This window comes from Cherax quadricarinatus, chromosome 72, assembly GCF_038502225.1.
Source record: "Cherax quadricarinatus isolate ZL_2023a chromosome 72, ASM3850222v1, whole genome shotgun sequence".
Lineage (NCBI taxonomy): Eukaryota > Metazoa > Arthropoda > Malacostraca > Decapoda > Parastacidae > Cherax > Cherax quadricarinatus.
The window spans coordinates 10,064,795-10,136,883 of record NC_091363.1 but is presented as its reverse complement, the minus strand read 5'-3'; the positions used below and the strand labels follow the sequence as shown (position 1 = coordinate 10,136,883).

The following is a 72,089-nucleotide window of genomic DNA, read 5'->3' as shown; positions in this document are numbered from 1 at the left end:
GCCGTTTGGACGAGGCATTCCAGCATTATCGCATGAAACCCCTATTTCGATTTTATTAGTTCAATAAAACTGGTCAATTGGCACCTACACAACCCACAATTAATCCAAACTTTTCTCTAAGTAAGATACGCCGAGATTTAATGTTTAGGGTGGAAACAACGGACGTGTTTCCTTACAAGGTTGTCTCTGTTCACCCATCAGTAAAATGGGTACCTGGGTGTTAATGGACTGGTGTGGGTCGCATCCTGGGACAAAACTGACCTAATTTGCGGGAAATGCTCAGCATAACAAGCGGCTTTCTATATAGTAGTATGTCAGTGATGTCAGTTATGGTCTGTATACCTTGTACATGTACTTCATTATTATTATTATTATTGCAGACACCATTTGATGAATAAATTGGCAAAATAGAAGTTACATTAATAAAACAGGCAGTAAGTAGAGATACTAGATATTTGAGGCTACAACTCAAGTTTTGTTCACTACACCTAAGTCTGTTGAAGAAAGTCTTGGTTGTAGGTGGAACATACAGCAGTCTTATTGTCTTCGTGTGGGTCCTGGTACCATCAACCAGTGTGGGTACTCACTAGTTGTGGTTGCAGGGGTCGAGTCACAGCTCCTGGCCCCGCCTCTTCACTGGTCGCTACTAGATCACTCTTCCTGCTCAATGAGCTTTATCATACCTCTTCTTAAAGCTGTGTATCGATCCTGCCTCCACTACAGCACTACCCAGACTTTTCCACTTCCTAACAACTCTGTGACTAAATAAATGCTTCCAAACATCCCTGTGATTCATCTGAATCTTCAACTTCCAGCTGTGTCCCCTTGATGCTGGGTCCCATCTCTGGAACATCCTGTCTCTGTCCACCTTGTCGATTCCTCTCAGTATTTTATACGTCGTTATCATATCCCCCTGTCTCTCCTGTATTCCAGTGTCGTCAGGTCGATGTCCCTCCTCGTAGGACATGCCCCTTAGCTCCAGGACTTGTCTTGTTGCAAACCTTTGCACTTTCTCTAGTTTCCTTACATGCTTGCGTTGTTAAACTTGTTAACTAAAAGTATTGTAAAAAGGGATTTGTTTTGTTGTTCGAAAAACGACTTGTCGTTTAAAGCTTCAGTAGATCGCTTTGAAAGTGTTTGTCTTGCGATTAACGAAGATGTGCTGAATAACCCCCAGGGGAGTTAAGCGCTTCACATAAAGTAGAACTTACTGTTGGCATGAGCAGCAACAGGAGACAGCAAAAGCAGCGGCAGCAGCAGCAACAGCATGGTTGAGCAGCAGACAGCAGTGAACATTCCTCCCTGCTGCATCATGTTGCACTGACCAGTGACCAGCCCTCACTCCACCTTATACACTCCACGTGACGTCACACTTGTATATGCTCAGCTCCCCCTCCCCTTCCTCAAGGCACTTGCCTTCATACCGTTCACGGGCTCATGAGCCAAGGAATTGGAGTTATTCTTCCTTTCCTCAAATTCTCATTGCCTTCAATTGCATTGCAGAGGTCTGAGCTTTGCTCAGTTTCGCTCAGAACTCTACAACACAATTGTCATCAAAGATTTAAGTTATACCATGAATTAAGGAAAGATCCTAGACTTTATTTACGAAACAAAGCAAATGCGATAGTAATTATGGACAACGTAGATTATAATGGAAAAATTAACATGTTATTCTATTCAAGATTGATGGACTGACCACATCGACTCAAGGCTGAGGGACTGATTACCTCATTCTCCTCCTGTTCTTCTAGCTTCTCCTGTGTATGAACTGATGAAGCCACTGTGTGGGGAAACGTTTCCTTAATAAAGATACCCAAGAGTTGCACATGTGTCTAATTTATCAACATGTCGGTTCTGTAAACCTATCATCTACAAACATCTTATTAGAAGACAGGGGAACTTGCGTGCCTCGTAAGCGCACTTGCGTGCCTCGTAAGCGCACTATGCACCGTACAGTGTGTGGCAGCTGTCAGTGTTGTACACACAATGTACCACCTCCACACCACACACTGTTGAAACTCGAAGACAGAAGTCTAATGTAATCAACTGGTGATTATAAATGTATATCTGCTGTCCTGGGAGACAGTAATGGTGAAGCTGGAGATGCTGTCCTGGGAGACAGTAATGGTGAAGCTGGAGATTTTGTCCAGGTAGTCGGGAATTATACGCAGGAAGGAATACATATAAATGACCTCATAGGGGACAGGAGCCATAGTAGGGAAACAAGTGTAGTCAAAGATAAGATAAAACCAATATTGCAAACTAGAAATACCGCAGGAAATAGCAAACAAGAGGACTCCACTAGCAATAGTGAGGATATATTACCAAAAACAACTGGTGGGAGCTCCATTGTTGGTGCTAGGGATGATAGAAGTAAGACAGGGAAACATACACCAACAGGGAATACAGTCACAGAAACCCAAGGCAAACGGAAACCAAGCCTGTGCACATACTATGCACTTGGTATCTGCTGGCATGGGAAATCTGGAAAAACAGATGGGACATGCAACTATGACCACCCTAGAAAATGCCATGCCCATATGACAACAGGAAAATGCAAACTCCCTTCCTGTAAGCTTTTTCACCCTGAACTGTGTACCTCTTCAGTACAGGAAAGACTGTGCTATAACTTAAATTGCCAGGCATACCATCTAAAGGGGACAAAAAGATACAAAACATCCAGGCCATGGGAAAACCTGGGTAGCCACAACCACTCAAGAGGGAGAGGTTTTTTAGTGCCAGGAAGGAAAAAAAAACTGGCAGGAAATGGCAGAAATCGTACACCAAATCCAGTCTTTCCTGGAGTGGAACCACAGTCGATGGCCTCCACTCCAAACCAACAGATACAGATACTAATGCCGGAAAAAAAATCCCCCCCCCAGTACCAACAATACCACCAGTCCGATAACATTCTTCTTTGCAAATATACAGGGTCTAAAGCCAGCAACAAACAACAAAATACCTTTCATCCGTGGACTGCTTGCAGAGGCAAAGGCAATGTTCGTGGCTTTCACTGAGACCCACATAAAGGATCACTTGGACAACGAAATATGGATCCCAGGTTACAACCTATACAGATGTGACAGAGTGAACAGGCAAACGGGGGGGGGGGGGTTGGCCTGTACATTGCAGAGTCACTTGTTTGCACAGAACTGCTTAATGCCTCAAATGATCTAGTGGAAGTTTTAGCAGCAAAGGTCGAGAACCAAAACCTAGTCATTGTGGCAGTCTACAAGCCTCCGGATGCAACATCCCAGCAATTCCAGGAACAGCTGTTAAAAATTGACCACTGTCTGGAAAATCTTCCAGCTCCTGCACCCAACATCTTGCTCCTGGGGGATTTCAACTTAAGGCACCTAAAATGGAGGAATATAGCAAATAATATTGTTGCAGTAATAACACCAGGAGGCAGCTCTGATGAAAACTCACACTCACACGAGCTTTTAAATCTCTGCACAAAATTCAATTTAAACCAGCAAATAATAGAGCCTACTAGACTGGAGAATACACTAGACCTCATCTTCACTAACAATGATGATCTGATAAGAAATGTCACCATATCAAAAACAATATACTCAGATCACAACATAATTGAGGTTCAGACATGTATGCGTGTATGATCCAGTGATCCATCAACACCATCTGTATGATTCAGTGATCCATCAACACCACCTGTATGATCCAGTGATCCATCAACACCACCTGTATGATTCAGTGATCCATCAACACCACCTGTATGATCCAGTGATCCATCAACACCACCTGTATGATTCAGTGATCCATCAACACCACCTGTATGATCCAGTGATCCATCAACACCACCTGTATGATCCAGTGATCCATCAACACCACCTGTATGATCCACTGATGAATCGGTGAATATGTGAAAGAGACTTTCATCAAAGTCACGGTTGATTCAAGTTCTTTTTCTGTGGCCCTTGGATATTATTAGCAGGACCAGAAGCTGGAGCTCAACTCATTCAAATAACTGAGTATCACGACCATAATCTGGAGCGTAATGGCCTTAAATTCAGCTATGCTGACGAGCAGCAACTGCTCGTCAGTATTTCAAAAGCTTCTGCAAACCCAGTTAGGTAAGTAGTATGCCCAGCAGCTGTAGGTCAACCTCCTCAAATAATTAGTTTGTAAGTAATGAAAATAAAAATAATAATAATAATAATAATAATAATAATAAATCTTTATTTCTACAAGTACATGATACAACTTACAGATCATAGCTGACATCACCGACATAATTTTTCCCGCTATTTATCTTCATATTTTTTTAATTTTTGTAAGACGAGGACTGAAAATAAAGTTCATAGAAAATGATGAGTACACTGACCTATACTCGGATTTGTTGTTTTTCATGACTGTGTGTAAAAAAATGTTTCCGGACCTTTGCATATATTGGTACTTGTCCCGGTGGACCTTTACTTACAGCAGTTGAGAAGCCCTGATGTACCTCAACCCTCACATAGACTGAAATTTAAACAAAATCAAGTTTACCTACTTTTAAAAACACCTGCCCTCTACTTTTAATTTAAAACCGCCTAGAACTAATTGACGAACGGAGGATCGAGCTTCCAGCAAAAACTCCTTCTACTTTTCCGTGTCTAGTACGTATTTTATTATATTTTAAGAAAATCAGCGGCAGTAAGAAGACGGTGTCACTGACCCTCATTTTTCCTTGTTTAAGTTAAGTAATTAACAGGTGGATGGTGAAGTTCTCATGGTGATAACTGGTGATAGTGATAGTTTCTTCACACAGGTGTGGTAGGCGGGGTTCTCATCATAATGTACAGTCAACATCCTCTTAACCAGTAATGTAAGAGCGTCGTATACATATAGAAAAATTGTCTTACCTGTTACCATGGAAACTCCCCTTGACATTCTTCACTAGCAAATATTATTATTATTATTATTATTATTATTATTATTATTATTATTATTATTATTATTATTATTATTATTATTATTATTATTACTATGATGATGATTATTATTATTAAGCACTTACAATTCATATAATTAGTGGTAACATTATTTTAATTATTGACTTCAAACTGTCGTGTGGGAGAGAGTAATATCATCATGATCTATGACCTGACTGGGCCGTCACTAGGGCTGTCATTAAAACTTTATGTATTATTCAATCGTCAGTATACCAGAGTATAATATACTGGACGTCCTCTGGGAAGGAAGGAGACGGAATGGGAAGCAACTCCTTGTTCCCCGTCCCTCCTGGATGAGGACTCTTATCAAAGAGGAGCAGCCATACTGATAGCTAGTTGTTTACCTCCTGGAGACAGGTTGGTAGTCAGGGAGGGCGAGGCAGGGCTGGGAACCCTGGACTTGTTCCTACCAGTTAGGTTAAATTTAATATCTTTATTATGTACCCCATACCCATGCTGTGGGCGATAGTCAAAAAGATTACAGAGGTACATAATGGGGACTGGGCCCCAAAGTTTTTATAGGTGAAAAAGTTATAAAGGTAATGAATCATTCACATGTCTACATCTGATCAGAGGTACATAATGGGTCCAGGGACTGGGCCGCAAAGTTTTGATAACTCAATAAGTAACAGGTCAGCAGTACATGACCTCCCAGTTTCAATTAGAGGTGTTCCATTCACAGACTATTTTGCTGTAATTTCTAACCACCTTTGCAACCGTTGGCAACAACATTGATCTGATATGATACATAGCAAATTACATTCTATCAAACTAAGATAGGTTTCTGGCCATCTTCTTGTCATCGATGCCGAGGTTGGGTGACTACACTCTCCCGTCTTCGCATGGGGCACACTCGTCTTACTCACGGGTATTTTATGGAGAGGCGCCCTATTTCACTCTGTGGGAATTGTCAGCTTCCAGTTTTGGTTAGTCTGTTGGACTGTCCGGTCTATCACCGAGCAGGCAGAATTTACCTCCGACGTCGTCACAACTCTAACGCCCTTACTTTATCTTCCCTCCTTCCTGACAGCCCCACCTTTAACTCAGACTCCCTTGTTGACTACTTTTTTAACAACTGATTTACCACACAAACTTTGATGATACTTCCTTTACAACCTTACAACCCTTTCTAACTCTCCCTCTGTTGTCCTCAACACCCTTGCTTGCTACTCTATGATCCCGCACTATCCCCTGCTCTGCTGCAATGTATGACTTGTAGGTTTAGTGCTTCTTTATATTATAATAATAATGAACAAGTTACACAGGCAATGAACCATTCACACGTCTACACCAGATCACATTTGCAATGAGTTATTAATGCAAATATTAGCTTTATTTACAGTGAGCAAAGTTAGGGTATTTTTCCTGAATGGTTTGTAATATACCACTGTGGATAAAATACTTTGACATATCTTCAACATTTCTGAGTGAGTTGTCTCTGAATTCATTAATTTTATCGCACTGCAGCACATAATGATACAAGGTGTGACAATAGTTTACCTGGAGTTTACCTGGAGAGAGTTCCGGGGGTCAACGCCCCCGCGGCCCGGTCTGAGACCAGGCCTCCTGGTGGATCAGAGCCTGATCAACCAGGCTGTTGCTGCTGGCTGCACGCAAACCAACATACGAGCCACAGCCCGGCTGATCCGGAACTGACTTTAGGTGCTTGTCCAGTGCCAGCTTGAAGACTGCCAGGGGTCTGTTGGTAATCCCCCTTATGTGTGCTGGGAGGCAGTTGAACAGTCTCGGGCCCCTGACACTTATTGTATGGTCTCTTAACGTGCTAGTGACACCCCTGCTTTTCATTGGGGGGATGGTGCATCGTCTGCCAAGTCTTTTGCTTTCGTAATGAGTGATTTTCGTGTGCAAGTTCGGTACTAGTCCCTCTAGGATTTTCCAGGTGTATATAATCATGTATCTCTCCCTCCTGCGTTCCAGGGAATACAGGTTTAGGAACCTCAAGCGCTCCCAATAATTGAGGTGTTTTATCTCCGTTATGCGCGCCGTGAAAGTTCTCTGTACATTTTCTAGGTCGGCAATTTCACCTGCCTTGAAAGGTGCTGTTAGTGTGCAGCAATATTCCAGCCTAGATAGAACAAGTGACCTGAAGAGTGTCATCATGGGCTTGGCCTCCCTAGTTTTGAAGGTTCTCATTATCCATCCTGTCATTTTTCTAGCAGATGCGATTGATACAATGTTATGGTCCTTGAAGGTGAGATCCTCCGACATGATCACTCCCAGGTCTTTGACGTTGGTGTTTCGCTCTATTTTGTGGCCAGAATTTGTTTTGTACTCTGATGAAGATTTAATTTCCTCATGTTTACCATATCTGAGTAATTGAAATTTCTCATCGTTGAACTTCATATTGTTTTCTGCAGCCCACTGAAAGATTTGGTTGATGTCTGCCTGGAGCTTTGCAGTGTCTGCAATGGAAGACACTGTCATGCAGATTCGGGTGTCATCTGCAAAGGAAGACACGGTGCTGTGGTTGACATCCTTGTCTATGTCGGATATAAGGATGAGGAACAAGATGGGAGCGAGTACTGTGCCTTGTGGAACAGAGCTTTTCACCGTAGCTGCCTCGGACTTTACTCTGTTGACGACTACTCTCTGTGTTCTGTTAGTGAGGAAATTATAGATCCATCGACCGACTTTTCCTGTTATTCCTTTAGCACGCATTTTGTGCGCTATTACGCCATGGTCACACTTGTCGAAGGCTTTTGCAAAGTCTGTATATATTACATCTGCATTCTTTTTGTCTTCTAGTGCATTTAGGACCTTGTCGTAGTGGTCCAATAGTTGAGACAGACAGGAGCGACCTGTTCTAAACCCATGTTGCCCTGGGTTGTGTAACTGATGGGTTTCTAGATGCGTGGTGATCTTGCTTCTTAGGACCCTTTCAAAGATTTTTATGATATGGGATGTTAGTGCAATTGGTCTGTAGTTCTTTGCTGTTGCTTTACTGCCCCCTTTGTGGAGTGGGGCTATGTCTGTTGTTTTTAGTAACTGTGGGACGACCCCCGTGTCCATGCTCCCTCTCCATAGGATGGAAAAGGCTCGTGATAGGGGCTTCTTGCAGTTCTTGATGAACACAGAGTTCCATGAGTCTGGCCCTGGGGCAGAGTGCATGGGCATGTCATTTATCGCCTGTTCGAAGTCATTTGGCGTCAGGATAACATCGGATAGGCTTGTGTTAATCAAATTTTGTGGCTCTCTCATAAAAAATTCATTTTGATCTTCGACTCTCAGTCTGGTTAGCGGCTTGCTAAAAACTGAGTCATATTGGGACTTGAGTAGCTCACTCATTTCCTTGCTGTCATCTGTGTAGGACCCATCTTGTTTAAGTAGGGGCCCAATACTGGACGTTGTTCTCGATTTTGATTTGGCATAGGAGAAGAAATACTTTGGGTTTCTTTCGATTTCATTTATGGCTTTTAGTTCTTCCCGCGATTCCTGACTCCTAAAGGATTCTTTTAGCTTAAGTTCGATGCTTGCTATTTCTCTGACCAGTGTCTCCCTACGCATTTCAGATATATTGACCTCTTTTAGCCGCTCTGTTATTCTTTTCCGTCAGACTACGGAACAATGCTCTTCTCCAGACTGAGGGACTGACCACCTCAAAACTTTAAGGGTGATGGACTGATTACATCGTCTTCAAGTCTCTTCTGCTTCTATCAACTTTTCTGTACTCGACTGAAGAAGCCTACTGTGTAGGCGAAACGTTTCTAAATAAAGATACCTAACTGTTGCATATGTGTCTTACCTAACAACAGAGTCTAAAGATTTTACCTTATAAAATATGTGATACACGCTGGTTAGCCAGTGTTGTGTGGATTAGACTGCTGGTTAGCCAGTGTTGTGTGGGTTAGACTGCTGGTTAGCCAGTGTTGAGTGTGTTAGACTGCTGGTTAGCCAGTGTTTTGTGGGTTAGACTGCTGGTTAGCCAGTGTTGAGTGTGTTAGACTGCTGGTTTGCCAGTATTGTGTGGGTTAGACTGCTGGTTAGCCAGTGTTGAGTGTGTTAGACTGCTGGTTTGCCAGTGTTGTGTGGGTTAGACTGCTGGTTAGCCAGTGTTGTGTGGGTTAGACTGCTGGTTAGCCAGTGTTGTGTGGGTTAGACTGCTGGTTAGCCAGTGTTGTGTGGGTTAGACTGCTGGTTAGCCAGTGGTGAGTGTGTTAGACTTCTGGTTAGCCAGTGTTGTGTGGGTTAGACTGCTGGTTAGCCAGTGTTGTGTGTATTAGACTGCTGGTTAGCCAGTGCTGAGTGTGTTAGACTGCTGGTTAGCCAGTGTTGTGTGGATTAGACTGCTGGTTAGCCAGTGTTGAGTGTGTTAGACTGCAGGGTAGGCAGTGTTGTGTGTGTTAGACTGCTGATTACCCAGTGTTATGTGTGTGTTAGACTTCTGATCATCCAGTGTTGTGTGTGTTAGACTTCTGGTCATCCAGTGTTGTGTGTGTTAGACTTCTGATTAACCAGTGTTGAGTGTGTTAGACTTCTGGTCATCCAGTGTTGTGTGTGTTAGACTTCTGATTAACTAGTGTTGAGTGTGTTAGACTTCTGGTCATCCAGTGTTGTATGTGTTAGACTGCTGGTTAGCCAGTGTTGAGTGTGTTAGACTGCTGGTTGTCCAGTGTTATGTGTGTTAGACTGCTGGTTAGCCGGTATTGTGTGTGTTAGACTGCTGGTTATCCAGTGTTGCGTGTTAGACTGGTCAGCCAGGTTTCAGTGTTAGACTGGTCAGCCAGGCCTCAGTGTTAGACTGGTCAGCCAGGTCTCAGTGTTAGACTGGTCAGCCAGGCCTCAGTGTTAGACTGGTCAGCCAGGTCTCAGTGTTAGATTGGTCAGCCAGGCCTCAGTGTTAGACTGGTCAGCCAGGCCTCAGTGTTAGACTGGTCAGCCAGGTCTCAGTGTTAGATTGGTCAGCCAGGCCTCAGTGTTAGACTGGTCAGCCAGGCCTCAGTGTTAGACTGGTCAGCCAGGTCTCAGTGTTAGATTGGTCAGCCAGGCCTCAGTGTTAGACTGGTCAGCCAGGTTTCAATGTTAGACTGGTCAGCCAGGTTTCAATGTTAGACTGGTCAGCCAGGTTTCAGTGTTAGACTGGTCAGCCAGGCCTCAGTGTTAGACTGGTCAGCCAGGCCTCAGTGTTAGACTGGTCAGCCAGGCCTCAGTGTTAGACTGGTCAGCCAGGCCTCAGTGTTAGACTGGTCAGCCAGGCCTCAGTGTTAGACTGGTCAGCCAGGCCTCAGTGTTAGACTGGTCAGCCAGGTTTCAATGTTAGACTGGTCAGCCAGGTTTCAGTGTTAGACTGGTCAGCCAGGCTTCAGTGTTAGACTGGTCAGCCAGGTTTCAATGTTAGACTGGTCAGCCAGGTTTCAATGTTAGACTGGTCAGCCAGGTTTCAATGTTAGACTGGTCAGCCAGGTTTCAATGTTAGACTGGTCAGCCAGGTTTCAGTGTTAGACTGGTCAGCCAGGCTTCAGTGTTAGACTGGTCAGCCAGGTTTCAATGTTAGACTGGTCAGCCAGGTTTCAATGTTAGACTGGTCAGCCAGGTTTCAATGTTAGACTGGTCAGCCAGGTTTCAGTGTTAGACTGGTCAGCCAGGCTTCAGTGTTAGACTGGTCAGCCAGGCTTCAGTGTTAGACTGGTCAGCCAGGTTTCAATGTTAGACTGGTCAGCCAGGCTTCAGTGTTAGACTGGTCAGCCAGGTTTCAATGTTAGACTGGTCAGCCAGGTTTCAGTGTTAGACTGGTCAGCCAGGTTTCAATGTTAGACTGGTCAGCCAGGTTTCAGTGTTAGACTGGTCAGCCAGGCTTCAGTGTTAGACTGGTCAGCCAGGCTTCAGTGTTAGACTGGTCAGCCAGGTTTCAATGTTAGACTGGTCAGCCAGGTTTCAATGTTAGACTGGTCAGCCAGGTTTCAGTGTTAGACTGGTCAGCCAGGCTTCAGTGTTAGACTGGTCAGCCAGGCTTCAGTGTTAGACTGGTCAGCCAGGTTTCAATGTTAGACTGGTCAGCCAGGTTTCAATGTTAGACTGGTCAGCCAGGTTTCAATGTTAGACTGGTCAGCCAGGTTTCAATGTTAGACTGGTCAGCCAGGTTTCAATGTTAGACTGGTCAGCCAGGCTTCAGTGTTAGACTGGTCAGCCAGGCCTCAGTGTTAGACTGGTCAGCCAGGTTTCAATGTTAGACTGGTCAGCCAGGTTTCAATGTTAGACTGGTCAGCCAGGTTTCAGTGTTAGACTGGTCAGCCAGGTTTCAGTGTTAGACTGGTCAGCCAGGTTTCAGTGTTAGACTGGTCAGCCAGGTTTCAGTGTTAGACTGGTCAGCCAGGTTTCAGTGTTAGACTGGTCAGCCAGGCTTCAGTGTTAGACTGGTCAGCCAGGCTTCAGTGTTAGACTGGTCAGCCAGGTTTCAATGTTAGACTGGTCAGCCAGGTTTCAATGTTAGACTGGTCAGCCAGGTTTCAGTGTTAGACTGGTCAGCCAGGCTTCAGTGTTAGACTGGTCAGCCAGGCTTCAGTGTTAGACTGGTCAGCCAGGTTTCAATGTTAGACTGGTCAGCCAGGTTTCAATGTTAGACTGGTCAGCCAGGTTTCAATGTTAGACTGGTCAGCCAGGTTTCAATGTTAGACTGGTCAGCCAGGTTTCAATGTTAGACTGGTCAGCCAGGTTTCAATGTTAGACTGGTCAGCCAGGTTTCAATGTTAGACTGGTCAGCCAGGCTTCAGTGTTAGACTGATATCCACAAGATTTACAAACGTTCAAGTGACGTTGTAACTAAGATTCATAACGTTTTACAAAAAGATACGAAACTCGCACTAAAGTTCATAAAGATACAGATATATGAATGTTGCAACAACCAGTGATGGAAGTGATATTACCAAGAATGTGTCTGTGTGGAAGTTTTGTGTCCAGGACGATTGTTCTCCCAGTTTATAAACTCGCCCCTCGGGGCAAAAACTACACAAAAATATTATGTTCTATATACACCCAGGATGGCTACTGCTTCCTTCTTCAGTCACATGAGAGAATAATGTAGAACCAGAAGCTAAACATAATTATCTTTATAGTTAACACTCAGCACCTGCCCCTTCCCATCACTGGCGAGGTGAACTTCACTAACACCACAAACACTTGCAATAACACACATTTTCTGAAAATATACGGTAATATATTTTTTGAATAAATAATTTCTGAAAACATACGGTAATATAATTTATAAATAATTTCTGAAAACGTACGGTAACATAATTTTGAAATTAACCTGGATTTAAAAAAAGTGAATGTAATCGTCTTGGTTGCGGAGGATGACAGAACATCGAGTGGAATATACAGTCGTAAAGATTTTTATTGTGAGTTTGTAATTATCTGGAAACCTTCATTGAAAAATTTGCCTATCAAGCAAGAGTTTTGAAGAGGCAAAAAAAGTTAAGTGTGAGAAGTGTCAGGTGTGGTAGTGGGGTAATGATGTGAACACTTTGCCACGCTTCCCAACCAGGGGTATATATGTGACAGAAGAATATCACTTGTTTATTAACTTCTTAACTCTTCAAGCAATAACTGACTCATATAACTACAAGTTGGCCACCATGAAGTTCCTGATCATCTTAGCTTCCCTCAGCCTCGCCTGGTAAGATTCTCATCTTGACTTATGCTAGACAATGCTTAAGTTTTATTAATATGACTTAAAATTCTCTTTAACAGAGACAGTCTTGTTGTCATGAAAATCTAACAAGGACAGGTTTCCCATGTTGTTTAATTACTACAGTAAAGTCTTGCCTTGTTACAGGAAGATCAATCCTCACTCTTATATTGTTTACCACTCTCCCTCACTCACAACTCTGGCTGCTTCTCCCTCACTCACAACTCTGGCTGCTTCTCCCTCACTCACAACTCTGGCTGCTTCTCCCTCACTCACAACTCTGGTTGGTTCTCTCCTCACTCACAACTCTGGTTGGTTCTCTCCTCACTAACAACTCTGGCTGCTTCTCCCTCACTCACAACTCTGGCTGCTTCTCCCTCACTCACAACTCTGGCTGCTTCTCCCTCACTCACAACTCTGGCTGCTTCTCCCTCACTCACAACTCTGGCTGCTTCTCCCTCACTCACAACTCTGGTTGGTTCTCTCCTCACTCACAACTCTGGTTGGTTCTCTCCTCACTCACAACTCTGGCTGCTTCTCCCTCACTCACAACTCTGGCTGCTTCTCCCTCACTCACAACTCTGGCTGCTTCTCCCTCACTCACAACTCTGGCTGCTTCTCCCTCACTCACAACTCTGGCTGCTTCTCCCTCACTCACAACTCTGGCTGCTTCTCCCTCACTCACAACTCTGGTTGGTTCTCTCCTCACTCACAACTCTGGTTGGTTCTCTCCTCACTCACAACTCTGGCTGGTTCTCTCCTCACTCACAACTCTGGTTGCTTCTCTCCTCACTCACAACTCTGGCTGGTTCTCCCTCACTCACAACTCTGGCTGGTTCTCCCTCACTCACAACTCTGGTTGGTTCTCTCCTCACTCACAACTCTGGCTGGTTCTCTCCTCACTCACAACTCTGGCTGGTTCTCTCCTCACTCACAACTCTTGCTGGTTCTCTTCTCACAACTCTGGCTGGTTCTCTTCTCACTCACAACTCTGGCTGGTTCTCTCCTCACTCACAACTCTGGTTGGTTGTCTCCTCACTCACAACTCTGGCTGGTTCTCTTCTCACTCACAACTCTGGTTGGTTCTCTCCTCACTCACAACTCTGGTTCTCTCCTCACTCACAACTCTGGTTCTCTCCTCACTCACAACTCTGGTTGGTTCTCTCCTCACTCACAACTCTGGTTGGTTCTCTCCTCACTCACATCTCTGGTTCTCTCCTCACTCACAACTCTGGTTGGTTCTCTCCTCACTCACAACTCTGGTTCTCTCCTCACTCACAACTCTGGTTGGTTCTCTCCTCATTCACATCTCTGGCTGGTCCTCTTCTCACTCACAACTATGGTTGGTTCTCTCCTCACTCACAACTCTGGTTGGTTCTCTCCTCACTCACATCTCTGGTTCTCTCCTCACTCACAACTCTGGTTGGTTCTCTCCTCACTCACATCTCTGGTTGGTCCTCTCCTCACTCACATCTCTGGTTGGTCCTCTCCTCACTCATAAAATCCCTTAAGACAGGTCTGTGACAAATGACTCAGTGGTGCTGTTAACCTTATCATGAGAACGAAACAAGACGCAACCCCTGGCATGTACTGTAGTTGGTGGTGTTCAATAACACAAGACCCAGGGTATAAACACCAAGATATGTATACACTGAGAGTTTCCTGTAATCTTTATATTAATATTTGAAGTATTTTTGATTGATGGTGTACAAGTGAGATGCAGACTTAAGTAACCTTGTGCAGTATATAGGCTTCAAGCCTAACTAGCCGATGACTCAAGGTGAATCACGGTAGAGTAATCCTTGACTTACTGGTTGGTCGTCACAAAGTATTCTCCCTCTCCCAGTACACTAATAACCCTCCCATGTTATGGTTCTTACACATCTATCAGACATACTAGGTGAAAATTGGACAGCAAATCTTTGTTTATTGTGGATTGTATTGCTGTTGACACTACACACCTTTCCTTGTCAGGGCCCAGGAGGAGTACCACTGCCACTGTGCTACCTTCATCACAACAGAGGAGGGAGCAGAGCTGGTGCACAACCTGCCAGAGTTCATTATGGATAGCTGCGAACACTTCGAGGAGTGTGAACTACACTGCTCTGAGGAGGTAAGAACCTGCCTACACTGAAATTATATTAAACGGAAAAACAGTACACAAAATAGATGAGAAATGTGTAAGGTTTAGTGTACAAGCTCTATTATACACCTCATTAACATCCAGTGGCTGGTAGTCAGTAGACTGTAAAGGTACATAATGGGTCCAGGAAATGAGCCCCAGTATTTAGACAGCTAATCAAGTGGCATTAATGGTGTTTTCTAAACACTAGGAAACAATCCAAGAAAATTTCTGCTCACACACAGATTATTGCATATCTGTGCATCGTCCATAAATGTTTGATACCTCTTACTAAGACTATATAATTAAGCAGCAGTTCTCTTTTTACTGTACTCACTAATGTAACCTTAATACTACTCTCACTTTACTTTTGAACACACAGACGCTTCAGTTTGGTGTGTAGGTTTTACACTATAATATTCATGGACACGATTTTCATACTGTGCCTGACTCACTCCTACCTTGTCACCTTGTCTCATTCACTGATAACCTATTATATATATATATATATATATATATATATATATATATATATATATATATATCGTGCCGAATAGGCAGAACTTGCGATCTTGGCTTAAATAGCAACGCTCATCTTGCCATATAGGACAAATGAAAATTTATGTATGCAATAATTTCGTCAAAATCATTCTTAACCTAACGAAAAAAATATACTTCATTGTGTTTGCTTAGTACAAAATTATTGTAAACGTATTTAAAATATATTTAGTTAGGTTACGCTAAAATAAATTGCTCTTGTTATAATAAGGTTAGGTAAGTTTTCTAAGATTCTTTTGATGCAAAATTATAAATTTTTACATTAGCATTAATGAAAAAAATATATCTTTAAACGAATAAGATAAAATTTTAGAAAGGACTTAATTTTAAATGAGTTCTTGCTAATTGACCAGTTTTACATATTCGGCACGACATATATATATATATATATATATACATATATATATATATATATATATATATTATATATATATATATATATATATTTATATATATATATATATATATATATATATATATATATATATAATTTGAATATTTTATATTGTTTTGTTGGTTTGTCATTATATGTTTGTAGCAAACTTTACATGACAGTTATGTGGAACTCGTGAAATAATGGTACTGATATTAGTTACGATGTGTCACAGTTCATTGAACTGACCAACGGAGGTGACCTGGACCACGTGACGGAGGATGGCAACATTATTGGTCAGGTCGCTTGTGACACCCTGGCTGCCGAAGGTTACCTTGATGTTGAAGCCAGCGAGGTCAGTCTCTTTCATACATCAATATTAATTCATATATATTAATGTATCAGTATTAATACATCAAGTTATTATCACAGTCATAAGTTGTTGTTGTTGTCTTGGGAATATAATGCACCTGAATTATCTTGAACTAAGTCATTGTAGCCAAGATTAATGTAGATCAAACACCAGAGTAACTTTAGCTGCATAAATGAGATGAAGAAACAAATATTCAATATACCTCAGTGATATTACTGACGTTGTTCTCTGTGCAGGTGTACATGTACAGCAGCATCTGTCACGGTCCCTGGCTGTACAACGGCTTCAAGAGCCAGACACCATTATGCTGTGTAGGAGGAGAATACGAAGCTTGCCCATAACTCAATTCCTTCTCCTCTTCCTCCTTCTCTTCTTCCTCTTCATCTTTTTCTTCTTACTTTTCCTCTCCTGTACGGATGCACAACAATGGATAACCAGATGAAGAGGTCTTCACCCAGTCGTCACACGCACTACAGCTTACAGACTGCTTCAAGCAGGACAGGAACCAGGCAGCGACTCGGAATTATTCTTCATGATATCCCAACGCTGTACAACTGTATCTAAAAGAAAAATATATACCTGGAGTATACCTGCAGAGGGTTTCGGGGGGTCAACGCCCCCACTACCCGGTGTGTGACCAGGCCTCATGGTGGATCAGGGCCTGATCAACCAGGTTGTTACTGTTGGCCGCACGTGACCCGACGTACGAACCACAGCCCGTCTGGTCAAGTACTGACTTTACGTGCCTGTCCAGTGCCTTCTTGAAAACAGCCAGGGGTCTATTGGTAATTCCCTTTATGTATGCTGGGAGGCAGTCGAACAGTCTTGGGCCCCTGACAGTTATTATGTTGTCTCCTATCGTGCTGTTGGCGCCTCTGCTTTTCATTGGAGAGATGTTGCATCTCCTGCCTAGTCTTTTGTTTTCATAGTGAGTGACTTTCGTGTGCAAGTTTGGTACTAATTGCTCTAGGATTTTCCAAGTGTATATAATCATGTATCTCTCCCGCCTGCGTTCTAGGGAGTACAGATTGAGGAACTTTAAACGTTCCCAGTAATTTAGGTGTGTTATCGCAGTTATTTGTGCACCTGTTACGTGCATATTGTAGTTATGTTACTGTGGGCTGTATGTCCTCTGGTAACGTTTTCAGACATTTTGCATGTTTTCATGTTGAACTTTATGTGATGGAAGTACCAAGTACCAGTTGATACCGATAGTTTTAAGTAAAAGACATGTATGTACTGATCAATAATTAAGTGCATACATATTTCTCCGTGAATGATCCAACAAGAATGTTAATCTTTAGGAGCATTAAATACTAAAATAAAAAAAATCGATCGTTTACTAACCAACCCAAAACTGTAGTCTGGATTAATCAATATTTACTTTATAACCAGACACATCAAGACCAGTCATTGATCAGTGTGGGACATCCCCCAGAAAATTGTAGTTAATTTCGTAAGAACTACTAATTAGTCTGTCTAAATCTTAAGTAACTTTTAAGCATTAGGATTAGTTTGTCAGAAATTGTATATATATATTAGTGGCTGTCTTTTGTGCCTACCAAAATTTTCTTACATGTAAACTACATCATTTGTACCGCATAAAAAAAATGTATTTATATATGACTAATCAGTATTCAGCTTGTGGCCAGCTCACAGATATTGACCAGTCAGCAGATGTCTAACGGATAAACCCCCAAGCTCGGTTTTTTATTATTTTATATAAAATAAGGTTAGGTTCATACCCGATCGAATGCACAGGACTACAGTTTTCCTGTACACTGACATCAAAAATACTTTTTTCCTTAAAACAGAGATGAAAGTATATTTTCAGTGTACATACACTTGGTTGTAACGTCATCAGCTCACTCGATATTCGGGCTCGATCCCCCGGATATTGAGTGAGCTGATTGTAACAAATATTGTAAAATATTAAGACCACAATGGAAATAAGACGGACTGTCCCCGATGACGCACTGACTTCATTGGCTAATTCTAGGTAGCTAACACTCCGGGTTAACAGTATAAATTTTTTTTCTCTCTTCATCACGGTTTCAGGAATTAACGTATTACAAATATTAATATATATGTAAATTGCAACCTTATTTACCCCATGCAATCGATACTCGTGCAAATTTAGACGTTTTTCGGTTACAAAGCAAACGCGTTGCCAGACGTGTGGCGGATGCTTTTTATTTTGCTTATAATTTAATGTACATTTTTATAGGATTATGTAACCTAACCTCGCACAACCTAATCAAATCTGTTTTTTTTTTTCATAAAATAACCCAAAATAGAAAATATTATTATAGACTTCTAGGAAACGTTAGAAAATCGACGTTGGGAACCTCATAAGAAAATTACTGTAGATAGGGTACGTACAATATTTGTTAGAATCAGTTTTTGAGTTTGTGCCACCTAGCGGACTGTGTTTTGTGTACCCCGTTCTAATCCTGTGACCAGTAGCGCGATTAAAACAGGATTACAGAGGTCACAGTGTGTCTTGATTATGTTCAGTGAATATTGTTACATCAAAAAAATTAGTCACTTCATATATTACTGTTACTTCATACAGCTAATGTACACATACAGTATGTGATACAATCTCAGAAATCATTGAATCGTATTAGCACTAAAAAAAATTGGTCATATTTAGATTGCAGCGTCATCAATAAAATCAGTTAATTTATGTAGTAGACACAAAATTATATGGTCTCAAACTTTCAGAAATCTTATTAATAATGAAGTATATGCGGTTAGCCGGTGTTGTCCCGGCCCGGGTCTTGTCCAGTCGGTGGCCCGGCAAGTTGATGAGTGTGTGTACATAGAGGTGTCTCTGAAAGGTTGGATGGTTGGACTCTAAGATGGCACAGATATACATAAATTATAAAGAAAGCGATTACAGTAAAGTTCTTATGAATTTTCCTCCCACATAAACCTCCAGGAATATGAAAAGTTCATGAATTGCTAGTGTAGTCAAGTGTGACTGATCGTGGGTCGTGGCTCTGGAACACCGTTGGGAGGGTTTATACGGTCCCAGGGTCGTGGCTCTGGAACACGGTTGGGAAGGTTTATGCGGTCGCAGGGTCGTGGCTCCAGAACACTGTTGGGAGGGTTCATACGGTCCCAGGGTCGTGGCTCTGGAACACGGCTGGGAAGGTTTATACGGTAGCAGGGTCGTGGCTCCAGAGCACTGTTGGGAGGGTTCATACGGTCCCAGCGTTGTGGCTCCAGAACACTGTTGGGAGGGTTCATACGGTCCCAGGGTCGTGGGTCTGGAACACCATTGGGAGGGTTCATACGGTTCCAGGGTCGTGGCTCTGGAACATTGTTAGGAGGGTTTATACGGTCCCAGGGTCATAACTCTGGAACACCATTGGGAGGGGTGTATACAGTTCCAGGGCCATGGCTCTGGAACACCGTCAGGAGGGTTCATACAAGCCCAGGATCGTGGCTCTGGAACACCATTGGGAGGGTTCATATGGTCCCAGGGTCGTGACTGGAACACCATTGGGAGGGTTCATACAATCCCAGGGTTATGGCTCCAGAACACTGTTGGGAGGGTTCATACAGTCCCAGGGTCGTGGCTCCAGAACACTGTTGGGAGGGTTCATACGGTCCCAGGGTCGTGGCTCTGGAACACCTTTGGGAGGGTTCATACAGTTCCAGGGTCGTGGTTCTGGAACATTGTTAGGAGGGTTTATAGAGTCCCAGGATCATAACTCTGGAACACCATTATGAGGGTTTATACGGTTCAAGGGCCATGGCTCTGGAGCACCGTCAGGAGGGTTCATACGAGCCCAGGGTCGTGGCTCTGGAACACCATTGGGAGGGTTCATATGGTCCTAGGGTTGTGGCTCTGGAACACTGTTGGGAGGGTTCATACAGTCCCCGGGTCGTGACTGGGGCACCATTGGCAGGTTAAATCACCACCACCAGATGTAGACCAAACGAAATGTAAACTTTGCCAGATGGATTATTGTCACACCCTGCGTCATTATGTACTGGAGTGCTATAAAATTAATGAATTTAGAAACAACTCACTCAGAAGTGTTCAAGAAATGGCTAAGTATTTTATCCACAGTGGTATATTACAGACCATTCTGGAGAAATACCCTGACTTTGCTAGCTGTAAATAAAGCATTACCACATATGTGCATGTGTGTGTGTGTGTGTGTGTGTGTGTGTGTGTGTGTGTGTGTGTGTGTGTGTATGTGTGTGTGTGTGTGTGTGTGTGTGTGTGTGTGTGTGTTTGTGTGTATGTGTGTGAGTGTGTGTGTGTGTGTGTGTGTGTGTGTGTGTGTGTGTGTGTGTGTGTGAGTATGAGTGTGTGTGTGTGTATGAGTGTGTGTGTGTGTATGAGTGTGTGTGTGTATGAGTGTGTGTGCGTGTGTGTGTATGAGTTTGTGTGTGTGTGTGTGTGTATGAATTTGTATGTGTGTGTGTGTGTGTGTGAGAGAGAGAGAGAGACTCAGCAATCAACATTTGCACCAATAACTCACTACAGTTGTGACCGGGTGTGGAAGTGTGAATTGCTCATTACTCTAAAATTTGTTCATGATTGCAGCCATGTATAAACGTAAGTAGCCATTCTTACAGTATTCATTACCTTTGTAACTTGTGAGTTCATTACCTTTGTAACTTGTGAGTTCATTACCTTTGTAACTTGTGAGTTCATTACCTTGTACCTAGTTCAGCCATCAAAACTTTGGAGCCCGGTCCCTGGACCCATTGTGTACCTCTGTAATCTGTAAATACCTTTGTAACTTGTAATGATTGTGACTAGACCTACCTGGAGTTCATTACCTTTGTAAATTGTGAGTTCATTACCTTTGTAAATTGTGAATTCATTACCTCTGTAACTTGCTCAGCTATCAAAACTTTGAGGCCCAGTCCCTGGACCCATTATGTACCTCTGTAATCTTTTGACTACCGCCCACAGGATGGGTATGGGGTGCATAATAAACATATTAAACTAACTAACTAAACATTGGGAGGGTTCATACGATCCCAGGGTTATGGCTCTGGAACACTGTTGGGAGGGTTCATACGGTCCTAGGGTCGTGGCTCTGAAACACGGTTGGGAGGGTTCATACTGTCCCAGTGTCGTGGGTATGGAACACCGTTGGGAGAGTTCATACAGTCCAAGGGTCGTGGCTCCAGAACACTGTTGGGAGGGTTCATACGGTCCCAGGGTCGTTTCTCTGGTACACCGTTGGGGTGGTTCATATGGTTCCAGGGTCGTGGCCCTTGGACATTGTTAGGTAGGTTTATGCAGTCCCAGGGTCGTGGCTCCAGAACACTGTTGGGGAGGTTCATATGGTTCCAGGGTCGTGGCTCTGGAACATTGTTAGGAGGGTTTATATGGTCCCAGGGTCGTGGCTCTGGAACACTGTTGAGAAGGTTCATATGGTCCCAGGGTTGTGGCTCCAGAACACCGTTGGGAGGGTTCATACGGTCCCAGGGTCATGGCTCTGGAACACCTTCAGGAGTGTTCATATGAGCCAGGGTCGTGGCTCTGGAACACAGTTGGGAGGGTTCATATGGTCCCAGGGTTGTGGCTTTGGAACCGTCAGGAGTGTTCATACGAGCCAGGGTCGTGGCTCTGGAACACCTTTGGGAGGGTTCGTACGGTCCCAGGGTCATGGCTGCAGAACACTGTTGGGAAGGTTCATACGGTCCCAGGGTCGTGGCTCTGGAACACCGTTGGGAGGGTTCATACGGTCCCAGGGTTGTGGCTCTGGAACACCGTCAGGAGTGTTCATACGAGCCAGGGTCGTGGATCTGGAACACCTTTGGGAGGGTTCATACTGTCCCAGGGTCGTGGCTCCAGAACACTGTTGGGAAGGTTCATACGGTCCCAGGGTCGTGGCTCTGGAACACCGTTGGGAGGGTTCATACGGTCCCAGGGTCATGGCTCTGGAATTCAATTCAATTCAAAGTTTATTATCTATAAGGATTACTATGCTGAGTTTACATTATTATTATTATAATCAAGGGAGAAGCGCTAAACCCGTAGGATTATACAGCGCCCAGGGGAGGGGGGATGTGGAAGGCATTCAGGCTTAATTCGGGGAACTGGAGCACAGATCCAATTCCCTAAATCAAGAGCCCCTCACCAACATCAAGGAACCTTCCATGAGGGGATGCTGAGTTTACAGAATTTGGTTATTGTGTGGTTTACATGTAGTAAAATAATAATTACAGAGTGTACCACTAGAACACCTAGCATGGCTAGGTATTTCGGGCAGACTTAGTTTAATTCTTAATTTTAAAATATTACAAATTATGAGGTAAGATGGTATTATGGCTAAGTGACTAAATACTAGTTTGTGAGTTTAGCAATGTGAATGCTTTTGTTTTGGCATAGTACATAGTTTCAGTATTGGAGTATCACAGGCCAACTTATGACTAGTTTGGATTCATTATTTTAAGATTGAGATCAATATTTCTGTTTATGGTCAAATGGGTGAGTGAGTGTAAGTGTGAACCACCAGGTGGTATTCGTGTTGTTAGTTGATGGGGTGTATCAGGGAGATAAGATGTTTTCTAATGGTAGTTTTGAAGGTGATGAATGTGTCTGCAGTTCTAGAGTTTTCAGGTAGGGTGTTCCAGATTTTAGGGCCTTTGACATACATTGAATTTTTGTAAAGGTTTAGTCGGACACAGGGAATGTCATAGAGATGTTTGTGTCTGGTGTTATGCCTGTGAGTTCTGTCAGAACTATCAAGAAAGCGTTTTAGGTCAAGGTTAATATTGGAATTTAAGGTCCTGTAGATGTAGATTGCACAGTAGTAAGTGTGGATGTACTGAACAGGGAGTAAGTTTAGATCTATGAAGAGTGGGGGGGGGTGTTGCCAGGGATGGGATTTAGTGATTATTCTTACTGCGGCTTTTTGTTGGGTTATTATTGGCTTTAGGTGTGTTGCTGCAGTTGATCCCCAAGCACAAATAGCATAGGTGAGGTATGGATAAATAAGTGAGTGGATTTTTAGATTTTGCCACCGAAGTGGCTAGTTTATTGTGCACCCCATATCCATCCTGTGGACGGTAGCGCGAGAGCATATGGATACACAAAAGGCCTAGGAACTAGGCCCCAAAGGGTTAACAGGAATACATATGGATTTATATCTACATATCTATAGTTCACTTATCTGTTACAAGCAAATTTAGGAAATTTGCTTAGTATATCTGGTATCTTATTTTCATTAATAAGATATCTTGACATGTCACATAGGTTATTATACTGTCTGTCTCTGTATTCCTCAATAAGTGGACAATTAAGCACATAGTGTTCAAGAGAGTGACCATATGCCTGATCACATAATTTACATTTAGTTTGATCATCATCTGTGTGTCTCCCAAACTGCCAGAAGTACTTGTAACCAAGCCTAAGCCTGGCCACTACAACATCAGTCAGTCTGTTCACATTGCAAGTTGCTCCATAAACATACTTATCTACGTTCATGTTATCATAGTGGGTTATAGATCTACTCAGGCTTCTAACTGCATTCCTATAACAATCATCTTCATTATTTACTTCTCTCCTAATATTATTCCTAATGCTAGACACAGTTATACCAAAGTTATATTCTACGTTCTCCTTCTGGATACTCTTCTTGGCTAACATATCAACTTTATCATGAAGGAGTAATCCAATGTGTGATGGGATCCATAGCAATTGTACATTAATTCCTTTGTCCCTAATTTTTGAGTATCTATACCTGGCTTCCCCAATGAGCATGTTGTTGGAGTCATTATATGAGCCAAGAGCCTTCAATGATGACATAGAATCAGTAATGATGATAGAGTCAAGCTCAGTGTCATAGGTTAGCTTTAGCGCCATTAGGATTGCAAACAATTCAGTTTGCAGTGTAGACGCCCAGTTGTTAATTCTTATGCCTAACTCAACAAATTTATTATCGTTCTTAACTAGGGAGGTGGCAACAAGAGCAGATGCAGCCCTGCCAGAAGACTCCTGTTTAGATCCATCAGTGTATATAAGATAAGATAAGATAAGATAAGATTTCGTTCGGATTTTTAACCCCGGAGGGTTAGCCACCCAGGATAACCCAAGAAAGTCAGTGCGTCATCGAGGACTGTCTAACTTATTTCCATTGGGGTCCTTAATCTTGTCCCCCAGGATGCGACCCACACCAGTCGACTAACACCCAGGTACCTATTTGCTGCTAGGTGAACAGGACAACAGGTGTAAGGAAACGTGTCGAAATGTTTCCACCCGCCGGGAATCGAATATAACTTGTGATAACTTATTACTACCAGCTAGGCGAAAAATTTCTTCTTGAGCAGTTGCTCTAACAAGAGATTTAAGGAAGGGATTACTAGCAATGAGCTTCTTGGGAGGGACTTGTAGGTATGTGATATTAAATGAACGGTATAGTGTGAGAAGGGCATTTTGCGGCACGTAGTATCGTATCTTGGAGAGGATCCCAACCGTTTTGGATAGTTTTTTGGTTATGTGTTGGATATGGGTGCTGAAATTCAGGTTGTTGTCAAGGTATAGGCCTAGGAATTTGTCCTCATTATGTCTGGTAATTAGAGTGTTGTCGATCTTAATGTTAATTTGTGTATCTCCTGCTCTGCTACCAAACATAATATAGTAGGTTTTGTCAGTGTTAAGCGTAAGTTTATTGGCTGTCATCCAAGTCGATATTTTGATCAGCTCCTCGTTAACAATGGTGTTGAGGGTGGCAATATTAGGGTGAGAGATGACATAAGTCGTGTCGTTAGCAAAGAGAATGGGGTTCAGGTGTTGAGATACGTTTAGAAGATCATTGATGTATATGAGGAAGAGCAGGGGACCAAGGACACTTCCCTGCGGAAGTCCAGTATCAAGTGGCCGTGTTGTTGATGCTGTGTCTCTAATGGTGACATACTGATACCTATTAGTAAGGTAAGATTTGAAATGAACGCCGTCAGGAGTGTTCATACGGGCCAGGGTCGTGGCTCTGGAACACCGTTGGGATGGTTCGTACGGTCCCAGGGTAGTGGCAGCCCTTCAACCCAACAATAACATGGCTGATCATCATCGCCGTTCCCATAACACCGTAAAAGACAACGATGATGAGGAAGATCCTGTTGAGTCTATGATCTCTAAAACCGGTTGTTTAGAGAAGCATTACGCTATTCAGGTTATTATATATTATGTACTTTTCATTTATGATTCATTTGGATTCATTGTGATTGATGTTTATGTAAAGAATGGATAACTTAAACACAAAAACTATTATATTTCAAAACTAAAGTTTTTGTGGGTTTTGATTTCTGTACAGACCATGAGAATAATTTTCATTATTTTAAAAAATTTAAGGTTGGCTTAAAATCATATCACTAGATAAAATAGAGCCATGTAATACTCATTTATTTAACTATAATGCCTAGGCATTATAGTTAAATAAATGAGTATTACATGGCTCTATCGTAATTTATTTTCTTTTAAATATGGATGAAACAAATTTGTTTGAAAATGTCATTGGGAAATTGTACCATTTATGAATAAAAAATAACTAAGGTAATACTTGTAAAGTAATTACTATATGTGATTATCTTTTATTGCAGTTCTGTATGGCAGACCACAAGGATTGGCGCAAGTGCCAGACAGAAGTGGCTGATTTTCAGTCTTGTATAATGGATTATAACAGAAATAAGCAAAAGAAATGATTAGAGCTGTGAAGAAAAATTGTTGTATAATAATTAGCCCAAAAATAATGTGATTATTGGAAAGCATTTTAATCATTGCTGGTTTATATGAAATAATTTTTTTTATTGCGGAAACTATAAAAATTAATAATACTGTATATCAAGGTTAAGGCATTATTATACTACAACTTTGAAAAGTCTCCATTAATTATGGATGAGCCTGAAATAAAGAAATCACTTTGGGATCCTGCATCCATCACTGCATCAACTGGTGCAGTTATTAGTTTCTTGGCTGGTATTATCATTGGTCATAAGCTGAGAAACACTGTACAAAGAGTAGCATCTCTTGCCTCAACCGGGCCAACAAAACTGGCACTTGTAGTTAATAACGACTTGAATATGGGAAAAGGTTGGTCTGAGAATTTTATTCTTATGCTGTACAGCATTATTTTAAAACTATGAGCTCTGTATAGTCCTTGTGGCTTAGCGCTTCTTTTTGATTATAATAATAATAATTTAAAACTATGGTACGTTTTTACACATTACTATATACAAATAACCTGAAAAGTCTGTCAATTTTTTTCTGCTGTGTGTGGATTATTTATGTATTGTTCCAGTCACTATTGTGCCTTTTTATTCTCTACTCATTACTTTGCTTTGTTGTTAATTCTATGTATAGTAATCACACTTAAATTATTATTATAATTACGTGTATTAGGGAGAAGCGCTAAACCCCTCACCAGCGTCAAGGCATCTTTGAAAACCAGTCTAGATGGCTGGTCATCTCTAAAGAGTTTCATAACCTCCAAGTTTATTATACTTTTGCACAGCTCATGTGAGAGTAATTTAATATAGGTCTCTGGATTACTTTGTGGTTCATCTGAGTGACTTTCTATGTGATAACATGAGCTCATCTGATTAGCTTCAGATTTTTATCATTGGTGTATAGTAAACCCTCCCTATAACAGACTTTGCAAATATGGAACAAAATCTGCTGGATTATTCAATTTGGAGACAGTGGACAAAGTTTGTTGGTTATAGAATTGACTGTTATTGTTACAATCATGACAAAATAATCTCTTCTCTATCCATCACAATTGCCATTACTGGCCACCCTCTCCCCTTAATTAGTCCATTATGAGGAGGGTTTACTGTATTTTATGTAGAGAATAGGTCAGATAGTTATTGGGCTGTATAGATGCCTATATGCCAATTTTATACATATAAATAGGACAGAAATTTATATGCAGTAATGTAAAAATACCTCCTCTGATTGGCTTCAGATGAAAGTTTGATTTGTTACTGGTGTGTGTGGCAGCTAACTTTACCATAAAAATTGTAAGGTACAGTTTTTTTTTCTGTGCAGTAAATTATTGTTACATATTATAATCATGCCTAAGCACTAAACCCACAAGGGTCATACAGCGCTGCATGTGCATTAAATTAAGAATGCCTCATCGTATCAGTTTTATACTTTGTGGTGTATTTTTATTAAAAGAAGGTTTGCAGTGTTGTGGAGGTGTGTAAGTCCCAGTTTGCCATTTTTATGAAACAAATAAGGATATTTATTTCTGTGCAATAACTGGAGAATGCCTTTTCTGATTAACTTCAAACTTTAATAGATGGTATATCATACTTAGAAAAAGGTTTGGATTGGTCTTGAGCTACACGTAATTGTTTTTAATATTGGCTTCCATGCAATAACCATTTCATTGCCTTTCCTGATTGGCCTCAAGCCTTCAATTAAAGCTCATGTATGGTACTTGGAAGAAGGTTCAGATTATTATAGTTACTGGCTCTCTTAATGGTGTTTATCAGTAGCTCATGGGGCTTTAGAAAATCTGTTATTTATTAGTGGTTCTGGGATTATTGTTCCCAAGGCCTGTTCTCACACTGGGTCTCTTAAGTTGGGAATGAAATATTACAGGATTAAGGACTGTTAAGAAACAGAAAATTGAAGGTATGTGTATAATAAATTTAAGTTGAAGTTTGTAAGATTTACCTGTCATCATGTATGTTCATGAGACAGAAAGATACGATCAGCAATCCTGCCAAACTGCAAAAATATTAAGAGGTTTCTGTTTCACACTCATTGGTATGACAGTAATACACTACCTCCCTGGATGATTCCCACCATTCAACCTACTAGGGTATGAAGCTAGAGGTACTATTATTATAATAAATCCAAGTGCTAAACCAGAAAGGGTCATACAGCACTGCATGGAGGGATATGCAAAAGTAGGAATGTGTGAAGGAAAGGAGCACATGAATGGCAGTGATGTGCAAGGGTAGTGGTTAGGGGAGAGTGCAAGAGTAAAATTTAAATCAAAGGTGGTGCAGTAGGTTAGTGTCTGACAAAAAGTAAGGGTCTGCATCAAATGCGGGACTTTCAGCTAGGATGTAAGCGAGTGTTGTGGGACGATTGAAGCACTGGAATCAAATCCTGCAAGCACACTAATAGACAGGACAATCTACCCTTCTTGAGTGTTAAGCTAAAATTCCTGAACCACTTCAGAGTGTTGATTTCCAACTCCTGGACTTCTTGGGAGGGTTGAGTTATATAGCTCTTTGGTTTCTTAATGAAGTTGACCTACAACTCCTCTTGAGGGTTTTGAGGTTAAACTACAGTGCCTCTTGCATGTACTGAGGTGTGTGGCACCAGAGTTATGGGATATAGGGAATACCATTTTTGGGATCATGCAACAACAGAAATTCAACTACTATAGTTTGGCCATATTACATTCATGGAAACACTAAACCCATGAGGATCATATGGAGCCTGGGATATAGGAGGCAGTCAAGTTTATTCCAAGGAAGTGGAAGTAGCTCCAGTGCCTTTTGCTAGCATGAAGTTATAGTCAATTCAACCCTTCAAAGATTACTTGAAGAATTGAATGGGCTTTAGTTTTGTAGGTCTTTCATATTAGTTGTACATTTAGACTTATAATGTTCATTCTGATGTTGCATATCACTAATATCTGTTGTTAAGCACCATCAATATTATTCATCAATATTACAACTTTGAAATGCATTTTTTTTTTTTTTTGCAGGAAAAATAGCAGCCCAATGCTCCCATGGAACTCTGGTAGCCTATCAACAGTTGCAGAAAAATAACCCTAGTCTGTTGCAAGCCTGGGAGGATTCTGGTCAGCCTAAGGTTGTACTAAGAGCTACAGACTTGAACCAACTGCATAAATTAAGTGAGGTTTGTACCACTTTTGTGGATATTAACTTTTTATACATTATAATTTTAAATATTTGAAAGCTTTGTACTTTATCTCTTAATTTAATGTATTGTAATATTTTATAACAAAACTTTCTAATATCCTAACATATTGTACCCACTAACATCTTGCCTAAAATGTTCAGCCATATTATGATTAATGCTTACTGTCTTCTAGTTTAAAGCCCTTCACACCATATACATACAGTGGAACCCTGGATTTCAAATTTCCCATGGGAAATAACGTAAATACAATTAATCCGTTCCAGACATCCAAAAATATTCACAAAAAATTAATTTTTTAACCCTTAACCCTTAAACTGTCCAAACGTAGATTTACGTTTGCACGCGTACCGCTCCAAACGTAGATCTACGTTCGATTTTACATTGTTTCTTATGTAAAAAAAAAAATGTAGATCTGTGTTCGGTGTATGCGAAATCCGGGGTTCCACTGTACATGTAATCCAAAATATTCATGTTTCACAATATTCTACGGTATTTTTGTTTTAATTTTTCCCCACCTTGTTTTGCCTATTAGGTATATGATCAAAAGAAACTTTAAAAGCACTAAAACTGTTGAGGTCATGCAGCTTTAAAATTTTGATGAGACAGTATCCTCTTTATTTCCAGCAAAGAAAATAATAGGTCTAAGATATAGAATATACAGTATTTTCTGGCATATGGGGGACACAAGCATATAAGACATACAAGATTGTGTTTCCAAGCCCTTGTAACATAACGTTAGTAAACAGCTGCTACAGCGTAACCCAGAGTCGACCCTTGACCCTGACCTTGAGCATATAAGGTGCAGAGTGACTTTCCAAGACTTTTTGTGTGAAAAAAAGCTTGCCTTATGTGCCAGAGAATACGGTACCTTATAAAATTGACTCAGTTAAGGGAAAGAGGGGTGGACACACAATAATGACAATTATTAAAATTAAAATGTTGGGAGTATACCTGGAGAGAGTTCTGGGGGTCAATGCCCACGCGGCCCAGTCTGTGACCAGGCCACATGGTGGATCAGGGCCTGATCAACCAGGCTGTTACTGCTGGCCGCATGTAATCCAACGTACGAATCACAGCCCGGTTGGTCAGGTACTGACTTTAGGTGCTTGTCCAGTGCCTGCTTGAAGACAGCCAGGGGTCTATTGGTAATCCTCCTGATGTATGCTGGGAGGCAGTTGAACAGTCTTGGGCCACTGACACTTATTGTGTTGTCACTTTTATTGTACTAGTGGCACACCTGCTTTTCGTTGTGGGGATGTTGCACCCTCTGCTGAGTCTTTTTCTTTCGTAGGGAATGATTTTCATGTGCAAGTTTGGTACTAGTCCCTCCAGGATTTCCCAGGTGTATATAATCATGTATCTCTCCCTCCTGCATTCTTGGGAGTACAGGTTTAGGAACTTCAAGCATTCCCAGTAATTGAGATGGTTTATCGCAGTTATGCATGCCGTGAAGGTTCTCTGTACATTTTATAGGTCAGCAATTTCACCTGCCTTGAAAGGTTCTGTTAGTGTGCAGCAATATTACAGCCTAGATAGAACAAGTGACCTGAGGAGTGTCATCATGGGCTTGGCATCCCTGGTTTTGAAGGTTCTCATTATCCATCCTGTCATTTTTCTAGCAGATGCAATTGATACAATGTTATGGTCCTTGAAGGCGAGATTCTCTGACATGATCACCCCCAGCCAGGTCTTTGACATTAGTTTTTCGCTCTGTTGTGTGGTTGGAATTTGTTTTATACTCCGATGAAGTTTTAATTTCCTCATGGTTTCCATATTGAAGTAATTGAAATTTCTCATCATTGAACTTCATATTGTTTTCTGCAGCCCATTTAAAAATTTGGTTCATGTCCGCCTAGAGTCTTGCAATGTCTTCGGTGGAGGACACTGTCATTCAAATTCGGGTGTCATCTGCAAAGGAAGACACAGCGCTGTGGCTTATATCCATGTCTATGTCCGATATGAGGATGAGGAACAAGATGGGGGCGAGTACTGTGCCTTGTGGAACAGAGCTTTTCACTGTAGCTGCCTCAAACTTTACTCTGTTGACTACTCTTTGTGTTCTATTTGTTAGGAAATTATAGATCCATCTACTCACTTTTCCTGTTATTCCTTATCATGCATTTTGTACACTAGTACACCATGGTCACACTTATCAAAGGCTTTTGCAAAGTCTGTGTATATCTGCATTCTGCTTGTCTTCTAGAGCATTCAGGACCTTGTCGTAGTGGTCCAGTAGTTGGGACAGACAGGAGCAACCTGCTCAAAACCCATGCTGCCCTGGGTTGTGTAACTGATGGGTATCTAGATGGGTGGTGATCTTGCTACTTAGAACCCTTTCAAAGATTTTTATGATAAGGGATGTTAGTGCTATCAGTCGGTAATTCTTTGTTATTGCTTTACTGCTCCCTTTGTGGAGTGGGGCTATGTCTTTTGTTTTTAGTAACTGTGGGATGACCCCAGTTTCCAAGCTCCTTCTCCACAGAATGTTAAAAGCACGTAATAGGGGCTCCTTGCAGTTCTTGATGAACACGGAGTTCATGGGCATGTCATTTATCGCCTTTTTGAAGTTATTTGGCATCAGGATAATATCAGATAGGTGTGTGTGTACCAAATTCTCTCTCTCTCTCATAAAAAATTCATTTAGGTCTTTGACTCCCAGTCCACAAGTTATGAGTCATGTATGTATTATCAGTATCCTTTTCACTATAATCTTTACAGAGCAATGAAATACCCTTTAAGTGGTGCCCTGATGCTGATGAAGGGCTTTTGATCTAAGGAATTGGAGTTATTCCCCTACTCCTTCCTTAGATCAAACCTGATACCTCCCATTTCCCAGGCACTGTATGATATTTACATTATTATTATAATCAAGGGGAAGTGCTAAACCCGGAGGATTATACAGCGCCTGGGGGGGGAGGGGATGTGGAAGGCATTCAGGCTTAATTCGGGGAACTGGAGCACAGATCCAGTTCCCTAAATCAAGAGCCCCTCACCAACATCAAGGAACCTTCCTTGAGGGGTATGTTATTTACAGGTTACCACTTCCCACAAATGTAATTCCCTTACTTAATTCAGACCTGTTTACCACCTATTTATTCCCTATGGGTTTAGCACTTCCATGTGAATAAGAATAATGATGAAATATTTAGCTATTTTTCTTTTTTATATAATGTACAAACAGTAAAAAAATATGTAGAGCATTTCTGTTACCTTGACAATTTTTTTTTCATTAAACAAATGCATTAATATTTCGTTTTGAATGAGATTTGAAGTTGTGTACTGCCTTAATATATGCTATTTTTTTTTTTTCATTATTATAGGCTTCTCATAGCCTTAATGAGATTTGCATTTTCCATGAATATAATTATTGCTATCCTTCTTATTGCCTAACTCCTCTTTCCCCCCCCCCCCTAAAAAAACTTTAAAAGAATTTGTGCAAAATATCTTCCAAATTAGTTGCAAAAATATTTTATTTTTTGTTTTCTCATGGAATAAAAGGTAGCAATGCATTAAAGTTTCATTTTACTAAATAATTATCCAGGCACTGTTTGACTGCCTCACTATGCATTTAATACCTCATGAGTAGAGCAGTAAATAGTAATTAGGATTTCATATTTACTGTATTAGATTAGAAACCAAAATCCCGTATGCAAAACTAATCACTGAAACTGTGCGTGTGTGTCATCACTGCATAAGTTATATTGAAAAACTAAGTATTAAACCCCTTACCAGTCACACAGATCTTTGAGGAGAGGTGTATAACATGAACTAAAGAAAAAAATGAATAAAAGCCATTTCTTCTGATGTGAAAGTATTAGCATATGATCATTTTGTAAACAAGTTTAAACATGTATCTTTTGTATGACATACCACTAGTTTGAAATTAATAACTATGACACTAAGTGTTAACATTATCTTTAATATTCATTTAACTTGTCTCTCTATTTCCTAAATTATTATGATTACATTCATGGTAAAAGCACTAAACTCATAGGGGCCATACAGTGCATTTTAAAATGGGAGACAATCAGGTTTGACCCAAGAGAAGATTGGTCCAGTTCTTTGGATCAAGAGCCCCTCACTAGTGTCAAGGCACTTCCGTTTAGGAGCCTAATTTCCTAAATGAAGTTTAAAAATTTATTGACAACTTGCATTACAGATGGCAGCAGCATCTGGAGTATTGACAGCCGCTGTGAAGGATGCAGGAAGAACTCAGGTAGTTAGAGGTTCTCTGACTGTTTTAGCAGTTGGACCAGCATGTGTGGCTGACATTGACAAGATCACAGGGCATCTCAAACTACTATAAAAGTGGCACAACCTCTGTATGTAGCTTGTATACAAAGTAAATCATTTCCTTCAAAATTAGTTTATACATATTATTAAGATCATTATTATTATGGGGAACTCTAAACCTGTAGGATTATACAGTGCATGTGGGGGGAATGGAAGGCATTCAGGCTCAATTCAGGGAACTGGAGCACAGATCCAATTCCCTAGACCAAGAGCCCCTCACCAGCATCAAGGAACCTCCCTTGAGTGGATTAATAAAAACCATTTGAGGTCTTGGGTAAGTTTAGGAATGCCATTATTATTATAATGATAACTAAGTGCAAAACCTGTAAGGGTCATACTGCATGCTAGGAATGCCATTAATGTTGATATAAGTTACAGAATGGTTAACAAATCAAGCTTTGGAAAGTTCAAATGTTACAGTCAGTCTTGGACCATTATCAAATTGCAAATAGGTGGTTATTATTAGTTTTGATTATAATCAATCTTGGTTAATAACCCACAAGGATCTGCAATTAGATGAGAAAAGGGAGAGATCAGAAACCTGGGCAGTAAGAGTGGAAGCTCCTAAAGGGTGGTTCCTTGATGTCTGTGTGGGGGTTTTGATCCAAGGAATTGTAGCTGTCATTCCCTTTGATAGAACTTCATTGCCTTCCACTGATCCTTTCAGGTTTATTGTATATTTGCCTTCTATTACCCCGGGCAGTGAATCCTACTACTTTAGTGCCCCCCCTCCCTTACCCCATGAACGTGAGTAATAGGAGGAAGAGACTATAATGCCAGAAAATTTAGACTAGGAGTTGCTGCATTGTAATTAGGTAATAAGTTAAAAGGCCCCTCAGGAAAGAGTTCTCAATATTGGCAAGGGGCTCTTTTTACAAGGAATTGTACTTTTTTCTTTCTTTCCTGGGGGATCAGATCTTATTGCCTCCCATTTCCCAGGCACTATGACCTCTATGGATTTGGAGTTTCTACAAAATATGAATTTACATGATAAAAGTAGCTTCATCCCCTTATCCCAATCCTGAGGGGATCACAAATGGAAAAAAAAAAATTGGCCTACTTACTCAGGTTGTGACTCATACAGGTTTGGCCCATAAATTAATGTTTACTGGACTGCCATTTGGGTTTAGTACTTAGAATTGATTACTGGCCAAGGTGACAGAAAAAGTAACAAAGGAAAAAAAAGGTGAGAAAACCAGTCAGGTCAAGGCATTATTCTTCACTTTTGTTTTTATTACATTTAAAAATAAGCTCTAAATATGTATAGGCCATACAGCTCATCTTTTTCCTAGCAAGGGGCAGTAGGCCTAAAACAGTGCTCCTCATTACTCTTAAGCTTAGTTACATGGAGTTACATAGCTACTCCATCCCCTCAAAATGTATTTTCACAAGGAAACCCTAAAGCGGTTAAGGTTATACAGAACCTGGTAAATGGAAGGTTATCGATCCAAGAGGAAAAACGGGTCCAGTTCCTCGATAATAAAAAAAAAAGAGCCCCTCGTCAGCATCAAGACCACTTGAAAGGGCTAATTTTTCTAAATTACCTTTACTACTGGTATTTTGTCACATGGCCTATAATCCAGTCTTTTCTCTTGTGTCTATAATGGTGCAGGATGGACTGTCATCATCAAAAGTGCCTTCTCTGAAGTGTGAGCTATTTGCAAATTGTTCCAGCCATGGACTTTTGTAGGCAGATTGACACTAATGTTCAGCATGTGTGAATTTTACCAAAATCTTAAAATACTACAGCATAACTAAATGCATATAAACAGCTTAGTTTTGATTATAATAATAAATAACCTAAGAGCTAAACACACAAGGGTCATACAGTGCTATTAGGTCATCTAAAGAGTTGCCAGTTACCAGCTGTAAAGTCTTGATGAAGCCTAATGAGATTTGATGATGATGTAAATAAAAATAGCATCAGTTCTATATTTCTTTATTTTTACAAAAAAAAAAATCCTGACAAGTTTATGTTTAAAAAGTTCTTTTTATGTGTATCTTAAGAACAATATTCAGCTAAAGACAGTTAGTCAAACAAAATAATTAAAACATTAATCCCTGCGAAGTTTTACTGTTTCCTCAGTTTTCCCATCTTTAGTGATAGTATGAATGATTATACCATCACCAGTATTTATGTCACGCTCTGCTGCTGAGACAAAAGCATCATGGATAAGCTGACGTGCAAGGTCCTGAAAGCAAAAATGCAAATATTGTGTAAAGAAAATAAATGCTGGAAACTAGTGAAGAGCTTGGAAAAAAAATTAATTAGCTTTTTTTTTTTTTTCAAATACAACAGTTAAAGCCTACTTATCAAATAGAAAAAGGGTACTTTTCCCTTAAGGTACCCCTCTAGCTGATCACCAATCAGTAGTCAGGATTGTATTCAAAGTGTCATAGGTGGGACATTCTACCTGCGACAGATGGGTATGAATATTTACTGTGGTTCGTATGTTGGACTGCATGCAGCCAGTGGTAACAACTTGGTTGATCAGGCCCCAATTTGTTGGGAGGCCTGGTCTAGGACCAGACCGCCGGGATATTCACCCCAGAAACATCCTTAAGTTCTTTGCTAATTCTACAGGCAAATCATGGTCAATCACAAATGTTGTCTCTAACTAAATTTTACTTGAAAGTCCCTACTAACTCTGGAAACATGGTCCATAATCCCTTGCACTATGATCTACTGTAAATATTGAAATTTAATGACAATCTCAAAATATATGAACCACAATACACTGGTACCTCGGGATACGAACAGCTCAAAACTTGAACAATTACGTAAGTGTATTTATGTAAGTGCTTTTGTAAGTGTATTTTTGGGGGTCTGAAATAGATTAATCTACTTTACATTATTCCTTATAGGAATAACAAAAAAAGGCACAATACCGTGACTGGAACGATACACAAATAACCCGCACATGAAAGAGAGAAGCTTACGAACAAATTCATTCAGTATTGGCACTAACAGCTTTCTGGAACGAATTAATTTCATATCCCGAGGTACCACTGTACTGATCACAGTAAATTTCCTGATATTACTATTTACAACATGCTAATACTTAATCAGTATTAGCATGGGGTTCTGAGTAAAGCGATGCTTAAAGCATGTTACTGCTTTCCACTATTCATTTTCATAAGAAATACAAGTTTTAATAATCTTACCCACCCATGGCACAATCCCACAGCTTGGTACATTTTTTTTTTCCCAACAAGTCGGCCGTCTCCCACCGAGGCAGGGTGACCCAAAAAAGAAAGAAAATCCCCAAAAAGAAAATACTTTCATCATCATTCAACACTTTCACCACACTCACACATTATCACTGTTTTTGCAGAGGTGCTCAGAATACAACAGCTTAGAAGCATATACGTATAAAGATACACAACATATCCCTCCAAACTGCCAATATCCCAAACCCCTCCTTTAAAGTGCAGGCATTGTACTTCCCATTTCCAGGACTCAAGTCCGACTATATGAAAATAACCGGTTTCCCTGAATCCCTTCACTAAATATTACCCTGCTCACACTCAAACAGATCGTCAGGTCCCAAGTATCATTCATCTCCATTCACTCCTATCTAACACGCTCACGCACGCTTGCTGGAAGTCCAAGCCCCTCGCCCACAAAACCTCCTTTACCCCCTCTTTCCAACCCTTTCGAGGACGACCCCTACCCCTCCTTCCTTCCCCTATAGATTTATATGCTTTCCATGTCATTCTACTTTGATCCTTCTCTCTAAATGACCAAACCACCTCAACAACCCCTCTTCTGCCCTCTGACTAATGCTTTTATTAACTCCACACCTTCTCCTAATTTCCACACTCCGAATTTTTTGCATAATATTTACACGACACATTGCCCTTAGACAGGACATCTCCACTGCCTCCAACCGTCTCCTCGCTGCTGCATTTACCACCCAAGCTTCACATCCATATAAGAGTGTTGGTACTACTATACTTCATACATTCCCTTCTTTGCCTCCATAGATAACGTTTTTTGACTCCACATATACCTCAATGCACCACTCACCTTTTTTCCCTCATCAATTCTATGATTAACCTCATCCTTCATAAATCCATCCGCCGACACGTCAACTCCCAAGTATCTGAAAACATTCACTTCTTCCATACTCCTCCTCCCCAATTTGATATCCAATTTTTCTTTATCTAAATCATTTGATACCCTCATCACCTTACTCTTTTCTATGTTCACTTTCAACTTTCTACCTTTACACACATTCTCAAACTCATCCACTAACCTTTGCAATTTTTCTTTAGAATCTCCCATAAGCACAGTATCATCAGCAAAAAGTAACTGTCAATTCCCATTTTGAATTTGATTCCCCATAATTTAACCCCACCCTTCTCCCGAACACCCTAGCATTTACTTCTTTTACAACCCCATCTATAAATATATTAAACAACCATGGTGACATTACACATCCCTGTCTAAGACCTACTTTTACCGGGAAGTATTCTCCCTCTCTTCTACACACCTTAACCTGAGCCTCACTATCCTCATAAAAACTCAAACAGCATTTAGTAACTTACCACCTATTCCATATACTTGCAACATCTGCCACATTGCTCCTCTATCCACTCTATCATATGCCTTTTCTAAATCCATAAATGCAATAAAAACTTCCCTACCTTTATCTAAATACTGTTCACATATATGCTTCAATGTAAACACTTGATCTACACATCCCCTACCCACTCTGAAGCCTCCCTGCTATTCCGCAATCCTACATTTATTATGTAAAATTTCATGTACAAGACTACCTTTTCCCTCAAGGGAGGTTACTTTATGCTGAAGAGAGGTTCTTGATCCAAGAAATTAAACTTGTCATACACTTTTTGGGATCAAACTTGATTGCCTCTCATACTCAAGACACTATAAACTCTTATGAGTTAAATGCTTCCCCCAAACATAAAAAAAACACCATACCTTAGTCATTGTAGGCGGCTTCACCCCCAGCATGTTGAGTCCTCCAATTTGATTATCCAGAAGAGGCTGAATCTGTGACACTGATTCTCCAGTTGCACTAAATGTTAACTTTTCCATGTGTCCCACAGGATCATAATGATAAACCACACCCTTACCTACAGAGAATGGATAATTTTAATCTATAATTTTAACCCTTTCACTGTCACTGACACAGATCTACATTATAATCATAGCACCCTCAGTTATGCTGTGATGGTAAATGTTTACTTAGACATGAGTGTGTGTGTGCACATTAAAATAAATAAATATATATATATACAGTGGACCCCCGGTTTACGATATTATTTCATTCCAGAAGTATGTTCAGGTGCCAGTACTGAACGAATTTGTTCCCATAAGGAATATTGTGAATTAGATTAGTCCATTTCAGACCCCCAAACATACACGTACAAACGCACTTACATAAACACAGTGGACCCCCAGTTCACGATATTAATCCATTCCTGAGAGCTCATCATAAACCAAAATTATTGGAAAGCGAATCAATTTTCCCCATAAGAAATAATAGAAATCAAATTAATCCGTGCAAGACACCCAAAAGTATGAAAAAAAGAATTTTTTACCGCATGAAATATTAATTTTAACCCTTTGACTGTTTTCGACGTATAAATACGTCTTACGAGCCAATGTTTCTGACGTATATATACTCAATAAGTCTAGCGGCTTCAAATCAAGCGGGAGAAAGCTGGTAGGCCCACATGTGAGAGAATGGGTCTGTGTGATCAGTGTGCACCACATAAAAAAAATCCTGCAGCACACATTGCGTAATGAGAAAAAAAAAACCGATCGTTTTCTGGAATAAAACGCCAACTTTGAGGTGTATTTTCGTATAGTATTTATCATTGTATTCGTGTTTTCATGGTCTTTGGTGATAAAATGGAAAACATATTACAGAAATAGAGATGATTTTCATTACTTTGACGATGAAAACGACCTTGAAACTGAGCTCAAAGTAGCGGAAATGTTCGATTTTTACCAATGTTCAGGAGTAAACAAATCACACCACACATCCAATACACGTCACCTGGGGTGTCTAATATTCTTTCAGTAGTGCACTGATATTATTTATACCATTTTTACAATAATGCAGTAGTCTGCATAACAGTAAATTTTGTATTTTTTTGTATGAATAAAAAATCAAAATAGAAAGCAATAATAATATAAGAGGGGCCTAGAGATGTGACTAATGAACAGAGGATATGCTATTTTAGTGCCAAGAATGTCTACCTTGTTTATTCTGGACCCTATTTTGAAATTGGCATCTTTTTTAAGTTGCGTGAAATTGGCCAAATTGCCAATTTCTGACCACTATCTTGGGTAGTTCAAATTGGTAAATGGGTGGTTTCTTGTACTCAGCTGATAGATAAAATGGAGTTCTAAGGAAATAGCTATGAGTTTGGTCAACTGAAACAACGAAATTGGCTGAAAACAGGGCTCAAAGTCGGCAAAATTGCCGATACACATATGTAGCCGATTCCGCTAACTTCGCGGAAGCGTAATTCCGTGAGTTTTCGACCCAATTTCGAACTTTTGGTGTCATTACCATCGGGAAAAGATTCTCTATCATTTCATAAGAAAAAAATTTTTTTTTCGAATATTTGGCGACATAGAATGACAGTTTCAGAAAGGGGCCTGAAACAGTCAAAGGGTTAATACACACAAACTGAAGAAGACATGCACAGTTACATGGCACTTACCTTTATTGAAGATCTGGTGATGAATGATGGGATGGGAGGAGGGGAGAGAGTGGATGGTCTTAGTGTTTAGAAGGGGAATCCCCTTCCATTAGGACTTGAGGTAGCAAATCCTTTTCTGGGGTTACTTCCCTTCTTTTAATGCCACTAGGACCAGCTTGAGAGTCACTGGACTTCTGTCGCACAACATATCTGTCCATAGAGGCCTGTACCTCTCGTTCCTTTATGACTTTCCTAAAGTGTTTCACAACATTGTCAGTGTAATAGTCACCAGCATGGCTTGCAATAGCTGTGTGAGGGTGATTTTCATCACCCTTTTCACAAATGATCGCTTGAGAGATGCTATCTCCTGCTATCTGTTTTTCATTTATCCACACGAATAACAGTCTCTCAACATTTTCTAACACTTGCGGTCGCTGTTTCGTAATCACAGTTGCACCTTTTGCAAGAACAGCTTCCTTGATTGCCGTTTTCCTGCTCACTATAGTAGAGATGGTTGATTGGGGTTTACTATACAACCTGACCAGTTCTGACACACACTCCACTTTCGTACTTTGCAATTATCTCTTTCTTCATTTCAACAGTCATTAGCACCCTTGGTCTCGAAGGGTTGGCACCAGGAGCTTTCTTGGGGCCCATGGTGACTTATTTTGCAGAAACAAGCACCAAAAACAGTGATAATATGGATAATATGGAATGTACCGAATGTATCCTTAGATGCACGCACACTGGCTGGCTTGTAAACACTGGTACACACGGGGGAGTTCAGGCCACAAGTGGACACGTCTCGTACGAATCGTATCGCATACTGGATTTTGTATCGGGAAGCGAGGCAAAATTTTTTCGATCAAATGCATCGGCAACCGAATTTATCGGATACCGGTAACATCGAGAACCGGGGGTCCACTGTACACTTACATAATTGATCATAAAGCGGGGGTCCACTGTATATATATTTTTTTATACGGCCGGTGTGTTGAAAGAAAAAGTTTTTTTTTTTTTTCCAACAAGTCGGCCATCTCCCACTGAGGCAGAGTGACCCAAAAAAGGAAGAAAATCCCCAAAAAGAAAATACTTTTATCACCATTCAACACTTTCACCTCACTCACACATAATCACTGTTTTTGCAGAGGTGTTCAGAATACAACAGCTTAGAAGTATATATGTATAAAGAATACACATCATCACTCTCCAAACTGCCAATATCCCGAACCCCTCCTTTAGAGTGCAGGCACTGTACTTCCCATTTCCAGGACTCAAGTCCGGCTATATAAAAATAACCGGTTTCCCTGAATCCCTTCACTAAATATTACCCTGCTCACACTTCAACAGATCGTCAGGTCCCAAATGCCATTCGTTTCCATTCACTCCTATCTAACACACTCACGCACGTTTGCCCAAATGCAGTGTATGATGGGAACAAGAACTCGCCATGTGTTTGGTTTACAATGTCGACTTCGAGGCACATTTTAGTTATGGTTTTATTGTCTGTTTCTTGGTATTAATTATTTGACCAACTGGAGATTTGGGCGGATTTCAAATCTACTTGAAACAGGCCTCAAATTAGCGGAAATATTCGATTTCTGGCAATTTTTCAGAGGAAAGGTAGGGGCCCCCATATCCCAACCCCTCTGTTCTATTTAAACCAAAACCAATCACTTGCAGTTATATTTTATTAACCAAGAAATAGGGTAAAGCTTATTTTTTACCAGATGATGGGTTCATGATGGAGGGCAAATGTTATGTAGGAGATTCCTGGGACAGGACTAATGAACAGGGAAAAAGTTGCTTTAATGGCTGTAATATCTAGTGTTTATTTAGGATTTTTTTAAATTGGAATTTATTGAATTGGCTAACTTGTGCACTTTCTAAGGTAGTTTTGATAGAATTGGGAGAGCGAGTTATGTATGTAATTGACGTTAAATTGGCCTTAAAGTGAGAAAATCGCCAATGCATAAATTGCACCCAGACTGCTAACTTCATGCCTGTGTAATTCCACATGTTTTCCATCAAATTTTGCATTTTTGGTGTCATTTCCTTCAGAAGAATAATTCAATTTTAGATAATTTTTGTTTTTAAATCACAAGTGAAAAGAGTTAAATAATGATTTAGAGATAATTCTTAATAAAGGAAGGGCCTCTATTACTAATGATGGGAAATGTCATGTCCAATTATGCTTGTATACTGCTACTCATTTTGTTTAAACTCTTTAACTGGTTGACCAGGTCTTTTTATGGAAAATTTGTGATGAGATTGTCATTCTATTCATCAAACATTGATGCACACATGACAAAAACATTAACAATGTAAATGCTAATTTATGAAATCCACTTTCCTTGGGGAATCAGGTCACTTTCTGGTTGATGTAAGGCATAAGCTAAACCCCTTTCAAGATACTGTGTATATTATACATCATCTCAAAAGACTGAACTGTGACTCATGCTTCCGTTACATGCCCAAATGAGCAAGGGCTGTGGAGTTACAGCATTTTGAAGAAAATTGAAATAGTTACAAGCCAAATATATCTTCAAAACTATTATTAAAACCATAATTAAAATGTATGCCAAGTTACTTTATAAGACTAACATAAGGAAATTAAAGAGAGTCAGTTGGTAATTATCTTTATAATTCTTGGGATACTATGAACTTGTCTCATTTACCCCATTTTTATACACTGTTACTCAACACAGTACAGTAGGGCTCCACTTTACGGTGTTTTGCCAAATTATGACCAAAACTCGATACGGCTCCCCCCACCTGACTTTCTAATACGGTCACTGCACCCAACCCGGTTTGTTTACATTCTCCGTGAGCATGACTCTCCATTACGTCTGGAAACTTTCCAAAATTTCAAGTGTTTTAACCCTTTGAGGGTCGACAGGCCCTCTCCGAAACTCGTTCTCAGGGTCGGCCAAATTTAAAAAAAAAAAAAAATTATTTTCTCTTATGAAAAGATAGAGAATCTTTTCCCGATCATAAAGACACCAAAAGTTTGAAATTTGATATAAAACTTACGGAATTATGCTCTGGCAAAGTTAGCGGTCTCGGCGATGTTTACGCATCGGCGATTTTGCCCACTTTGAGCCCCATTTTCGGCCAATTTCACTGTACTAGTCGACAAAAAACATGAATATTTCGCTAGAACTCCATTTTTTCTATCGAATGGGTGCAAGAAACCACTCATTTATGAAATTCAACTATCCAGTACAGTGGTCAGAATTTAGCAATTTTGCCAATTTCACACAAATTTCAAAAGATGCCAATTTCCGAATAGGGTCCAGAATAAACAAGAAAGACATTCCTGGCACTAAAATGACATTTCCTCTGGTCATTAGTCACGTCTCAAGGCCCCTCTTATATTCTTTTGCTTTCCACTTTGAATTTTTATTCTCACAAAAAATAGAAGATTTACTGTTATGCAGACTACTGCATTAGTGTAAGAAATGGTATAAATATTATTGGTGCACTTGTGAAAGAATATTAGACTCACCAGTTGACATGTATTGCACGCTTGGCACGATTTGTTTACTTTTGAAGTTTGGTAAAAATCGAACATTTCTTCTACTTTGAGCTCAATTTCAAGGCACTTTTCTTTGTAAAACCAGTCAAAATCATCTCAATTTCTGTAATATATCTTCCATTTTATAAAATGAGACCAAGAAAACTAGAATACAACAATAAATACCATACGAAAATACACTGCAAAGTCGCTGATTTATTAAAAAAAAATGGTAAAAGTTTTTTTTTTCTCATTATGCACTGTGTGCTGCAGGATTTTTTTTAGACTGTGCACACTGACCACATAGACCCATTCTTTCATATGAAGGCCTACCAGCTTTCTCCCACTAGATTTGAGGCCGCTAGAATTTATGAGTACTAGTACGTCAAAAACCCCTACGCGTAAGACGTACTAGTACGACGAAAACCCTCAAAGGGTTAATGTGTTTTCATGTTTTATATATACATACTCTGATAATTATACTTATGTGTACCTGTACCTAAATAAATTTACATTGTGCTGGCATGTAGGTACAAGTTAAAATCACTAAGAGTGTCTTATTAGTTTTGAAGACACCATATTAATAATGATAACAACAACACAATAATAATCACTGAGGTGCATTGAATGTTGTATATTACGTTAATATAGACATTCTGATTAACCCATTGATGATATTTTTTCAAATTTATATAATAAACATGCTACACAACATTAACATGATTAACACAGCCCACAGTAGAATAAATTAACATAAATATGATATGTTTTTCCAGTGTTGTTGTTTCGGAAAGAATAACGTTTTCTCTAATTCAACACCAAAGAAAATGTGTACACAACAGTATTACTGGGGGTAACAGTAGAAAATCATTCCTTTCTTATGCCTTCACTCGAGCATTATTCCTTCTAAAAATAGTGTTACACGAGAATGGGAATGCTGCTCTTTATTTATTCTACTTTACCAACGTGGAGACAACTTGTACACAATGTACACAATATAAGCTTCACAAACATGGAAATTAACGTGTATCAACCATACCCAGACACATTCGTCTGTTTACATACTCTGCGGCTCTGTCCTCTCCCATTTACTTTTTTTCTCTCATTTATTCGTTTTTATCTTGTTTATTCACCTCTCACCCTACTTTAAGACTACAAATATTTTAAGGTGAGTAATGAGTGTACTGTATATTAATTTTATTGCTCTGGGGAGCTTTAAAAGTTGTAGTATATTACGTGTTGGTGGGTTGGCCAGGCAGGCTACCATACCTCCCACACCTGACTTCCTACAAATAAATAATACTCCACCTCTCACCCTACAATAAGACTACAAATATTTTAAGGTAAGTGATGAGTGTACTCTATATGTATTTTATCACTCTAGGGCACTTTAAATGTTGTAGTATATTACGTGTTGGTCAGGAGGGCTACCATATCTACCACACTTTACTACTACTACTACTACTCTCTCACCCTACATTAAGACTACAAATATTCTGAGGTAAGTAATGAGTGTAGTGCTTGTGTATTTTACATTTTATTGTTTTTTAATACCTAGTTCTATTGCTAACCTAATATGTATGTTAGCGCAAACTTGTTATTTGGCATTTATATGCATTTATAAGTGGAAAAAATGGCGTTCTTTCTGGCGGTAGCCTGGAACCTAACCTGCCGTATAAGTGGGGCCCTACTGTACTTGATAATTTCATTATTAACGAGTCATTAAGCTCAGTTATTTGCTAGAGACAGAAAATATGAGCTAATTTTTTTTAAATTTTATCTGGAATGACAACACTGACTAAAAAAGTAACAAAGCAATCTCCGTGCAATAAAATTTTTTGGACAATTTCTACTGCTGAAAGGCTATGGAGCAATTTAGGTTTAGTCAAGATCATTTTTATAGGCCAATTATTTCTGCATAAAGTTAAGCTAAACTATTTAAACATAAATGATATATAAATTATGAGCAAAACATAACATTCACACCTATGTAGTAATAAACTATAGATTAATAAATATTTTTTTTTTTTTTTACTATTAGCCACTTGAACATCATAATTTTACAATATTGGGGAATGACCTATATATGCCACATTGTGTATGCATCATGAAATAGATAAAAACTGAAAGAAAAAAAACTCAACTATATCAAAATCAAATTTTAAAAGTATGGTAAACCAACTCACTGAAAATCATCAAGTAACTTCTCTACAGCTAGCAGTAACAACATTAAGAAACTAAAAGTTTCCCAAAGAAAACCAGTTTTGGTTTACCTTCCTCATCAATGCCAGCAAGAATATTGGAGACATAATATGGGAAAAATCTCCTCCAGTATAGCATTGTTGATAGCAGCTGGGCAACAGCTGTAGTAGACATCATGTCGTGGTGTTCATGCGAGTACATCTGAAAGATGTCTAATTATTCAGTTCAAATCAATTTTTAATGGTGGGTGGTTTCAACTAAGGGCATTTTTCAAACAATTATTTACATTTGATGATGGTACGAAAAGATTCAACTTCATTTTACACTTTGCTGAAGTTTTTATGTATTGTACAAGAACAAATAATTTGGTTAACATGAAATGTTAAAAACTATAGAGTACATGCCTGCTACTTCAAAATTAGAAAGGCACATATTTTGTGCAAAAATCTAAAATATGCAGGTTTCACACCAACACACTTCAAATTATAAAATTATAGAAATGGAACATGGCATTTATTGTATATATACCTCATTATTGGTCCTTCCACTTGTAAAGATATTTGCTATGATAACCAATAAACTTCCTTATCATCTCCCACTGATATCCAATTATTCTAACAAAGACTGGCTGTACAATCCTATATACCAGTAACTGCCTGTGTTACTGTCTAAATATACCCCCTCAAACTATAAGAGAGCAAGTTTCATGAAGGGACCAGGAGTGCTAACGTTTGAAGCCATGTATCACTGAGCAAAGTCTCACCGTAAGTCTGGCTTGTAACACTTTGTTGAGAGTGAGCACATCTGCCCAGCAGCCTGATGAAGCCATCATGGTCTTTGGTGTCAGTGGAAACACTTTATCCTGCTCACGGGAGAAAATGTTGAACCCTCGAGATAAACGGGTATCGCTGGCAATCATCACAAAGTCATCACCAGCAATGGCCACAGATGTGCTGTACAAGAGTATAGAAATAAGGGTAAAACAGAAGTGAAATGCCATCACTTGTTTATTGAAAACAAAATGCAATTATGAGGTAAGGTAAGTTGCAAATGGTAAACATATGTATGGTCAAGATCTAATTATGCACAGGCTTTTGCACATAACTGTGATAATACATGGATACTGAATTTTAAAAGATGAAAATTTATACATCATACTGGACTTAAGTTATAAAAAGCTGTGTAACAACTCATTTTAAAGGGTTCCCTAGGCTGGGGTTGGAAACTATTGTGATTTCATACAAAATTAGACAGATTGTATAACTTTGATATACCTTTTGATAATTCTGAGTTTTTCTACTACTGGAGCCCAACCATGGTCCAGGCTCATCTGGTGCTAGCCTAGTCACCCAGGCTGTTACTGCTGGTGGCCTGCTGCCCCACACATCTATCACAGCCTGGTTGATCTGGCAACTGATGAAGATTCTTGTCCAGTTTCCTCTTGAAAACTTCTACACTTGTCCTAGCAGTGTTTTTGATATCTTCTGGTAAGAAGTTAAATAATCTAGGCCATGGATGTTAGTAGTGTTCCCTTGTGTCCACTGCACCCCTCCTTTTCACTAGGTGTAATATGCACTTCTTCCTACATCTCTCGCTACAGTATGTTATGGCGGTGTGCAGATTTTGGACCAGGTCCTCAATTATTATTATTGTTATGGGGAGCACTAAATATGTAGGGATTATAATGGCTGTGAGGTGGGGGGGGGGATGAAAGGCATGCAGGCTTAATTCAGGATATTGGAGGACAGATCCAATTCCCTAAATCATGAACCCCTCACCAGCATCAAGGAACCTCCCCTGAGGGGTACACCATGCCCTCAAGTACTTTCCAAGTACATATATTATCATGACACTCTCCTCTGCACCAGTGAGTACATATTTAAGAATATGGCATTCTCAGTAATTTCAATGCTTTATTGGCTCTATGCAGGCCATAAACAATCTCTGCATTTGTTCCAGCTCTGATATTTCTGCTCTGAACAGGGCCAGGAAGCACTAGTGATTTGAAAAGTGTCACCAATGACATTATTTCCCTTGTTTTTAAGGTTCTCATTACTCACCCTGTCATCCTCCTGGCTGTGACGACCTTTGTCTTATTGTGTTCTTGGGACAGAAAGGTCAGCTGACATAATTATTTCAAGTCTTTCATGTGTTCCTTTTGTTCTATTTGACAATCCTCTTGTTTTGTATACAGTGTTCCTTTTGCATTCTTCATTCTTTCCATACCTAAGCAGCTGGAACTTATCACCAATGAACATCGTGTTCATTGTTCTCTGCTGCCCACTGGAAAGCACTGTTTATATCTTCCTGTAATTTTATCAGAGTCATCTACTGAAGTGACTTTCATGCACATCTTAGTGTCACTGCAAATGATACAAAACTGTGATGGGTGTTATCAGTCTCTACTACGAGGATGAGAAACAGCAGAGGTGACAGGACAGTGCCTTTTACCCTGCTGATGCTGGATTTTGCTCAGTTTACTACTTTTTGTGTTGTGTATGTGTGTGTGTGTGTTAGAACCCAAATATCCATCTGCCTACCTTCCGTGCAATGCCTACGGCCCTCATTTTGTGTGCAATCACCACATAATCACATCTGTCAAACACTTTTGCAAAATCTGTGTATATCATATCTATTTTGATTGTCTTCCAACACCTCTGTATTTCTGTCATAGTGGTTCAGAGCTGTGATAAGCATGATCGTCGTGCTCTAAAACCATGCTGGGTTGGGTTATGCCTATTGTGCTGCTCCATGAAATTTGTAATCTGAAATCTCATCACTCTTACGAAGATTTTTACGACAGGGAAAGTTAAGGCTACTGGTCTAATTTTTAACTAGTGCTCTACTACCTCATTTATGTAAAGGAGTTATGTCTGCACTCTTAAAGTCTCCAGTATTTCACCTACATCTAGGTTCTTTCTCCAAAGAATACCGAGGCTCTTAGTAGTGATACTTTGCACTTTTTCATAACTAGGGCTTTCCATGAATATAGTCCCAGTGCTGAGTGGCCATGATTTCAGTTTTTTTTTTTTTAATTTATTGGATTAATACTCATGACAGTCTGTACGACCTTCCGCTGGAGTGAAAAATGCTCTTGCATTCTCTAGCATGCTGTCAATTGGCGAGTTGCTGAACACCAACTCACTCTTCTTTAAGAATTTCACTCATTTCCCATTCACTGTTAATATACGAATCTCCTTTAATTAATGGTCGAACTCTACTGGCAGTTCATAGCTTGGATTTTGCATATGAATAAAAATACTTTGAATTTCTAGCAATATCCTGGATTCCAGGGATGGCACCAAGGTGGGGCTTGTCTCCCCAGAATTTCCTTAATCCCCAAATAAGAATTATGAGAAGGGCTAAACCCAAAAGGGTCTTGCTGAAATGCACTGCACAATTAATGGATTTCTTTGTACCTACTATTTTACTCGTGTACCTTACATTATCTGTATTCTTAAAGAAACAAAACTTTATCATTATGATCGTCATTATCATAGTAATAATAACCAGCCTATTTCCCACCCCAGTATAAAAAAATTATGGGACAACCCCCTGGGGTTGGGTTGGCTGCAATAATTAAATGAAGTCTTTTTATAAATGTTTAATTTTATGTAAAAATTGAATTTTATGGATTACTGTAGTAGAAAGACAAAGTTAGCCGCATCTCACCCGCCATTATTAGCGTAAGGGCTGAACTGATGCTTCCTGGGATCCCGCATGTAGTCTGGCCCACTCATCATCATCTCTAATGCCATTTTCGAGGAATAATTTCAATCGCCAGTCACAATAATTCCCGTCAGAGTGTGTGCAGCAGTACAGTGTTGTGAGCATCAGTGTCGTGGCGGCTCAGCTGCTCCAGTCATCTTCAACACCTCGACTTCTTCACCCTCACTAACTTGTCCGAATCCCTTTACGCCACTCTAACCTTTAACAAAACTATATAATATTATACTTCCGTGAGATAAACATCACTTTTACTCAAACTCAGTATTTTATAAAAACCACTTTTAAGTACTTCAATTTTACTTTTAATTTAAATTAGTCCTGAGAAAAATTAATAACTGAAGTCAGTTTATATGTTTGAAAAACAATGGTCGACGCTTTACAATGTAAATATTTACGAATATTATAATACATACACAAATACAGTTTATGTACAGCTTAATATACACATTATATTATTATTAAAAAAATTACTAGTGTCTGAGAATTATGCATTTAATGTTAATTTTAGCAGAAGAAACTCTAAGCAAACTTCACATATCTTAAGAAGAATGTTCATTCATTGAAGGAGCACTTTAGAATTTTTAGCAGTTTTATATTGTGTGTTTTGCAAAATTCTAAACCCGTATAGCTAATTTAGAAAAAAAAAATAGCGGTGGCGGCTCGATGCTCCGTAAGTAAGTTTATTCAGATATACAAATACAGTTACATAGATTATTATACATAACAGCATACGTACCACAATCAGCCGTGCTCACATTATACTATTCACTAATCTATCCCTTCCTCACCTATGCTATTTGTGCCTGGGGATCAACAGCAGCAACTCACCTAAAGCCAATAATAACCCAACAGAAAGCCGCAGTAAGAATTATCACGCAATCCAATGTAAGAGCACACACACCCACTCTTCAGAGACCAAAACCTTCGGTTAGGTTAAGTAAGGTTTGTCAGGAAACATGACAAGTGTTTCCTGACGAGGGTCTTAGTCAGATGATGACCCGCCTTTGGAGCTGGCTTACCGGTCCACCCCTCTGAAAATAATGGTCATTTATAACCAATTCTTATAACCTAAGCCTACTCAAAGTACAGAACAGTCACGCCTACTATTGTGTAATCTACATTTACAGAACCATAAACTCTAATTTTAACCCGGAACTAAAAACAGTTTCTTGATAGTTGCAACAGCACCCATAGACACGACACCAGACACAAAAATCTCTATGACATTCCCCGTGTCAGGCTAAACCTCTACAAAAATTCGATGTACATAAAAGGTCCTAGAATCTGGAACTCCCTGCTTGAAAACTCTAGAACCGCAGACTCAACCACCATTTTCAAAACTACCGTTAAAAAACATCTCATCTCCCTAACACACCCCATCATCAGTTAACCAAATGAAAACCACCCAATGCTCTTTTTTTGTATCATGAATCCATCCAAAACAATTTAGACTTAAAGTTATCTGTACTTCCCCCATAATTTCCACCCACCCAAAGGACTGTTAACATGCAATTCCTAATATATCTTGTGGAAAATACTGTATATTTTCCGGAAATAAGGTAATTTATAGGTAAATAGATTGCCTATATTGTATATAATAAAAATTGTTATCGAAAATGGGAAGAAGCCTGCGCCTGCACAGAAGAGACTCGCCATTTTGTTTGAATTGAGTAACAGACATTAGTGAATAATGTGAAGAATTTTCGTCCTCTAGAGGTAAAATTGGGCTGACACCTCTCAAATAGGAGGCGAAATTGTTGGATGTGCATTCCTGCATAACTTGAGATATCAGGCGACTGGACAAGACAGCTCCAGGAACCTCAGATAAGTCTGTTATGTTTAACTCTGGTCAGTGTTATTTCACGTATAGACAGAGAGGTTTTCTGAGTATGATACACATTAATCTCCAGTCAAATCTGTTATGTGTATGTGTATATATATAATCCTTTATTAATTTAATATACAGTCCACAAATTTATATATTTACCAGAATTCCTGGTGATGTATATTTCATTTGTAATTAATAGGTCCAGAGCAACTTGTGGATATGACAGTGGTCTAACTGATAAATAATAATTATCTTTGTTCATTTACTGTTATGTACATAATGATACATTCAGATAAATGCAATTTTCCACATATCTATTGCCCATTAAATTTTAAGTTAGTCTTATTAAATCTTAAGTTAATCCTAAGTTTGCCCGGTAGCCTGGTGGCTAAAGCTCCCGTTTCACACACGGAGGGCCCGGGTTCGATTCCCGGCGGGTGGAAACATTTCGACACGTTTCCTTACACTTGTTGTCCTGTTCACCTAGCAGCAAATAGGTACCTGGGTGTTAGTCGACTGGTGTGGGTCGCATCCTGGGGGACAAGATTAAGGACCCCAATGGAAATAAGTTAGACAGTGCTCGATGACCTGACTTTCTTGGGTTATCCTGGGTGGCTAACCCTCCTGGGTTAAAAATCCGAACGAAATCTTATCTTATCTTATCTTACCTAAGATACTCCTCCACTATGGTTTTAATACAATGTTATCATGCCAAAACAAATCGAATCCCATTACTAAATCTACCTTCGAACGCAGGCTAGGGAGAGATGCATGATAATATACACTTGGAAGGTCCTGGAGGGATTGGTACCAAACCTGCACACGAAAATCACTCCATATGAAAGCAAAAGACTCGGCAGGAGATGCAATATTCCCCCGATGAAAAGCAGGGGCGCCACGAGTACATTGAGAGACAACACAATAAGTGTCCGGGGCCCAAGACTGTTCAATTGCCTCCCAGCATACATAAGGGGGATTACCAATAGACCCCTGGCTGTCTTCAAGAAGGCACTGGACAGGCACCTAAAGTCAGTACCTGACCAACCGGGCTGTGGTTCGTACGTCAGCTTGCGTGCGGCCAGCAGTAACAGCCTGGTTGATCAAACTCTGATCCACCATGAGGTCTGGTCTCAGACCGGGCCGCGGGGAGTGTTGACCCCCGAAACCCTCTCCAGGTAAACCATTTGTACCTATTTTAAAGCTAATTATGTTTGTACCTGAGAATGTATCTAATTATGTACCTAATAATATGTTCAAATATGACCTATATCAAAATAGCGTAAGACTCAGTATTAGTCTGCCCGAACTGCCTAGGCACGATAGTGGCCATCTTTGTAATTAAAATCTTATAACATGTAAACCACACATTGTAAGCTTTACAAGGAAATAACTATTTGTATTTGTATATGTAGAGTATATGTATATGTGAGACCTGGAAATGGGAAGTACAATGCCTGCACTTTAAAGGAGGGGTTTGGGATATTGGCAGTTTGGAGGGATATGTTGTGTATCTTTATACGTATATGCTTCTAAGCTGTTGTATTCTGAGCACCTCTGCTAAGACAGTGATAATGTGTGAGTGTGGTGAAAGTGTTAAATGATGATGAAAGTATTTTCTTTTTGGGGATTTTCTTTCTTTTTTGGGTCACCCTGCCTCGGTGGGAGACGGCCGACTTGTTGAAAAAAAAAATATGTAGAGAACCTAGGATAACCCAAGAAAGTCAGACAGTGAATTATGTGAATTATGTGAATGTGAATGTGAAATTTCGATTGGGGTCCTTCATGGCGACTTCGTACTTGACTGAAGAAGGTGTAGATCAGTTGACATTTTAAGCATGTGGTGGGCTGGCAGCAACCAGCGTGGTGGTAAGTGTTCTGGTGGTACCAACAGTACTCACTCACTTAATGTGTTGTTAATGGTACAGTGACGTGTTGGTGTCATGTTCATGAGTTATAACTACGAAGTTAGTATGGAACTGTTGTAACAGCAGTGGTGACTCCTGCAGCATAAAATGGATTGTTACCAGCCATAATCAGAGTAACTGGAGAGAAATTTTGTTCTTCGTGGTATGTTGTTGAATAGATTGAAGGAGTTATAAGTCCAGACAACCCTACAGGGGATGGCAAATCATTTCGTTGATGGTAAGATATCTAAAATATCATGACACTGTATTTACACTTTACGCACCGGGAAAATGAGATATAACTTGGTAAATTACCAGAGTAGTGATAAGATATTAAGTCGTTTAGAGTGCATACTCAAAGTGTATTGTGTAGAGAATTATACCTATGATAATATTGTAAAATATGAAATTATTAGTTTCGTGACCTGTGTAAGTTAGCATAATATTTTTTATGCACCTCATACCCATTTTGTTGACGGTAGTCAAAATATTAAGGACCTAAAGTCAGTACTTGACCAGCCGGGCTGTGGTTCATCAGTTGGATTGCGTGCGGTCAGCAGTAACAACCTGGTTGATCAAGCCTTGATCCACCGTGAGGCCTGGTTGTGGATTGGGCTGGGGAGGCGTTGACCCCAGGGCCGGATTTATAAGGGGGCAAAAGGGGCAACTGCCCTGCGCCTCCCCTGCCGGAAGGACCCCCAGACGAACGACTTCATAACAAAATGTAATAATAAAAAAATTGTTTAATAAAAGGAATTGACAAATAAAGTGTGCGTGTGTGGGGAGCATCAGAAAATAGAAACAAAGGGTGCCCCCCCATCCCCTCTCCCTTTGAATAACTTGACTATTTCTGGTTAGCATCAGTTTAGAGGTAAATGACCAGACCATGAGATCAGAGGTGACCAGGTTACACACGTGTGTGTGTATGTGAGGTAGCTATTGCGTGTATGGTTTTGATTGGCTATGTCGACCTCGGAAGGGCTATTTCTGGTTAGTGTCAGTGTAGAGGTCAATGACCAATGAGTTAATTGGTGGCCTGGGGCTATATATGTGTCTGTATTCGTCAACTGCTTTTAGTGCTAAGCAATGGTGTGGGGCAGTGGTGTCGGTGTTTTAGATCTGTGTGTTGCTCACAAAGGTTTGCCATATATCATCGTTTTGCAGTTACATCTTACACACGCATACAAATCCACACACACACACAGGGCCAGGAGCTATGATTCCACCCCTGCATCCACAACTAGGTGAGTACACACAATTATATATATACAGTGGTCCCCCGCTTTTCGTAGTTCCCGGCAATTGTAAAATTCGCCAATCATAGAGGTATTTTCGTATAAACATGGACTCGCTTTTCATAGGTTGACTCGCGAGTCGTAGTTCGTCTGGGACGCATACCCACGGCGTGAGCCAGGGCGGCAGCCAGTCTGGCATTGTTTACCAGTGAGCGAAGGTCACCTCACGTGCTCCAGCGAAATATTTCATAATATTCCATTTATTTTAGTGCTTGCAAGTACTAAATAAGCTACCATGGCTCCAAAGAAAGCTCCTAGTGCCAAGCCTGTGGTAAAGAAGGTGAGAAATACGATTGAATTTAAGAAAACCATCATTGAACAATATGAAAGTGGTACAAGTGTGGCTGAACTGTCCAGGATGTATAAGAAACCCTACACAACCTTATGTTCCATAGTGGCCAAGAAAAATGAAATAAAGGATGCTGTTGTTGCAAAGGGAGTAACTATGCTGACAAAAATGAGATCACCAGTACTGGAAGAGGTTGAGAAGTTATTATTGGTGTGGATAAATGAGAAACAATTAGCAGGAGATACTCTTATGACTTCGTTTATTTGTGAAAAAGCTAGGCAGTTCCATGAAGATTTGGTAAAGAAATTGCCTGCAAATAGTGGTGAAGTGAGTGAATTTAAGGCCAGCAAAGGCTGGTTTGAGAGATTTAAGAACCATACTGGCATACACTGTGGTAAGGCATGGTGAGTGTGAGGGAAAAGTTCAATAGATAGGAGTAGCGATGGAGTATATAGTAACAATAGTTTCACTGCCGGTTACTTGTTAAGGTAGGGTAAGTCAAGCTCCCGCTATTCCCGCCTTTTTTCCCCCTCCCCGAAAGTGATAGTTTGACTGCTGGCTGCTTGTTAAGGTAGGGTCAGTCTAGCTCCCGCTATCCCTTCCCCTCCTTCTTCCCCCCCCCCAAAAGGTGACGTGTGGGGCTCCGGTCCAAACAGTAATCACTAGACTCACAGCTCCCAGCACTACTGTAAGTACATGCCTGCCTTGTATTCTAGTGGATTTATTGGTTAAAAGCTTCACTTTTGACCAATAATAAACTTAGTCCTTTCAGTCTTGCTCTAAGTTGACTGTTGTAATAATCACCACATCTTTTAGGTATTGTACTTATCATGGAGAGTGATTTCTTAAGCAGTAGGTAACCTGTCTATCTTTCCAGCTTGGATGACAGAGAGGGTCACCTGCCAATCAATGAGCAGAACTGATGGAGATGGACTAACATCCTGAGACTTCCCCTTTTTGGATTTAATTACCTGTGCACGTGTATGAAATTGCAGGACGTAACCCCTCATCATTGCAGCGGTAAAGAACCTGCTTTCCTGTCATCGGGATAGAATACGCAAGGCTATACTGTGAAGAACGAACTGGTGGGTTGTAACCAACACCTGCGACCCCCTTCCCCATCATCAGCAACTGCTACGATTTCAACAACACTCAGTGTCACCAACACCAGACACCCCTATATATATTAGCGTTGAATTCAGTTATCATTTATATTTTTCATTTTTCATTTTCTTTAATGTAGGATTAATATTTCATATTTAAGTGTTTTATATTTTCTATATAAAGTGTTTATGTTTGCCTGTTATTATTTCTTTTTCTATTCACTAATTTTCCTGAGGAGGAGCTAGCCTTGGTAATTATGTGTAGTAGTGACTATACTCTATATGACCAAAATACTCTAGCTATATACTTATCCAAGCTTCCCACCACTACAGATATCAGTACTAGAACTCAACACATAACTCAGGATATAAATAACCATAATTTAAACCTAGAAGATGATTGATCACGTTGACCCTGATCTAAACCTCCATAATCTGACACCCAGTCAAAACCTATTGGAAAGTAACTGCCTTTATTACACAGCATCACAAGCCAGCACTATCCTAAACAATGCTAAAAGCCTATCAGTACTTAACTACAACATTAGGTCCTTAAGCAAACACTATGATGACCTCCTGGCACTCCTTGAATCACTAAAGACACCCTTCTCTTGCATTATTCTTACTGAGACCTGGCTTAAGCAAGACACAATAGATATCTACCCTCTACCAGGATACACAGCAATTCACAACTGCAGACCAAACCAAGTTGGGGGTGGTATTGCAATCTATTACTCTAACCAATTATCTTGTATTAGCACCACTTGCTTTAGTGATGAATATGGGGAATACATTTTTGCTAATTTTACTGTAAAAAACCTTAAGACACCTATAACAATCGGTGCCATTTACCGGATACCTCACACAAACATCCCAAATTTCAGTGAGAAATTAAAGTCACTAATAACAAACAGACAAATGAATAAGCACCACCTTCTCTTAGCTGGAGACGTCAACATCAACCTTGGCTTACTAGATGATCAGCCTGTAACTGATTTCATCAACAATATGAACAACACACTTCTCATACCAACAATAACTAAACCAACCAGGCTCACTGAGACAAGTGCAACCATAATAGACCACATATGGACCAATATACTAGCCCCCCTTAAATCAGGGATAATCACAGATAGCACTACAGACCACTACCCTACCTTCCTCCTGACAAACATTAATAAACCACCACTTGAATACAACAAAGTCTCATTTAGACTCCATGACGAGGCCTCCATAAGGAAGTTCACAACTGACCTAGAGATTGTTGACTGGCCTACAGAATTCTCCAAGGCCAATGGTATTGATGACTGGACAGACATTTTTCTTAACAAATTACTTAGACTATACAACAAACATTGTCCTATAAAAACGAAACATATCACAAACAAACGGCTTGGTTGCCCATGGCCAACCAGCACCATTCTGAAATCCATTGACAAGAAACACCAATATGAAAAGCAATATAGACAGGGCTTAATACACAAAGATATTCTTAAACACTATTCATCAGTTCTCACCAAAGTAATAAAGAAAGTCAAACAACTATACTACTCTAGTAGATTCACAGACACTGGAGGAGATATAAAAAAGACCTGGAAAACACTCTCTTAGATTCTAGAGACCCACAAACTGAAAAAAACAAGAATATTGTCCTAACTAAACCTAATGAAACACCACTACATCCCACTGACACAGCTAACAAGATAAACGACTTCTTCTCAACCATAGGATCTAATCTCGCCAATAAAATCCCACATACTGATGCCCATGCCGGGGACTACCTAGATGGGAATTTCCCAAATTCCTTCTATCTTGCACCAACTGAGCCCTCGGAAGTCACCGAGATTATAAAGTCACTTAAAAACAACTCAGGGAATCTGTCTAATGTCCAACCATTACTGTACAAGCGAGTGGCCCATATCCTTTCGCATGTTATTTCATTACTTTTTAACAAGTCACTAGAAACTAGCACCTTCCCGAAACTACTCAAGATGGCAAGGGTTACACCAATACATAAAGGTGGTGACCCTACAGACTTAAACAACTATAGGCCAATATCAAACTTACCATTGCTATCCAAAATCTTTGAGAAACTCGTGCACAGGAGACTATATTCATTTATAACGGCACAAAACATACTCAACCCCTGCCAATTTGGATTTAGGAAAAATAAAAGCACTAATGATGCAATCATAAAAATGCTAGATCTGCTTTACACAGCATTGGAAAATAAGGAATATCCACTAGGAATTTTCATTGACCTAAGAAAAGCTTTTGACACAGTAGACCACGACATCCTACTCCACAAACTTGACCATTACGGTATAAGAGGCCATGCGCTTGCTTATTTCAAATCTTACCTTACTAATAGGTATCAGTATGTTACCATTAAAGACACAGCATCAACAACACGGCCACTTGATACTGGAGTTCCGCAGGGAAGTGTCCTTGGTCCCCTGCTCTTCCTCATATACATCAATGATCTTCCAAACGTATCCCAACACCTGAAATCCATTCTCTTTGCTGACGACACGACTTATGTCATCTCTCACCCTAATCTTGCCACCCTCAACACCATTGTTAACGAGGAGCTGATCAAAATATCGACTTGGATGACAGCCAATAAACTTACGCTTAACACTGACAAAACCTACTATATTATGTTTGGTAGCAGAGCAGGAGATGCACAAATTAACATTAAGATCGACAACACTCTAATTACCAGACATAATGAGGGCAAATTCCTAGGCCTATACCTTGACAACAACCTGAATTTCAGCACCCATATCCAACACATAACCAAAAAAGTATCCAAAACAGTTGGGATCCTCTCCAAGATACGATACTACGTGCCGCAAAATACCCTTCTCACACTATACCACTCACTCATTTATCCATACCTCACCTATGCTATTTGTGCTTGGGGATCAACTGCAGCAACACACCTAAAGCCAATAATAACCCAACAAAAAGCCGCAGTAAGAATAATCACTAAATCCCATCCCTGGCAACACACTCCCCCACTCTTCATAGATCTAAACTTACTCCCTGTTCAGTACATCCACACTTACTACTGTGCAATCTACATCTACAGGACCTTAAACTCCAATATCAACCTTGACCTAAAACGCTTTCTTGATAGTTGTCACAGAACCCACAGGCATAACACCAGACACAAACATCTCTACGACATTCCCCATGTCCAACTAAACCTTTACAAAAATTCAATGTATGTCAAAGGCCCTAAAATCTGGAACACCCTACCTGAGAACTCTAGAACTGCAGACACATTCATCACCTTCAAAACTACCATTAGAAAACATCTTATCTCCCTGATAAACCCCATCAACTAACTACACGAATACCACCTGGTGGTTCACACTTACACTCACTCACCCATTTGACCATAAACAGAAATATTAATCTCAATCTTAAAATAATGAATCCTATGATACTCCAATACTGAAACTATGTACTGTGCCAAAACAAAAGCATTCACATTGCTAAACTCACAAACTAGTATTTAGTCACTTAGCCATAATACCAACTTACCTCATAATTTGTAATGTTTTAAAATAAAGAATTAAACTAAGTCTGCCCGAAATGCCTAGCCATGCTAGGCTTTCTAGTGGTACACTCTGTAATCATTATTTAACTACATGTAAACCACACAACAACCAAATTCTGTAAATTCAACATTGTAATTTTTATAGAGAATAAACTTTGAATTTGAATTTGAATAATGTCTGAAGTTGTTACAGGGCTGAGTAAGCCTCCACAGTGAGGCTGCCAGTTTGGACCACAAGGCGGCTGAAAAATATGTGCATGAATTCCAGGAGTACATAGAGGCTGAAGGACTGAAACCTGAACAAGTGTTCAATTGTGACGAAACAGGCCTCTTTTGGAAGAAAATGCCAAAGAGGACCTTCATTACACAAGAGGAAAAGGCAATGCCAGGACACAAGCCTATGAAAGACAGGCTGACGCTAATATTCTGTGCTAATGCTAGTGGGGATTTCAAAGTGAAGCCATTACTAGTGTACCATTCTGAAAATCCCAGAGTGTTCAGGAAAAACAATGTTATGAAGAGTAAATTGTGTGTGTTTTGGAAATCTAATAATAAGGCATGGGTCACGAGGGAAATTTTCGTCGAGTGGTTCAATGAAGTGTTTGGCCCTAGTGTGAAGGAGTATCTCCTGGAAAAGAAATTGGATCTCAAGTGCCTGCTAGTAATGGACAATGCACCTGCTCATCCTCCAAACTTGGATGACCTAATTTTCGAGGAGTTTGGGTTCATCACAGTAAAGTTCTTGCCCCCGAATACCACTCCTCTCCTCCAACCCATGGACCAGCAGGTTATTGCAAACTTTAAAAAACTCTACACAAAAGCAATGTTTCACAGGTGCTTGACTGTGACCACAGACATTCACTCGACCCTAAGGGAATTTTGGAGAGAACACTTCAGCATCCTCCACTGCATAACCCTTATAGGTATGGTTTGGGAGGGAGTGACTACCAGGACTTTGAACTCTGCCTGGAGAAAATTGTGGCCAGATTGTGTCGACAAGAGGGATTTTGGAGAATTTGGGACTGACCCTAATGAGCCTATGTCTGTTGTAAAATCAATTGTGGCACTGGGGAGTTCCATGGGGTTGGATGTGAGTTTGGAGGATGTGGAAGAATTGGTGGAAGACCACAATGAAGAGCTCACCACTGAGGACCTGCAAGAGCTTCATCAGGAAGAGCAACACATCGCAGCTCAGAATCTTGCTGCAGAGGAGGAGGAAGAGAGATGGAAGGTGCCTTCTTCAGAAATTAAAGAGATTTTTACTATGTGGGGTAAGATGGAAAGCTTTATGGAGAAACATCACCCTAACAAGGTTGTTGCAAGCCAGGTTGGCAACATGTACAGTGACAAAGTCTTGGGCCATTTTAGGGAAGTGTTAAAGAGACGCCAGAAACAGAGCTCTCTCCACAGTTATTTTGTGAGACAGGACTCCAGTGACTCTCAGGTGGTCCTAGTGGCATTAAGAAACAGAGAAGAAAAGCAACCCCAGAAAAGCAAATGGTACCTGAGGTGTTGATGGAAGGGGATTCCCCTTCCAAACTATAAACAATCCACTCTCTCTCCTCCTCCAGTCTCTCATACACTAAGAAGAATCTCCAATAAAGGTAAGTTTATGCTGTTAATGTTTCATTCATCATTTCCCATTGTATTGTTTATGTACTACAAGCATATTTCATGTTAAAATTTTTTTTGTTTTAATACTTCTGGGTGTCAGGAACGGATTAATTGTGTTTACATTATTTCTTATGGGGAAAATTGATTCGTAAATTGTAAATTTCGTTTGTAGTAACGGCTCCAGGAACGGATTAATTACGAACAACCTGGAGACCTGGAGTTTACCTGGAGAGAGTTCCGGGGGTCAACGCCCCCGCGGCCCGGTCTGTGACTAGGCCTCCTGGTGGATCAGAGCCTGATCAACCAGGCTGTTGCTGCTGGCTGCACGCAAACCAACGTACGAGCCACAGCCCGGCTGGTCAGGAACCGACTTTAGGTGCTTGTCCAGTGCCAGCTTGAAGACTGCCAGGGGTCTGTTGGTAATCCCCCTTATGTATGCTGGGAGGGACCACTGTATATATATATATATATATATATATATATATATATATATATATATATATATATATATATATATATATATATATATATATATATATATATATATATGTCGTGCCGAATAGGCAGAACTTGCGATCTTGGCTTAAATAGCAACGCTCATCTTGCCATACAGGACAAGTGAAAATTTGTGTATGCAATAATTTCGCCAAAATCATTCTGAACCTAACGAAAAAAATATATTTCACTGTCTTTGTTTAGTATTAAATTATTGTAAACAAATTTAAAATATATTTAGTTGAGTTAGGCTAAAATATATTCTTGTTATAATAAGGTTAGGTAAGTTTTCTAAAATTCTTTTGGAGCAAAATTAAATTTTTTTACATTAACATTAATGAAAAAAATATATCTTTAAACGTATAAGAAATTTTTTTAGAAAGGACTTAATTCTAAATGAGTTCTTGCTAATTGACCAGTTTTACATATTCGCCGTCTCTCAACCCTTGAGTAGAGTTTTTTTAGTTTAATATGTTTATTATGCACCCCATACCCATCCTGTGGGCGGTAGTCAAAAGATTACAGAGGTACATAATTGGTCCAGGGACTGGACTCCAAAGTTTTGATAGCTGAGCAAGTTACAGAGGTAATGAACTCACAATTTACAAAGGTAATGAACTCACAATTTACAAAGGTAATGAACTAACAATTTACAAAGGTAATGAACTCACAATTTACAAAGGTAATGAACTCACAATTTACAAAGGTAATGAACTCCAGGTAAGTCTGGTCACAATCATGACAAGTTACAAAGGTATTTACAGATTACAGAGGTACGTAATGGGTCCAGGGACTGGGCCCCCAAAGTTTTGATAGCTGAACTAGGTACAAAGGTAATGAGCTCACAAGTTACAAAGGTAATGAATTCTGTAGAATGGTTACTTACGTTTATACTTTGGCTACAATCATGAACAAATTATAGAGTAATGAGCAATTCACACTTCCACACCCGGTCACAACTGTAATGAGTTATTGGTGCAAATATTGATTGTTGAGTCACACACACCACACACACACACACACACACACACACACACAGACACACACACACACACACACACACACACACACACACACACACACACACACACACACACACCACACCACACCAGAGAGGACGTGTGCTGCTGCTACCCCCTGGTGTTGACTGGGTGCAGTATTATTTTCACAACATGGCGCAGGCTTGTCGCCGGCGGGTTAATACAGTCTGTATTGAATTAACCAGTGGAGCTATCACGGGGCCGTCTATGGAGTTACTTCTACCAGCAATAATTAGAGACACCTACGGCGTAGCTACTGAAAAGATTTGTGGACTTGCCTTGAATGGCATGAAGAGGATATTTCTTAAATTCAATTCGGCGAGTATGTATGAGGCAGTGGTGAACAAGTTTCAGGAAGTGGCCATACCTGTGAATCATGCTGTCACGGTGAGGATGCATGATGTATCAAGTTACTTCACTTGGGTGAAGATCAGGAATGTGCCATTTGAGGCGGATGCATCTGACATAAGGTTTGCCATGAGTAAATATGGGACGGTACACACTGTCACTGCAGGAAGGTGGTCAGCTGGTATGTATATGGGGATACCTGAGGGTACGTACTCTGCAAGGATGACGATACGACATCCTATACCGTCGTATGTGGTGATGGACGATTTCAGAACTCAGGTATTTGTGACATATGCAGGGCAACAATGCACTTGTCGTTTGTGTGAGTCGTATGAACACCTGCCAGTGCAATGTGGTAGAGGATGTGGAGACAACGACCTGCAACAACGAAGAAACGTAGAGGAGAGGAGAGTGGAGCAAGAGCAGCCTTTTTCGACACTGCCTCCGCAGAGTGCGTCATGGAGTGAGGAGGTTGAGAGGGCAGAGAAGATGGCAGGTGCTACGAGTGGGGGGGACTCCCCTTCCTTGGACGTGGTTCAGGCATTGGAGGAGATCATCGCGGAAGTGAATGATAGCAAGGAGGAAGCATCGATAAGGACGACGCTTGTGGACATTTTGGGCACGGGGCCTTATCAGGAAGAAGGCACGGTCCTGGATCTTGAGACTACTATAGAGGATGGAGGGGCAAAGGTATTTCGTCCCAAGGTGTGTGACAAGGCTGTCTTGTCGGTGAATACGGTGGAGGTTGAGGTTCATCGTGGTGATGAGGTTGATGACGAGATGCAGGTCGACGGTACGACGCGAAAGCGCGCAGCAGCGCTTTATGATTCAGATGAAGTGCTTACGCCCACACAAAGTTCAGGGAAGAAAACATGGGCAGATGTCACACAGAGGGGTTCAAAAGACACTCAGGGACAGGGATCGAGTAAGGGTGCACAAAAAGGGGGGAGAGGGATAAGAGTGCAATGAGGCGATCAGGTGACAAAAACGTTGTCAAGAGGGAAACCTTCTTTGTCGGTTTTAAGTGCTTGACATTGAACATCAATGGTTTGAGGTCGAAGAGAAAGTGTGAGTGGTTTAGGGAGTTTTTGGAGCGTCATGGTGTTGACGTTGTGTTCTTGCAGGAGCATAATTATAGACATGGTTATGAGTTGAAGGTGGAGGGATATAAGGTGTATGTTGAACGTGCAGTCAGATTGAAAGGCGGTGTGGCTATATTGGTAAAGGAAACTAGCCCGTTGGTTGTTAGGCATTGTGAAGGGGGGGAGGGGAGGGTGATATGTGTGGATGGATTATGGGGTCAGGTACAGATGACGTTGGTGTGTGTATGGCCCCGCAGAGGGTGACGTACGCGTTAAGAATAAATTTGTGAGGAACGTGCTGGTTTACTACTTGCGTGGATTGCTGGGGGCAGCCGTGATAGGAGGTGATTGGAACTGTGTGATAAGGCGTAAGGATGTGGAACCGAGGGGGGCGGGGCATTGTATGGGAATATTGGGAGAATTGTTATCAAGGGTGGGTTTGATCAATATCTGGAGAAGGGGGAGGTAGAGCATACATTTATTAGGCGTGGGTATGCTGCTAGGCTCGATCGTTTGTACGTCCCCAGAAGGGTAGTAATACATAGGATGAGGGTGTTGGATGTGGTATTTTCTGATCATAGGGGTGTTATGGTGGATTTGGGTTGGGAGGGGTTGCCACGAAGGGGTAGGGGGTATTGGAAGTTAAATGTAAAGTTGTTGCATGAAGAAGAATATAGACAGTCATTTAAACAGTTTTGGGGGGGGTTGGAGGCAGAAGCACCTGGGAATGGTGATCTGGTTAGATTGTGGGACTCGGTGGCGAAATCAGGTATTAAGGATTTTTATGTACGTAGTGGGGGGGAATATAATAGGTTAAAGTATGAGTTTCAATCTTATCTTGAGGGGCAGTTGAAAGCTTGCTACGAACGTGGGAGGGTTAGTTACCCGGTGGGAGATATTGAGGGATTAAAGGAGAGCATTAGGGATTTGCAAAATGAAAGATTTGATGGTGCACGCATTTTGGCGGGGTTGGAGGAGGTGTTATGGGGTGATAGGCCATCGGCGTGTGTATTGAGAGGACAGCGTAAGAGGAGAGTGGCTACGGAGATGATGGGATTAACTGTTCATGTGGGGATGGGAGGGTATAGGGAAGGGCAGGTATTGATGTTGACTGAAGGTATGAGTGGATATCTTGATGCATGGTTTAGGTCATATGCACAACATGTGGGTATACGAGATGATGCTTTAAGGGAAACGGGTGGTTATGTGCAATGCGAGCTTGATGGTAGAGATAGGGAGACTTTGGAAGGACAGATTATGGAAGGGGAAATTTGGCAAGCTATAGCAGGTGCAAGTTTAGGTAAGGCACCGGGTGTAGACGGGTTGCCTAATGATTTTTATGTTAAGAACTGGGAAGTATTGAGGAGATTTTTAGTCAGATTGTTCAATGTAATGAAGGAAGATAGGGCAATGGGTGAGCAGTAAAGGACTGCTGTTGTTGTATTAGTGCCGAAGGGTGGACAGACCATGGTAGAAGATTACCGTGCAATATCGCTTATGTGCGGTGATTATAAGTTATTTGCAAGGGTATCAGGGAACAGAATCAAACAGGTTTTAGGTAAAGTAATTGATAGAGGACAATATGGCATACCGGGTAGATCAATGTATGAAGGGCATGGAGTTATTAGGAGTTTTATAGAGCATAGGGGGGAGGGGGGAGGGTGTGTTTTGGCTCTGGATTGGAGAGCTGCTTATGATAGCGTAGAAAGGGATGCATTATGGAGTTTTATGCGTTGGTTGGGTTTCGGGAGGGAAACTGTTTCTTGGGCAAAAACTTTGTATCTGGGTGCAGTTATGAGAATACAGGTTAATGAACGACTAGGTAATAGCATAGAGATGGGAAGGGGTTTGCGACAGGGATGCCCTCTGTCGCAAATTTTGTTTGCATGTCTTTAGGAACCCTTTTATAGGGCAGTTAGGTGGAGTATAGCGAGAGCGAGGGTTGGTCTTGCACGAGAAGGGGGAGCGGGTATAGTGGATTACGTGGATGATACGACTGTCTTGGTGAGGGATGTGAGGGATTTACATAAGGTAGGAAGGGTGATAGACGTTTTTGGTGAGGCTACGGGGATGAAAATTAATGTAGTAAAGTCCAAGTATTTGGATCTAGGGGATAGCGTACATAATGGTGAGACTGTTGAGGGCAGGTGGCGTGTGGTAGATCAGTTGTTGATATGTGGGATAGTGTACATGCGGTATGATAGGGATGCACAAGAGGCAAATTCGAGGCGTACCGTGGATGGAGTTTTGAAAAGATTGGGAGGTTTGAGGGCAGAGCAATTAACGTTGCATCAAAGGGTTATAGTCACGAATGTCCTGTTGTATAGCAAGTTATGGCACGTGGTGGCAATATATCCGTTACGACGGTGTGAGGTGCAACAGTTGCAACTGCGGGTATTCAGATTTATATGGGGATCGGGTTGTGACTGGCTAAGTAGAGGGGTGGTGTCGCTTCCCGTTAGCCAAGGGGGGCAGGGGCTTATACCTCTTGAGAAGCGTATGTTGAGAGTGTTTCTGAAAAGGGGGTTTGTGAGGGAGGGGGTGAGCAGGGGGGGGCCCTGAAAGACTGCGCATGGATATGCAACGGTGGTGGAGAGGTAGGGATTTAATGTTTGGGGAGGCTATGTTGCGAGTTTTACTGAAGGTAAGGGATCCGAAACAGCTTTAATTGAAGGTTCTTGAGAGGGCAGGGGGTGGGTCTGTGGTGGCGGCAGTTGAGGGGGCATACCCTATGTATGCATGGGGTTCTGTATGGAAATGTCTTCAACAACTACGTGTAAAACCAAGTGTCAGGGAGGTTATGTTTAGGTTTTTACATGGGATCTTGCCGTCTGGGGTTGTGTTATTTAATAGGAGATTAAGGGAGGGTGGGGAGTGTAAAGCATGTGGATGTCCGGAAACTATATTTCACGCTGTGTACTTTTGTACTTGTTTAGAAGATGTGAGGGTCTGGCTAAGTAGGGTAGTTAGGTTAGTGGGTGGGGAAGGGTTACAGGTGTTGCAGGTGTTAAGTTTAGATATAGGTGGGTGGAGTCAGCAGGTGGTGAATGCGGTTGTGTATGTGGTTACTGATTTTATTTATATATCTTGGGCAATGAGGGAGGTGGGAGCCGAGGAAAGGATAAAAGTGTTAGGGGCCACGATGTATAGAACAAAGTGCCGCAATAGGGATCTTTATGGGGGAAGATGGGAGCCAGCATTTACTGAAGGTTATCGTAGATTTAGGTTGAAGGATTTAAGAGATTTAAGTGTAAAGTAAGGGGTTGCGGCGGGCTAGTTTTCTTGAGTATGGAAATGTGTATAGATGTTAGCGTGTGTTTACCTGGAGTTTACCTGAAGAGAGTTTCGGGGGTCAACGCCCCCGCGGCCCGGTCTGTGACCAGGCCTCTTGGTGGATCAGAGCCTGATCAACCAGGCTGTTGCTGCTGGCTGCACGCAAAGCAATGTACGAGCCACAGCCCGGCTGGTCAGGAACCGACTTTAGGTGCTTGTCCAGTGCCAGCTTGAAGACTGCCAGGGGTCTGTTGGTAATCCCCCTTATGTATGCTGGGAGGCAGTTGAACAGTCTCGGGCCCCTGACACTTATTGTATGGTCTCTTAACGTGCTAGTGACACCCCTGCTTTTCACTGGGGGGATGTTGCATCGTCTGCCAAGTCTTTTGCTTTTGTAGTGAGTGATTTTCGTGTGCAAGTTCGGTACTAGTCCCTCTAGGATTTTCCAGGTGTATATAATCACGTATCTCTCCCGCCTGCGTTCCAGGGAATACAGGTTTAAGAACCTCAAGCGCTCCCAGTAATTGAGGTGTTTTATCTCCGTTATGCGTGCCGTGAAGGTTCTCTGTACATTTTCTAGGTCAGCAATTTCACCTGCCTTGGAAGGTGCTGTTAGTGTGCAGCAATATTCCAGCCTAGATAGAACAAGTGACCTGAAGAGTGTCATCATGGGCTTGGCCTCCCTAGTTTTGAAGGTTCTCATTATCCATCCTGTCATTTTTCTAATGAGCTTCTTTTGTGATGTGAGTTTGGTCTGGGTAGTTGTGTAAGATATGTTTTTCACATTTTTCTAATTAGCTTCTTTTGTGATGTGAGTTTGGTCTGGGTAGTTGTGTAAGATATGTTTTTCACATTGTTTTTATGAAGGTTTTGAATACAATATGTAAGTAGTGTTGTTGCACTACATTATTGTGTGTATAATGTGTGAGAGGGTACATCTCACAGTATTTGTGTGTTTGATGGTTTGAGGTGACACAAGGCATGACCTAAGTATGTCTGGATTCTCCTTTTGTCATCAAAGGTGTTATACAGAGATAGTACTGTGGTGTATGTGATGTGTAGGTTTATATGTATTCAACACATGCTTGTTGTATGTTCCCTTTTCGTTACTTTTTTTCAATTGTCATTTCAATGTACTTTGTATAGCATTATACAACGGTATTATTTTAGGCAAATAATAAGTGTAACATATTTTGTGGGAGCGGGAGTGGTTACTGATGTGCAGTAGCGGTATACGTCTTGTGTATTAATATCAATTGTGATGTTAGGATAACAGTAGGCTTTTATAACTATTGTCGAGTAGTTATTTAAAAGAACAATGGTGTGTTGTTAAGCAATATGGTGAAATGGGTTTTAAAAAGGGGGGAGGGGTAAGTTAACTGTCTGAATTTACTGAATGCAGTTTTTCAGTGAGTATATTGTAATTAGCGGTTGGCATCGGGTAAGAGGATTGTTTTTATTTTGTATTAATTTACACAGTCTTATATTGTTTTTAATGGAATTAAGTCTAATGGCATAATACATCTATAAGTTGAGTGAAGAGTATATATTTGACATTTTACTGAATAGGTCATTGTTTAGATTGCTGACATGCCTAATATTGTATAAACTTGTATATAGTGTAAGGGTTCAGGGATAAAAACTGTTCACTGGATGAGAGAAATTTTGTGTAAGGGCACAGAAAAACGTACAGTATGTTTAGATATGAAGAACTTATATTGGCTATGTATAACCCGATATATATATATATATATATATATATATATATATATATATATATATATATATATATATATATATATATATATATATATATTGTCTTTTTGTAAAAAAATATAAAAAAAATTCTAAATGAGTTCTTGATAATTGACCAGTTTTACATATTCGGCACGACATATATATATATATATATATATATATATATATATATATATATATATATATATATATATATATATATTTTTTTTTTTTTTTTTTTTTTCAACAAGTCACCGAGGCACGCTTTCACATCATTCACATCACTGTCTTGCCAAAGACACTACAGCGCAACATTAACACCCCTCCTTCAGAGTGCAACTGTAATCTATCACTGCCGGTCAATACACACTTCCCATTTGTCTCTTCACTGCTCACGCATGCCTGCTGGAAGTCCAAGACACAAAACCTCCTTTACCCCCTCCCTCCAACCCTTCCTAGTACCCCGCCTTCTTTACAGTGATACACTCTTGAAGTCATTCATTCTCTCTACATGTCCGATCAACAACCCTTCCTCAGCCCTCTGGACAACAGTGCACCTCCTCCTAACTTCCACTACGAATTTCTGCATTATATTCACACCACACATCAGACATGACATCTCCACTGCCTCTTCTCCTCGCTGCAACATTCATCACCCACGCTTCATATAAGAGCGTTGGTACTATACTCTCATACTTTCAAGGACAAAGTACAGATTCCTAAGTGCATCACTCTTTTTCCCTCATCAATTCTATGATTCTCATCTTTCATAGACATCGCTGACACGTCCACTCCCAAATATCTGAATACGTTCACCTCCTCCATACTCTCTCCCTCCAATCTGATATTCAATCTTTCATCACCTAATCTTTTTGTTATCCTCATAACCTTACTCTTTCCTGTATTCACCTTTAATTTTCTTCTTTTGCACACCCTACCAAATTCATCCACCAATCTCTGCAACTTCTCTTCAGAATCTCCCAAGAGCACAGTGTCATCAGCAAAGAGCAGCTGTGACAACTCCCACTTTGTGTGTGATTCTTTATCTTTTAACTCCACGCCTCTTGCCAAGACCCTCGCATTTACTTCTCTTACAACCCCATCTATAAATATATTAAACAACCACGGTGACATCACACATCCTTGTCTAAGGCCTACTTTTACTGGGAAAAAATTTCCCTCTTTCCTACATACTCTAACTTGAGCCTCACTATCCTCGTAAAAACTCTTCACTGCTTTCAGTAACCTACCTCCTACACCATACACTTGCAACATCTGCCACATTGCCCCCCTATCCACCCTGTCATACGCCTTTTCCAAATCCATAAATGCCACAAAGACCTCTTTAGCCTTATCTAAATACTGTTCACTTATATGTTTCACTGTAAACACCTGGTCCACACACCCCCTACCTTTCCTAAAGCCTCCTTGTTCATCTGCTATCCTATTCTCCGTCTTACTCTTAATTCTTTCAATTATAACTCTACCATACACTTTACCAGGTACACTCAACAGACTTATCCCCCTATAATTTTTGCACTCTCTTTTATCCCCTTTGCCTTTATACAAAGGAACTATGCATGCTCTCTGCCAATCCCTAGGTACCTTACCCTCTTCCATACATTTATTAAATAATTGCACCAACCACTCCAAAACTATATCCCCACCTGCTTTTAACATTTCTATCTTTATCCCATCAATCCCGGCTGCCTTACCCCCTTTCATTTTACCTACTGCCTCACGAACTTCCCCCACACTCACAACTGGCTCTTCCTCACTCCTACAAGATGTTATTCCTCCTTGCCCTATACACGAAATCACAGCTTCCCTATCTTCATCAACATTTAACAATTCCTCAAAATATTCCTTCCATCTTCCCAATACCTCTAACTCTCCATTTAATAACTCTCCTCTCCTATTTTTAACTGACAAATCCATTTGTTCTCTAGGCTTTCTTAACTTGTTAATCTCACTCCAAAACTTTTTCTTATTTTCAACAAAATTTGTTGATAACATCTCACCCACTCTCTCATTTGCTCTCTTTTTACATTGCTTCACCACTCTCTTAACTTCTCTCTTTTTCTCCATATACTCTTCCCTCCTTGCATCACTTCTACTTTGTAAAAACTTCTCATATGCTAACTTTTTCTCCCTTACTACTCTCTTTACATCATCATTCCACCAATCGCTCCTCTTCCCTCCTGCACCCACTTTCCTGTAACCACAAACTTCTGCTGAACACTCTAACACTACATTTTTAAACCTACCCCATACCTCTTCGACCCCATTGCCTATGCTCTCATTAGCCCATCTATCCTCCAATAGCTGTTTATATCTTACCCTAACTGCCTCCTCTTTTAGTTTATAAACCTTTACCTCTCTCTTCCCTGATGCTTCTATTCTCCTTGTATCCCATCTACCTTTTACTCTCAGTGTAGCTACAACTAGAAAGTGATCTGATATATCTGTGGCCCCTCTATAAACATGTACATCCTGAAGTCTACTGAACAGTCTTTTATCTACCAATACATAATCCAACAAACTACTGTCATTTCGCCCTACATCATATCGTGTATACTTATTTATCCTCTTTTTCTTAAAATATGTATTACCTATAACTAAACCCCTTTCTATACAAAGTTCAATCAAAGGGCTCCCATTATCATTTACACCTGGCACCCCAAACTTACCTACCACACCCTCTCTAAAAGTTTCTCCTACTTTAGCATTCAAGTCCCCTACCACAATTACTCTCTCACTTGGTTCAAAGGCTCCTATACATTCACTTAACATCTCCCAAAATCTCTCTCTCTCCTCTGCATTCCTCTCTTCTCCAGGTGCATACACGCTTATTATGACCCACTTCTCGCATCCAACCTTTACTTTAATCCACATAATTCTTGAATTTACACATTCATATTCTCTTTTCTCCTTCCATAACTGATCATTTAACATTACTGCTACCCCTTCCTTTGCTCTAACTCTCTCAGATACTCCAGATTTAATCCCATTTATTTCCCCCCACTGAAACTCTCCTACCCCCTTCAGCTTTGTTTCGCTTAGGGCCAGGACATCCAACTTCTTTTCATTCATAACATCAGCAATCATCTGTTTCTTGTCATCCGCACTACATCCACGCACATTTAAGCAACCCAGTTTTATAAAGTTTTTCTTCT

At 40.5% G+C, this 72,089-nt stretch overlaps 4 protein-coding genes across 5 annotated transcripts in view; 2 read left to right on the top strand and 2 right to left on the bottom strand.

Annotated features, from left to right (window-relative positions):
• The window catches only part of LOC128701250 (uncharacterized), a 10,734-nt gene extending 9,386 nt beyond the window's left edge, over nt 1–1,348 (bottom strand). The window contains exon 1 of the mRNA XM_053794846.2: nt 1,212–1,348. Within this exon, the coding sequence (XP_053650821.2) occupies nt 1,212–1,314 (103 nt within the window). The 5' untranslated portion in view covers nt 1,315–1,348. The remainder of the gene's footprint in view (nt 1–1,211) is intronic.
• An 11,080-nt stretch (nt 1,349–12,428) lies between these two features.
• LOC128701251 (uncharacterized) lies at nt 12,429–16,402 on the top strand. Its single transcript, XM_053794847.2, has 4 exons — nt 12,429–12,585; nt 14,572–14,710; nt 15,886–16,005; nt 16,260–16,402. Exons 1-4 carry the CDS (start codon nt 12,545–12,547, stop codon nt 16,362–16,364), a joined length of 405 nt encoding a protein of 134 aa, XP_053650822.2. The 5' UTR covers nt 12,429–12,544; the 3' UTR covers nt 16,365–16,402.
• A 9,298-nt stretch (nt 16,403–25,700) lies between these two features.
• On the top strand, nt 25,701–35,137 carry LOC128701253 (peptidyl-tRNA hydrolase 2, mitochondrial). 2 transcript variants are annotated; one of them, XM_053794850.2, is made up of 3 exons: nt 25,701–26,092; nt 28,734–28,888; nt 33,072–35,137. In XM_053794850.2, the coding sequence occupies exons 1-3, from the start codon at nt 25,894–25,896 to the stop codon at nt 33,216–33,218; spliced, it is 501 nt and encodes a 166-aa protein (XP_053650825.1). In that variant the 5' UTR covers nt 25,701–25,893; the 3' UTR covers nt 33,219–35,137. The 2 variants fall into 2 exon arrangements, with proteins under 2 accessions (XP_053650825.1, XP_053650826.1); XM_053794851.2 differs by having other exon boundaries at nt 28,734–28,883; nt 33,072–33,173.
• Nucleotides 35,131–49,499, bottom strand: Prosbeta6 (proteasome beta6 subunit). The gene is made up of 5 exons (XM_053794849.2): nt 49,281–49,499; nt 46,372–46,561; nt 45,680–45,809; nt 38,154–38,308; nt 35,131–35,397 (listed from the first exon to the last, which is right to left on the bottom strand). The coding sequence occupies exons 1-5, from the start codon at nt 49,364–49,366 to the stop codon at nt 35,260–35,262; spliced, it is 699 nt and encodes a 232-aa protein (XP_053650824.1). The 5' UTR covers nt 49,367–49,499; the 3' UTR covers nt 35,131–35,259.
• Between the last annotated feature and the right edge of the window lie 22,590 nt (nt 49,500–72,089).

Excerpts from the sequence above, each read along its gene's own strand:
- LOC128701251 (XM_053794847.2), top strand. The coding sequence starts at position 12,545 with ATGAAGTTCCTGATCATCTTAGCTTCCCTCAGCCTCGCCTG. Across the intron at positions 14,711-15,885 it reads AACTACACTGCTCTGAGGAG|TTCATTGAACTGACCAACGG; the intron begins GTAAGAACCTGC and ends GATGTGTCACAG. Across the intron at positions 16,006-16,259 it reads TTGATGTTGAAGCCAGCGAG|GTGTACATGTACAGCAGCAT; the intron begins GTCAGTCTCTTT and ends TTCTCTGTGCAG.
- LOC128701253 (XM_053794850.2), top strand. The coding sequence starts at position 25,894 with ATGGATGAGCCTGAAATAAAGAAATCACTTTGGGATCCTGCATCCATC. Across the intron at positions 26,093-28,733 it reads CGACTTGAATATGGGAAAAG|GAAAAATAGCAGCCCAATGC; the intron begins GTTGGTCTGAGA and ends TTTTTTTTGCAG. Across the intron at positions 28,889-33,071 it reads AACTGCATAAATTAAGTGAG|ATGGCAGCAGCATCTGGAGT; the intron begins GTTTGTACCACT and ends CTTGCATTACAG.
- Prosbeta6 (XM_053794849.2), bottom strand. The coding sequence starts at position 49,366 with ATGGCATTAGAGATGATGATGAGTGGGCCAGACTACATGCGGGATCCC. Across the intron at positions 46,562-49,280 it reads CCTTACGCTAATAATGGCGG|CACATCTGTGGCCATTGCTG; the intron begins GTGAGATGCGGC and ends ACTCTTGTACAG. Across the intron at positions 35,398-38,153 it reads AGCCGCCTACAATGACTAAG|GACCTTGCACGTCAGCTTAT; the intron begins GTATGGTGTTTT and ends TTTTGCTTTCAG.